At 52.0% G+C, this 70492-nt stretch overlaps 1 protein-coding gene and 1 long non-coding RNA gene across 2 annotated transcripts in view; both read left to right on the top strand.

The window, feature by feature from the left end:
• FOXA2 (forkhead box A2) overlaps positions 1 to 786 on the top strand; it is a 2067-nt gene extending 1281 nt beyond the window's left edge. The window contains 2 exon segments of the mRNA XM_055726181.1: positions 1 to 593; positions 595 to 786. The exon segment at positions 1 to 593 is cut by the window's left edge and continues 583 nt beyond it. Coding sequence (XP_055582156.1) covers positions 1 to 593; positions 595 to 681 — 680 coding nt within the window. The 3' untranslated portion in view covers positions 682 to 786.
• Positions 787 to 19638: 18852 nt separating this feature from the next.
• On the top strand, positions 19639 to 56047 carry LOC114017645 (uncharacterized). Its single transcript, XR_003562807.2, has 5 exons — positions 19639 to 20200; positions 50295 to 50383; positions 51815 to 51865; positions 52139 to 52550; positions 53141 to 56047. It is a non-coding gene; the product is annotated as an uncharacterized LOC114017645 (long non-coding RNA).
• Positions 56048 to 70492: the final 14445 nt, after the last annotated feature.

The raw sequence follows: 70492 nt of genomic DNA, 5'->3' as shown, positions 1-70492 counted from the left end.
AGCCGGGCAAAGGCTCCTTTTGGACGCTGCACCCTGACTCGGGCAACATGTTTGAGAATGGCTGCTACCTGCGCCGCCAGAAGCGCTTCAAGTGCGAGAAGCAGCTGGCTGCTAAGGACAGCGGCGGGGCGGGCAGTGGAGCAGGCGGTGGGGGCAAGAAGGGGCCTGGGCAGCCCCCCAGCCAGCCCCTCGGAGAAGGCAGCTCCTCAGGGGGCTCCGAGGGCTCAGCCGGCGCCGAGTCCCCAGCCAGCGCCTCACCGTGCCAGGACCACAAGCGTGCCCTGGCCGACCTGAAGGGCACACCGGGGCTGAGCCCTGGGGAGCCGGCAGCCTCACCAGCCCAGCACCTCCTGGCCCCCCCGCATGCCGGCCTGCCCCATGACGCCCACCTCAAGCCTGAGCACCACTACGCCTTCAACCACCCCTTCTCCATCAACAACCTGATGTCCTCCTCTGAGCAGCAGCACCACCACCCTCACCACCACCACCACCACCACCACAAAATGGACCTGAAGGCCTACGAGCAGGTGATGCACTACTCGGGCTACGCCTCGCCCATGCCCGGCAGCCTGGCCATGGGGCCCGTAACGAACAAAAAACGGCTTAGAGTCCTCCCCTTTAGCCGGAGAGACTTCTTACTACCAAGGTGTGTATTCCCGGCCCATCATGAACTCCTCCTAAAAGGGGCGAGGGGAAAACCTCACCTGGCGAGGGGGGAAAGCCCCCTGTACCCCCATGCAGTCCCCCATAGCAGAGTGATGGACTATGAACGCTGTCGAGCACGGTACATATACATATATATAGATATATATATCTTTTTTTTTTTCCATTGGCTCCAGATGTTTGCATCCGTTTGGGAAACAGCAGTCGCGTGTCTCGCAAGCATCTCGGCCCGAGCCAGGGGCCGGCGTGTTGGTCATCCCCCGCCGCCGCCGGCCCAAAGCCACCCGTGCCCGGGGGGGGGGGGGCGGCTGCAATTCCCTTGGTTTGCCTTGTGGGGTGTTTTGGTTTTGTGGGGTGGGGTGGGTTGGGGGCGAGGGAATGGGGAGAAGGGGGTTTCTGTTGGGCTTTTTTTTTTTTTTTCGTTGTTGTCGTCGCAAGGAGGTATAAATATATCTATTTTTTTGTGTGGAAGTGACGAGATAAAAAACAAACCATAAACAAAACGAAACCCTCCTTCATTGTGAAACCCATGCTAGTTTTGAATCCGAGACCAAAAGTCTTGTAATGTTGTAAAAAGGGGGATAAGTGGGTGGGGGGGAAGAAAAAAAAAACCTATGAAAAAATTAAAACAAAAAAAAAAAAGTCAGGATAGGTCGTTGTAATTGAAACAAACACTTGATGTTACCCGGGAGAGTAAAACTACTTGGATCTGATTAATTTATCGTTTCTGTATGCTTTATTTATGGCTTATAAATGTGTATTCTGGTAGCGACTAGCCAGATTTTCACAGAACTAATTAAAGTGTTATTGGCGGTTTTTTTCCCCCTGCTTCTCTGTTCCTCTGGGACTCGCCCGTCTCCGCTGCCGCCCCCGCCGGGACCCCCCGCCAACCCCGGCCCTGCCGCCCCGACGGCGCGGCCCGCAGCTCCCACCGGCTTCCCTCGGAGGGGCTCGGCCCGATGCGGTGGGTGGAGGGGGGGGTGTTAGCGGGTGGAGAGGGACGTCCCGGGGGTCGGGAAGCCGGTGTCCTCCCGCAAACCTGGGGAGCGGGGACCCCCCTTTTCCCTCTGGGGAGGGAAGACCCGGCACGGGACCCTGCAGCCGGCATCGGCGCGGGACCCCTGGCCCCGCAATTAATTAATTGGGGCGGGGGGGACGGGCATGGACACGCACTGGGGCTGGGGGAGGTAGCGCATCGCTGCCCTCGCCGGGGCGGCCCGGGGGGTCACCCCCGCTACCTCCGTGGAGCGGGTAAATGGGCGGCGAAAGGAATAAACCAGAGAGCTTTTTATTTTGCCTTTGAACACCTCCCGGCGGCTGAGAGCCTCCCGGCTGGGCCGCGAAACCCCCGGCCGCCTCGCCGGCACCCCCGGCAGCCCGGCCGCCCTCCCCCCCCTGCCCCCCCGGTCCCCCCGTAAATGCCCTGCCCATCTTCCCAACCACTTGTTGTTTTTCCCACGCGTTTACGGCAGTCATAGATGTTGCTTTCCGAAATAACATTCAAATCCTTCTTAAAATTCCTCATTGTCCGCGGGAAGAGAAAAGGGGAGAAGGGGAGAAGGGGAAAGAGGCGGGGGGGTGGGGGGGGACCGGGGGACCCTCCCAAAAACAAAACAGGGATCCAGCCAGAAATCTGTCCGTCTCTATACGGCAAGGACACACACGTTGTAACCGAGGCATGCAGCGCGCCTCATTAGCACATAAAAGGCTCCCGCGGGGACGGAGCACGGGCGCGGGGGTGCCGCCGGTTCGGGGCGCGGGCGGAGGGCTCTGCCGCGGCTCCCCCCCACCCCCGCCGCCGCTCCGGGCCCGGCCGAGGGGCCCTCCGGCTGCCGCGCAGGCACGGCGCTCCCGCCCCGCTTCGGGGTGTTTTTTTCTTTTTCCCCTTCCTCTGGCCTGGTTCGCGTTGAAATGTAAGGATGAGGATTTGAGGAAAGGGTGGGGGATGGCAAAAAAAAAATAAAATCCCCATGCTAAACGTTATTTCTTTTCCTTTACACCCCCCGGCATTTTTCTCTCCCGCCCCCCCCCCCGGTTCGCCCGCCCCCAGCCTTTCTGCAAGTGCATTCTGCTCCTGCCGGTTTAAGCAACTGTGATCTGTGAATAAACAAAGTCAGTAAACAAAAAAAAAAAAAAAAAAAAAAAAGGGGGGGGGGGCGGAATCTAGATCCAAATTCCAGGAGGGTAAACTTTCAACACCACGTCATACTTCAGCAAATTTACACAGATATTATATTGCGTCCCTTTCCTTCCCCCCCCCCCCCCTTTTGAGCCATTGTGCTTAACTGAATTTTATAAAGCTGATCGATATCTTGGTAAAATATTCATTTTTAAACTAGCGGGCAGCGAAATCTTTGCTCTGTGCTAAAGTCAACAGTAGCACAGTTCCAGCTCCCATAAATGCCGGGATGGTTCCAGCTCCCGCAGAGCCGGGCGCGGCGGGCCGGCGGCCGGGGCGCAGGTAGGTGACACCCGCCGCTCCTTCCCCGCTTCCCGCTTCCCCTTCCCCTGGAATTCCCACCTTCGGCTTCGCTCCCATCCCTCCCTCCTCCTCCTTCGCCTCCCCAGCTGCCCCGGAGCCGGCGGGGAGCGCCGGCGGCGGCAGCGACCGGGCCGGGGCTGCGGCCGGGCCGGGGGCGCAGGGGCTGAATGCTCACCGCCGCTGCGGCCCCGGGGCCCGGGGGGCTGACCCCGACGCCCCCCCCTCCCCCGCCCCCGGCTGGGGGCCGCCAGCAAGGAGGGAAGGCGCGGTGCGAGCGGGGAGGGGGACAGAGGGGTGCTCCTGGGGGGCGGGGGGCGGCCGGGCCCGAGCGGGGACGGCCGGGGCGGCTCGGAGCGCCCATCCTGCCCGTGACAGCCCCGGCCCCCCTCGCTGGCGGGTCAGTCGTTGTGGCTCCCTCGGAGGAGGTGGGAGAGGGCCGGGGGCGTGCGGGGCCGGGCTACCTCCTTTCTCCCGTTCCTCCAAGCCGGACACTTTTTACAATTTTTTTCAATTTCTTTTTTTGGTCTTTTATCCCCCCATCTCCTTTTTTTTTTTTTTTTTTTCCTTTCGTTGTCCTCCGTGACACTTTCTTGTTCAGGGCTGGGAGCGACCACGCCGCGTCCGTCCCACGGAGGGGCATTTCTGCCGTGTCCGTGACAGCGGGGGCAGTGCCGCTGCCGGTGCCGGGCAGGTCACGGCCCGGGTGCCTGCTCCCGCGCGGGCGAGAAAAAAAAAATAGGGCCAGAACAATATGGGGGAAAAATAGGAGGGAAAAATAGGTAAAAAAAATAGGAGGTGGGGGGAAATAGGGGGAAAAATATAGAGGGGGGAAAAAATGGGGAAAGAAAAAAAAAATCCTCGCCCATATTTCCTCGAGCGAGGGGAAACTGGGAGTTTCGGCGGGGACGGCGGCGCTTCCCGAGGTCCCGCTCCGCGCGCGGGCACAGGGCACGGCCGCGGGGGGGGCGGCCCAGGACAGCTGCCGGGATGCTCCCGCGGTACCGGAGGCCGGGCGGGCGCGGGTGCCCGCGGTGCTGTGCCGGGTCACATCGCCCCGGCGGGAGGGAAGGCGCACGGCGGCTAATGGGCTCTCAATAATTCATAACAGCCCGGCCCGCTCGTAATGCGGCTCCCCGCGCTCGGCCAATTACTTGTCATTAAACGCCTGTCGCCGGCGCGGGGAGGGGGGACGCGAGCGGGAAGGGCCCGGCCCGCGGATCCCGAGCATCCCCCGGGGGCCGCGCTGGCCGCGGCCCGGCCCAGGCGGGGCAGAGCGGCTCAGCTCCCGCCGCTCCCGGTGACCGGGCCCTGCGCCGTGACCCCCGGGGGACACCGCCTGTCTGCCCGCCACTCCCGGCTAGTTTTTCCCTCTTCTCGCAGCCGAGCATCCACAGCTTCCTCAAGTCCGTCCCCCCCCCCCCGACTCCCCCGGCTAACGGCGGGGCAAAGCGCTGGGCTCCGTTTCGGCCGCTAATTCCCACCAAACCGAACTTTATTTTTCGGGGGGGACGGCTGGATTCAGTGGGATGAACTAGGGGCGGCTGCGGGCAGCGGGGGGGCAGCGCGGTCTGGGGCACCTCAGCCGCCGGCCCGAGCCCCCACACCAGCCCCGATCCCCCTGCTCGCCTGCCCGCAGTTATATATATTTTTTTCCCTGACTTCCCATCCGCGTGAAGGGGGGGGCGGGGGGAAGGCACTTTTAATTGTTCGGGCCTCTAATGACATGCAGCGATCGCTCAAAAGACATCAAAGCACAAAGAAGGTGGCACAGCCAACAGTGGGTACCACGTCGGGCAAAGGGGGGTTCACTGCCCCCCCCAGCTGCCTCCTCCCCGGGATAACGGCGGTGCGGGCCACCGGCCCTGCCCGCCTCGCCGCCAGGGCTGTAGGCAAAAGTGCATTTAGCGATGATCTTAAAAAAAAAAAACAACAAAAAAAAAACAACAAAAAAAACCCAACAAAAAAAACCCAACAAAAAACCAACACCGGACAACTCGGGGGTGAGATGAGTCTAATTATTGCTGGTTCTAAAAAGAGCTGGAACACCCAAGTAGGGCTTAACTCGTCTCCTGGGGAAACTGATGGAGACCTATTTTACAAGCTGTAATTCTGCTTTAGACTATTGCAGGCTAAAGGCAGTTCACACTATCCTCTTTCTTCTAGAAATAGTCCTAATCCTATATTTCGGCCGGGCAAAGTCCGCTTCTGCTCCGCACTAGATTAATCCAGAAACCACATAAAACCAGGTAGGGAAGAGGATGGAAAAGGGGAGGAGGAAAAAATCGTTCGAAGTTTGTTACCTCTGCCCTGCCTAACCTTCAAAAGAGTAAATATTAAAGGATGATGCAGAGCCCGCCGGCTCCTTATGTGCGGGACAGTTTGGTGGCCAGCGGCGCTGGAGCCGGGGCGCCGGGGCCGGCGGGGGCGGGGGGGCATCGGGGGTGTATTTTTCCGCTCCCTCGCTGCGGTCGTTCTCCCAGGCTCGGGCTCCCACGGCGGCGAGCGGAATATTTATCCTTTCCCGACGGAGCCGGGGACGGCGGGGTGGACAGCTGGGGGAAAAGGGGAATTTGGTAGGTAGTTATGTTTATTGGGGGGCGGGGGGGGGGGGGGAAACCACAACACCTTAAAAAGAAACCAAGCCAAACCAAGCCAAAAAAATCCAAAATAAAACAACAACAAAACAAAATAGAAAGAAAGTAAGAGAAGGAAAGAAGGAAAGAAGGAAAGAAAGAAAGAAGGAAAGAAAAAAAGGAAGGAAGGAAGGAAGGAAAGCAGAGAAAGAGAGAGAGGGAAAAAAAAAAAAGAAAAAGCAAGCAAGGAAGGAAGGAAGAAAAGGAAAAAAAAAACCAACAAACGAGTCCGCTCACAGCCCCGGCCGGGCAGCACCATCAGGGGGTTTTTCCCAATTATTCTTTTAGGAGCACTCGTGTCCAGGGCTCGGGCTGTGTCCGGGCACAAGCTCCGCTCTAAACGACGGGGACAGGTTTTTGGTGTTTTTTTTGCCGGTCGGAGGGGCTTGACCCGCCACCCTGCCGTGCACCTGAGCAGCCAAGGGAGCAGGAGGGTACGGGGGGAGATGCCCGGGCAGAGCCGGGGGTGTGAATCGGGTCCGTGAGGACGGGAAAATCGGCAGCGAGCCCGGGACGGTTTTTTGGATGGGTGAACGGATGAGGAGATGGAGGAATGGAGGGAGGCATGCAGGGATCCACGAAGGGAGGAAAGGAGGGATGGGGCGAGGGATGCAGGGATCCACGAAGGGAGAGAGTGGTGGATGGAGGGATGGTTAAAGGGATGAATGTAGGGAGGGAGGGAAGGAGTGATGGAGGGATGGATGCAGGGATCGATATAGGGGTGGATGGAGTGACGGAGTGGTGGATGGAGGGATGGATGCAGAGATCCATGGAGGGAGGGAGTGATGGATGGAGGGATGGACGCAGGGATCGATTGGTGGATGGATGGACAGAGGGAGGGAGGAATGGATAGAGGGATGGATGGACGGATGTCTGGTGTAACGGTGGGATGGATGGCATGGCGGGCAGCGGTTCGTCCCGCCGCTGCTGCCCGCAGGGCCTGGCCCCCCAGCCCGCAGGGCGCCGGGGGGCGCGGGCACCCTGGCGGGGACCGGGCGGGCCGGGAGCCGGCGGGAGATCGCGGGGCTGCGCGGCCGGGCGGCGGCGGGGGCAGCCGGGGGGGGCCCGGCAGCGGCGGCTCCGCCGGGCCGTTATGTTTGCAGGTGCAGCCGGGCGTGAAATTGCATGTTAAAAAAGAAAAAAAAAAAAAGAAAAAAAAAAAGAGAAAGTTGGTGGTTTTTTTTTTTTTTAAATCCCCGCAAATGACGCGGAGGCGGCTCCGCGGGGGCAGTGGCTGGAGCGGGGCTGTGGAGGGGGCGACTGGTCCACCCCCACCGCCACCCGCGGGGTTTGCGCTTTGCACACGCGTGTGCGCTGGTGTGCGGGGCACGGTCGCTCCCGCCGCGCCGGTGCGCCCCGAGCTGGGGCCGGCAGCTCCCGCCGGGCCCCCGCCGCCGCCCCGCGCTCCCCGTTCCTGCCCGCCTTGCACTGCAGTGCCCTGTCTTCCCTTCCCTTTCTTTCCCTTTCTTCCCTCTTTTCCCCACTTTCTTTTCCTTTCTTTCCTTTTCTTTTAATTTATTTCCCCCTTTCCCCCCATTTATTTTCCTTACTTCTCGTTTCTTCCCCCTTTTCAGTTTCTTTCTCTTTCCCCCATTCTTTCCATTTTTTTCAGTTTCTTCCCCTTTCCCCCCTTTCTTCCTCTTCTTTCCCTTTCCTTCATTTCCCCCCTTTCTTCCCCTTTCCCCCCTTGCTTTCCCCTTTTCCCATTTCCCCCTTTTCTTTCCTTTTCCTCTAATTCTTCCCCTTTTCCCCCTTTCTTCCCCCCCCTTCTTTCCCTTCCCCCCCCCCCCCCCCCCCCGACACTCACAGCTCACCCCTCCTCGGAGCCCACAGCCCCCTCCACTCTCTCCAGTTCCCCCCAGCCACAGAGCCCCTTGCCAGGCACAGAGCAGCCGGGTAAGGCTGTGGGCAGCCCTGCTGCCACAAGGATGGGCACTGAGTGAGGACCACAGCAGTGGGTCCCCCCTGCTGCTCCCTGACCTACCAGGGGCTGGGTTTTTTTTTTACAAACCACAGGGGCAGAAAAGCCCCCAGCATAACTTGCTGCAGGCAGCACAGGCTTCTGCCACCAGATCCTGGCTGCTGGGGGATTTCTACCTGTCCCGACCGTCTGCCACTGCCAGCACCATCTGAGTAGGGCCAGAGCAAGGTGCTCGCCCCTGGCTGGGCAAGGAGTGGCTTTCTACAGGTTTTTGACTCACACAAGCAGTAAAAAGAATGAGCCTCGTCCCTCTGCAGCAGGAAAATAGCTACAAAGCGCCAACAGCACGGAGAAGTGTAAATGTGGTGATTTTACTTCCCACCTGGTACCAAAGGCATCAATATTGAAGGATTCTGGAGACCTTGAAATGCTTTGCTTGTCACCAACAGCCTTCTGCATGCAGCAGGGCTGCCGCGCAGTGCTCCGCCGGCTGCCGGCACTTACCTTCCCCTTCGCTCTCCTGTATTTATTTTAATAACGGCACAAGGGATCAGTGTCAGGGGTAGCTGGGGCAAACTTCTGGGCTTCGCGGAGCGTGCTGCTGCCATGTGTGCATCCCTTATTAAAGCCACAGATTCCCATCTCCGATTGCCTCTTTGTGTCTGTACTTGTATGTGATACCTGTGTCACGCTCCAGTAGTTCCTGACAGGAATGGGGGGAAGCGTTATCCTGGCCTAGAGGAAGCTTAAGAAAGTGCTTTGCCAGGATGGATCCTTTCAGGCTTCAAGGAAGTGGGAAAAAATAATCGTAACAGCACCTTGAGAAAGTTGAGGAGTTAATTAATGGAGCTCTTTGAGGGATGCACATTGGTGCTATGCTGAGGGGGAGCTCAGAAAGGGTTTTGGAGAGGAGAACGAACTCTGACAGCCAAAAATGCTCCCAAAGTGATGAGCAAACTGCTTCCGATGCCAAAGCTTTCCTACCATGCCCTACTTTGGAGATCCCCCCCTTTCCTCTGCGCCACGTAACCATTGCACATGGCAGGGATGTTTCTATCCCCAGTGGCAAGGAAATGGGTGTCCCACAGGAAGGGATGGATGTGCAGATGCGTGAACCTGTTTGCTTTGTCGTAGGTTTGCAGCGGCGTAGCTGCCCTACTGCCCTGCGTGGGGCTGTGCATGACTCCCAAGCTGATGGCCTGGGAGATGGGGGGGACAAACACGATGGCCCTGGCGGGGGAGGCGGGGGGGGGGGGGGGGCAGAAGGTGAGTTTTGTTTCAAAAGGGGTTGCCAGCGCTTTCTGTCACCCCTGGGTCCAATCTGAGACATCATTAGCAAACTAATAAAATAGCTGCAGATGTTGAGTCAACGGCAGAACATGTTTCTCTAGAGCATCCTGAAAAACTCTTTGGTTGGAAAGTCATCAGCCTGCCCCTGGTTTTCCCTTTGTTTCATCTCCTTTCCTACCTGCCTCCCCCCCACCATCGCTTCCTTCCTGTCTAGATTTTTAGGGGGAGAAGAAGGAAAAAGGCTGGAAAGGGCCTTTTGCATAAGGAAAGGCAAAAATCTGATGCCTGACCTGGAGAAATGCCCATGTCCAAGCCCACAGCACAGCTGTCAGAGCCAGGAGACGTGTAGAGGCCCTCAAAGAAATAAAATCAGTGGGAGGCAGGTGCTTCCCTGCCTGTCGGCTGGAGCGGGGCTGCATAGTGCTTTCCCTTGGCATGAGGATGCTAGGAGGAGGAATACATCAACCAGGGTGACAGGCTCTGCCGCTGCAGAAGCAGGGACGGGGGTTCCGCAGAAATAAGAACACCCCGTGCTCGGGGTGTGTGTGTGTGTGTGTATCTGCTGAAGTGCCTCTTAACCTTTTCTGTATCCTGTTACTAGAGGGGAAAAAAAGACCACGAGGAGTTCCTGCTTCTTCACCTAAAGGAAAAAAAAGGGGGGGGGGAAGGAAAAAAAAAAAGAGAGGATGCTATTAGCCAGCTCTCCCAAGACTTTGGGATCCATGAAATCAGCAAAAAGCCACATGCCAGCCAGGCCCTGGGAAAGGGAGAGGGGGAGAGAAGGCACCCAAGCTGTGGCAACAGGACAGGGCACTTGATCCAGGCTCCTGGGGCTCTGGGCTGTGACATTGCCAGGGCAGGTATTTTAGCTGCTGTTAACACAGCAGCTGCTGGTTCCACTGGGGGTGTTGAGGCTGCTTGAGCAAAATCTGTACCCATTGATGCATTTTTACAAAATTGGGAGCATTTTCCTCTACTGCGCTATGTCCTCTGCTCCCACACCCCAAAAATGTTACTCCAGTTTACACATTAACCCAATTCAGTACACCTGATCCCTCACCTGATAGCAATATCCTTCGCTTGATGAAAAGGGATATTTTGGGTCAGGAATGGCTCCTGCTGGGGTGAGGTAAGGATAAGTCATCTTAGGAGTAGCTGATGTTTGCAGGCAAGACCATGGAGAATGAGCAAAGGGCTGGGATGCTGTAGGGTTTGGGATGCAGTGGGGTTTGGACAGCTGCAAGGTTTGTGATGCAGCAGGATTTGAGTGAGGTCTGGCAGTGTTTTGGAATGCTGCAGGGTTTGTGATGCAGCAGGGTTTTGGGATGCAGTGGGATTTGAAATGCTGCAGCATTTGGGATGTGACAGAACTTGGGATGTGACAAGATTTGGAGTGCTGCAGGGTTTGGAATGCAGCAGGGTTTGGGATGCAGAAGGTCCTGAGATGCCAAAATGCCCTGAGGTTTCAGGGCTTCCTGCAGGGTGCAGGGGATCTGTCCCTGCTGTGCTGCCTCTGTAGCCTTACTTTCACTCTGTTCCACCCCGCAAGCATGTCTGGGCTCTGCCCAGAGGTCCAGCCTGCAGTGAGGATGCTCCAGGGCTCTGCTGCCTGGGAGCTGGAGAGGGATAGGAGGTGGGTCCGTGCTACAGCAGGGAGCAAAGAGAGAGCCAGCATATTTTTCCTGAGTTACTTATTAACCACTGTTCATTTGACAGGATCAATATTTCAAGCAAGGGAGTAAACACTTAAGAAGCACCACTCTGCTTTGCTCTCTTTTCCTTTGCAAAATGATTTATTTTCTAAAATGCATCTGCCTAGAAAGGAGGCAGCGCCTGAAGCCCGGTGGCTTTTATCTGCGGGATATGCAAAGCACATTTATTTCGTCTTTTATCTCTCATATTGCATGTTGATCCCATACATATAGATTGATTTTGTTCAGGTAGATAATGAAAAGTCAAGTGGAAAATTTACACAAAGGCACTCAGGATCTCGACTTTCTATTGGTATATAAATTGGTTTATTACTTCATTCCCTTAAACAGGGACTTTCACACTGGGGAACACTTTAAAATATATCATGTTTAAACACAAAACCATTTACCTTTCATGTGTTTTTTTTCCATCAGTAATTTCCTCGCCACTTTTGTTAATTACCAAAGATATTTGTGTTTAAACAAGGGTTCGCTCCTTCTCCATCCCTCCAGCAATTCATCTTCCTCCTCTCCTTCCCGTTGCCCGAAAAGTCCTAACGGGAGATTTCCAAGCCGCCAGCCGTGCCCACTGCACCGACATGTTGAGTGCTGGGGATGACAATGCCTTGGGAGCTTTTATTAATTCCCTATAAGCGGCTTTCATTTCGCCACCCTCGCCTGGCGTCAGGCGCGCCGCCGAGGCGGTGAATAGAGGGCACAGTATGTGAGAGCACAGCTTGGAACAAAAAAACCCCAAAACCCACAACTAAAAACCCCACCAAAAAAACCTAGAGGAAACATTATTAATAAACATCTTCTGGACATTTGGTGGTTGGTATAGGCTGCTCCAGCTTAAAGCAATTAATTCAGGATACTGACATAAACTCTCCAGCTCTTTGACAGCTTGGAGCTGAAATAAAAATGCTAGTTCTCCAGGGAAAAGGAGAGGATAGTTGGCTCTTTTCTGGACTGTTTGCTTATAGGCCCAGAGAGCAATCTTCCTCGCAGAATGAAATGCAAGGACACAAACAATGTACCAGGGAGAGAATAGGAGATGGGAATGAACAGTTTGAACTATTTGCTCAGCAGAAGGGCAGCCACAATGCTCGGCCAATGGCTTTCCCATGCATCAACCCGGCTTCTTAGCCCCTTTTGTTGTTCAGCCTCTTCCTCCGGCCAGATAAGAGCACAGCTGCGGTGTCGAGGCTAAGTCAGGCCTTCTACTTATCCACCCAAATCTCGCCTCGCCTCTACTGTATTTCCCCCGGCGAAACGCCCTCTCCCTGTATCAGAGATGCGTTTGCCCCCAGGGCCGCTTACCAACGCTCAGGGGTAATTCCCCCCCCTCCCCTCCCTCACAGCTTGCTTTTGCTTCTTGGAGGATGGGTAGGAAACCCTCTTTGGGCACTCGCTGTTGCCACTATGTCCCCCTTGTCCCTCGCTCAGGTCTCCTTTCTCCTGGCGAGGGACACGGGGCTGCGTGGCTGGGAGCCCCGGGTAGGCACCGGCGGTGCAGCCTGGCACGCATCGCCTGAGTGCGCCCCGGCCGCCCACCCCTCCGCACACACCCATAATCGCACCCACCGTTGGAGCATGCTGCCCTCGCTGCACAAGTGCTGTGCTCCAAATGATAGAGGACATGGCCATGGCGGGCTGGCGGCGCAGGGCTGCCAGATGCGGCGTTTCAGCCTTCCCCAAGGCACGACCAGCCCGGAGTGTTTTACTGGCATCGTCCTTGCAGGACAGTGGTGGGATCTACCTCCCGCGCCCTGGGTGGAAGCGATGGCAATTGCTGACGGCAATATCCTTGCAGGGGCAGGTCCTGCTGCTGCATTAGGCAGCTGCCTCCATTCCCCTTCCCTCCCTGCGCCCAGTGTCCCTGAAGATCACCCTCCCTCCTCTAATCCACCCAGGCCACGACTTGTTTTGCTTTAAGGATGTCATTGCTGATCGGGCAGGCAAATGCTGTAATTAAAAATAAATACGTAGCAAGGTCGGACGCTAAGGCGCAGGCTGGTCTTACTCTCTGAGCTAAGCGCTGATGCCGATGGGGATGCTTTGCTATTTTTACTCTTTGTCCTACCCCAGGCTGTTGGTTTTGGGAGCCGGGCTGCACTGCGTGGTTCTGTTGTAATAAGGTTTATTTAGCTTGAAAGGGTTTTACGAGGTGAAAAGGCAAAATGCTGAGGACTAAAGAAAATGCCTGGCTGGCTGAGATCACATTCAGCGTTTGTAGTCACAGAGCACACCTGCAGGAAGCACCAAGTTTAAACACTGCTTCTGTCACAAAAATCTGAGAAACCGACAGGACTTTTTTTTTGTTGTGTTTTTTTTTTTTTTTTCTTTTTTTCCCTTTTTCCCCTTCTTCCCTGGTGGGTGGTCAGGAGGATGGGCTGAAAAGCAGGAGGGCTCCCATTGTCTCTATGCTGCCTTAAGAGCTGACCCCACGTGTCCCTGAAGTCGCCGAGCACCTGGCTGTCCCCTGCGCCCAGGGATGCTGCATCTAAGGGGACCACCTGGCTGTCCCCTGCACCCGGGGATGCTCCATCTAGGGGACCACCTGGCTGTCCCCTGTGCCTGGGGATGCTGCATCTAGGGGACCACCTGGCTGTCCCCTGTGCCTGTGGATGCTGCACCTAGGGGACAGACGCCCCTCAAGCAATCGAGAGTGGCCCAGAGGTGTCTGGCTGTGCAGTCCCTCAAGAAAAGAGTTTTTATGACTTCACAGCAGCAGGATTTTTATGCCCAAGTGGTATCTTGTCTCCCCTCATGGCTGGGGTCCTCTTTTATTTACTTGTATTCATATTTCAGAGAACTTCTCAGGTGGGAAGGGATCCATAAGGATCACCGGGTCCAATTTGATTGCCATTTTGAAGGCACAGTGCGGAAGAAAAGCTGACGCTGGTGTTCATTTTAGGGGTCCCAGGCTCTGCCGTTTCACCAGCAGCTCCAGCCTCATACCTGACAGCTCTGGAGCATCCCCTCAGGTCCCTAAAATGGTACAAACCTGCCCAAACCGAGCCCTGCAGGCAGCCAAAGCAGAGCAATCCCAGTGGCTCAGCCTGGCAGCAGCTCTGCCCCTGTGAGACCTGCCGGCATCTCGCCCACCTCGGGCATCGATCTGCTCCTGGCCCAGATGGGTTAATTAATGAGACATTAAAGAGGCGGAATGACACTTCCCACCACTCACTTACGGTGCTAATTTCCAAACCACTCCGCCATAGACAAAGAGAAAGTGCGGTTAGTGCAGAGTAATTTGCGCTGTGCTCCTGGCGAATGAATTTAGGGGAGCAAATATAGTTATGCAGAATTTAAATTAAAGTTGACACTAATGTAAATACAGCAATGCAACTGCATGTTTAAGAAATATGATGAGGCTACGGTTTTAATCAGGTCCCTTTAACTCAGGTGGCATTTTAAATCCTTGCCATTTAAATTGGATAAAATCCATAAGCTGGGAGAAGGAGCGTCAGAGGGAAAGTCGGTGGGCTCGGCTGCGGAGCATGGCCCAGCTCTGCCCCAGCTCTTTCCCAAGGGTTGCCCTGGGCGCAGGAGGGGTACCTGGGCTCAAGAGACAGTCCTGCAGCTCTTGGAGGGAAGATCCACTGACCTCCTCACCCGGAGAGGGATGGGGAGAGCATCCCCATGACCTGCTGGAGACTTTCCAACCTGGCTAAAGCCCAGCTCCAAAACTCAGCAGCTCTCCGACCCTCCTATATCCATTGCATTGACATTTCATGGGAGCACAGGCACTCCCCACCCGCATCCATGTAATCTCAAATATGACATAAACCCAGCAATCCAATCCCAGAGCATCTTTATTTGTTGCCCCATGGTGCAGCCGAAATTTTTTTGGGGGAAGGGGTGTCTGTCAAAGTCTGCAAAATTTCCCTGCTGCTTTTGAAGGCTCTGTTTCCAGCCTAAATCATAGACCTGGGGCTTTGGGGGGTTGGGAAAAAAAAATACTAAAAAAGCAAAGCAAAGAGGAAAGAATGAGCCTGCCTCACCTACTTCAAAGCGGGGTGATCCTGGGTGGGAGCATGGGTGCTACTCAATAACAATAGGCATTAACTGCAACAGGGCCCAAGCCACTTAACAGGAGCTCTGTAACCTGGCAAGACCCAGAGTCATTTCTGTTACAGTTACCAGAACAATATATTTGGCAATTGAATTCTTCTGTCTTTTTTTTTTTTTTTTTTTTCTTTTCCAAAGTGAATATAATGCCCCTGGCAGGAGCACGCTACCAGCACGGCTCTGCCACAGGTTTCTCTGCCACAAGATCAGGTCCCTTGGCGCGAGGCACCACCTCTGCCACTGCCTGTACAGTGCCAGGGCTCGCTCGCCTGGACCCCGGGCAGCTGCTGGGACCCGGCCCCCACAGACCCTCACCCAGCGCTGGGGATGGGCTTTGCCACGGCAGGGTGGAGCGGCGCTGGGGCACGCCGCTTCTTTCCCTGGGTCACCTTGCTCCTGGAGGGCTTGTCCCTGGGGCTGCTGCAGCACCTGCAAATGCGATGGGTGGGAACTGGTGGGAGAAGCACACTGTGATGAAGACGATGTACCGAGAGAGCATTGAGCGTCCTTGGCATCCAGCTGTCCCGTGCATCCTGCTCCAGATGGTGCTGGGACAGGGCTAGAGCGAGCACATCTCGCTTCGCCTCCACCCATTTTCCCCAGGAAGCGCGCCTGGGGTGAAAGGTAGAGAAGATGGGTGTGAAAAGACCCTTGTCAGATATTTCCTCTTTTTTTTGTTGTTGCAGTTGTGCTGGTGTTAACCAAGCCACAGATGCTTCACGCAGCGATGGTACGAGATGAGCTGGCCAGCCCAGAGCAGTGGCCTTGATGTGTGTCCATACACCTGCACGGAGCTCGGTTAAGCTTCATTCTCCTATTCCCTACTATAAATTGAAGCCTGTAGCTGTGAAGGGGAAGCAGCCTCTGCTGCAGCTGAGCTGGGTCAGAGCTCCTCATCACCTGGCCCCTTGCACCCAGGGGCCACAGGTACCGGCTGTTCCAGAGGAGCCAAATAAATCCCCCTGACAAAATGCAAGCAAAGTTAAGTTTATGTCCATATTGAGGGACCTTTGCTCCAGTACCAAGATAATAGTAGTAGCAATAATAACAATAACAATACAATGATGACGTTGATGATAATAATGATGAAATAACAACCACAACAATAGCAATAATTATAATATCAACTGACAACTTTTTGGGGGAAATAATTTTTTTCTTGATATTTTTGGACAGACTACATTTCATTACTGGGGTGCCTGAGCTGGAGGCACTGCTGGGCTCGTGTACCGTTTAGGCACCCAGGATCTGGCCCGGGGGGCAGGGGGGTGCAGAAGGGATAGCTGGGGGAGTCTGAATGGGTCACGCATCTCCCCTGTGCATTACCGTGCGATGCAGGAAATTCCCAGCACTGCGCATGACTGGACTCGTGTTATCCCAGGTAGGTCCTGCCTGGCAGGGATGCCTCCCACAAGACATCTCTGGCTTCTGGCCCTGTCCCAGCCTTCCGAATTCTGCCTGCCTGCTTGCCTGCTGCCTCAGGCAGAACTCACTGGCCTGGCCCTGCAAAGAATTTCATATTCCTGTAGCTGTCCTAATCCCCCGGTGTGACTCAGGATTGTTAAAATGCCTAAGAGAGTAATAAAAAGTGTTATAATGTCATTAATTTCGCCCCCTAGATATCCCGGCTGCCCTGCTACAGAAAAAAAGAGATATTGCAAACGTCCAATCTGGTGAAAAACACCGAGAAGGATTCAAAGGAGGGGGAAAACTCCTCCAGAAAGTGAGGGGAAAAACCTGGGGAGCATCTCAGGCGGTGGGTGATGCACTCCTGCTCTCTGGGGGAGGCAGGGGGGTGCCAGGTAGGGGGATTTTACCCTGCGACCATCCCCCAGCCTCTTGCCTGCACACAGATGCCTATGTCCACAACTCCCCCCCAAGGACTTAATGAGCTTCCAGACAGCTATTGTCTTGACAAATCTGATTGAAACCAGCCAAGGAGTTCAAGGGTTAGGAGGGGAGGGATGCACAGACAGGGCGACACCAGAAACCCTGTCTGGGTGGAAATCGAAATAAATGGGGCTCTTACATAGGTGCGAGCTGCAGAGACCTTTGGAGCAATGATAATTGATGCTGAAGAGCACCCGAGTGGCCCTGACACACTGTTCTTTAGTGTTTAATTTCTGGTGGGTGACGTGGGGAAGCAAGAAGCAGAGAAGCTGATGAAGAAGCAGAGAAGTTGATGTGATCTGCCCTGATTTTGCTGTCCAAGCCCTCCCTGGGTACAGCCAGCGAGCGCTTTCGCTTGCAGGACTGACGGGGAAGTAAGAAAGTGGTTGTACAGTGATTTTAGTTTGCAAAGCCAGTTTTGGTCCCACCTTTTTTTCCAGCTTTTAGGGAGAATTGCTTCCATGGTCTGGATGGGCCCCAGGGTCAAAGGTGCAGTAGCTGCCCTGGGAGGATGAACAGCCCTTATCAAGAGGCTGGGGCAAAGTCCAAATTGCTCAACACGTTTTGGGCACTCCTTGGACTTTGCCAAATGCATTTGGAAGGGGGAAGGTGAAGCAGAGGGCATCACTGCTACCCCCAAATTGCTTCTGCTGTGAAAACTAGGGAGCCCCTGGGCCAGCAAAGCCTGCTCTGCTCCTCTCTGGCCAGCCACACTGGGTGGGTTGATTTTTTTTTTTTTACATCTTGAGACCGTCAGGAATGTTTTCCATGCACGAGCGTAGTGCATTCAAAATCCCGAACCCACCTTCATCTCAGCAAGACCAACAAAGATAAGAAATAGCGTCTAAGTTGGCTGAAATTAGCAACTGCATCTGCCACACAATGCCCCGGCTGCCATTAGCTGTGACCGGGGAATGGCACTAGCAAAGTATGCTGGCAATGTTTAACAAACCATCCGTCTTTTACCTGGTCCTACTCAACAGAAACCTTTGTTTGAACCACGGGCCTATTCAGTCATGCTGCTGTCTGCTTATCGGAAAGATTAATTTCCTAGGTATCACTATATTAATTTTAAAACCAGCCTTTATTATTCCCAGTCCTCCAGTGGGGTGGCGGGAGGGTGAGGAAGCATTTCTGCTGCTGCTGGTGACGCTGGGCTCCATGCTTGCCCGTACCAGCGTGACTCATCCCCGTTGTCTGCACCCATGCTAAAAACCCAACGCAGAGCGGTAAATCCCGACTCCCTCCAACTCCACAGATGCCCACGTTCTCATCGGCCTTTTTTTGTGGGGGGAGGCTGCACGGCCTGTGTCACCTCCCGCATCACCCCAGCACGACGGCTCATGGCCAGGATCCCATGGCGGAAGCATCCCAGTACAGCCCCCGTGGGTGTTCAAAGAGTGAGGGGGCATGATACCAGCCCTACCATGTGGAGGGGTGCGGGCAGCGAGCCGGGCGAAGGCAGCTGTCGGGAAGGCGGTCACGGCGGGGGGCTGAGCCCCGAATTCCTGGCAGAGTGCTGTGCACACACGTCTTATCTTGCCTGGCCGTGTTTGCGCAGCAAGGAGCCAGCCACCCTGGCGGGGAGGGAGGACGGCCAGCACCCACAGGAGTCCCCCAGCTCTGGTCCCTTCCATCCCTGTGTGCCAAGGCAGGTCTCTAAGCTATTTTGTGTGCTGCTTCAGGCTTTTTAACAAGATGCTGGTGTCCTGGGGCTAACCACCCTTGACGGACCTGCTCTCTGTGACTTGCCTCATCTTAGCTATTGTTCAGGATGGTCATTCATACTGCCGGTCACATCCATACCCTGTGGCACTGAGATCCACCCAAGCACCCGGTGAAAAAACCCCAAAAGATCATCCTGTCTATTTCAAAACCGGTACTTGTTTTATTTGCTCTGCTCATTTCTCATGACAGGGGAGTGGTAGGTCACAAGCATCACCTAGAGATGCCCCAGCACTCCCACACCACCTCTGCATCCTCTTGAGCCTGTGAAACATCCCCTTGGAAAGGGGTCTGCCATGAAAATGTTTGTGCTGCATGTAAAGATGACCGATGCCTGCCTGCAAGTGAGCCAAGCCCTTTCTTCCTAGACCCAGTGGCGTGAAGGAGAGGGGATGCAGCGGGTCTGGATGCCCTTGCAGGTGGGTGAGAATAAGCCCAGGGTGCTGCAGGATGGTGGGGGCAGCTGTGACTGCGTGACCTTCCATTACTGAAGCCCCCTGATTTCGGCAATGTCAGATACATCCCCTCCAAGTGCAGAAAGGAGCTTAAAAAGCTTTATTTGAGCAAAACCTGGGCATTCCTGCAGCACATTTGTGCTGCTCGTCCTCTCCTCTCTCTTGGCTATAATGAGCGTCATGGGAAATGTCCAGCTCCTTATTAATAATAGAAGATAGGAAAGCAAACACGCCTGGCCCACTGACCCAGGCAGATGTACCTGCTGTACCTCATCTGAGCACGTGGCTCCTTCTGGCCTGCTTTGCCATGGGGGCAAAGATGCTTTTCTTCCCCAGTAATTGAGCTGGAGGGTGCCTGGGACTTACCTGCACACACGATGAGTTGCAGCAGCCACTGCCCGGCCACCCCTGCCCTCTTGAAGCAGCCCCTGTAATTGCATATTTACCCATCGGAGGCTCTCATTATCTCATTATCATGAGAGGTTAACCGAGTAGCTCTGGGTCACCGAGAAGGTCACTAACAATGCTAGGAAGGGTTCAGATTCATTCATTGGCTCGGCATCCTTTTGGTGCTGAGGGACTGATCCTCAGGATGCTGTGGACACGTCCCTGCCCGAGCTTGGCAGGACAGCCCCTCTCTCTTGCGTGCCCCTGCCTTGCTCTGGCAGGTTGGATGCAGCCTGCTGTGCATGGGCGAGCAGGGGGGCAGGGGAACATCCTCCCATCCCTTCTCTTTGCGCCCCAAACTTGCAGGAAAGAGCCATGCAAACAGCGGGAAGACGGCACCCGAGCCCCCAGCTTCATGAACCAGGCTTTTCGTTCCTGCAGTCAAAACCAAAGCAGCTAACAGGGGGTGACAGGGCTTTTCCATGCGGCACGCCATCGACAGGCAGCGCTGCCCGGTCTGCCCACAGCCTGCTCCCCGGGTGTTTGCATTGCTTCAGCTATTATCCGCCCTCGCGAGGAAATGCAGGGACTAATAAATAGCCCGTCAGCACCGAGCGCGAGACTTGAGCTTGGGAAGAGCACCTAGAAAGACAAGGATTTCCACCCTGCAGCAGGAGAAGCGGCCCCTTCCCCTTCCCCTGCCTAAGCTAACTCTTCTGCTATGTCAAATAACAGGCAGGCGGAAACCCTGCCTACACTGGCAAGGGACAGAGGCTTCCCTGTTTGGATTCGAGATGGGGATTTCTGTAGCTGAAAGTACCTTTGTTATTTTTCCAGGAAAGCTTCCTTTTTGGCTGGCTTCACCTCTGCATAGGATGCACACGGCAAATTGACTGCAGCGATGAAGAAGGAAAAATATTTAAACAAGCAATTATGAATGAGCTTTGGTTGCTAACTCGGAGACCAGTTTCCTACGTCTGTGTTAAAATGTAAGTGATTTACCCTAGAAGTCCAATCGCAGCCTCAGGAGTTCATTAAGAACGCCTCTTAGATTAGAGCTTTGTGGCCAGAGAGGACCATAATTAGTCTGCTGTGCTCATTAATCACTTCTGCTACTAGAAAGCTGTGCTCTGCTTCCAGTGTGGGTATGCCTGGGAGCAGGTCCTGCCGACTGGTTCCCATTTATCTTCTCCCCACCAGATTAAAGAGCTTTTTAGCACCCCGGATTTTCTCCCTGGGGGACTCATCCTACACCACAGTTCAGTCATTCCTCAATGTTTCTGAGCAGCTTGATGGCCAGCCCTGGTCCCTGCCTGCAACGCACATCGGCTTCTCATTCCAGCCTTGCGTTAACCTCATGGCTGTGCCCTGCAGCTCTGCATCTGCAGCTGGAAGGCATAGCCAGCTCCAAGCTAAGGCTCACAGAGAGCAGTGAGACTTTCTCCCCTAGCTCTCTGGAAGCTTTAACTGGGAGCAGAGCACGCTGCATCACCTCCACAACCCAGCAAAGCAAGAGCTGCAAATCAAACGCCACTGCCAGCTTTGGGCAGGAGGATGTGGAGAGCGACAGGCTGGCTGGGCAGAGCTCCAGAGGCCCCTTCCCACCTCCACAGTGCTGGAATTTTGGAGAAGGGAGTGCAAACACTGGTGCAGCCCTCCTCTTGGCCAGTCCCGGAGAGCCCCACCCTACAAAGAGGGACCAGGAGTCCTCACCCACCTGGGATGCAGCAGCAGTAGCTGGTGCCTTCGTGGTGGCTCCAAGGTGGGGAGATGTTCCTGTGAGTAGCAGCAAGTGCCGGGTTCTGGTTTTGCCCTCTGGGGCAGGGGTCTCTACCCTGCCTGGTGTGGTCTGGTGCCTGGGTGCTTCCTATGGCCTGAATTTGTTTTCAAAAAGTTTACATTGCTGTTTTTAAAAGTTAAAAGGAAAGGAGTAAAGAAGCACAAGTCATTAAGGGGACTGATCCTGACCTCGTGTGACGCGCAGGTTGGGGGCGCAGGAGCTGTGGCTCTGAGCGTGTTAAACCTCACGGCTGTTGCCCACAGCACTGGGCTGTGACGTGAGCGCGCAGGCATTTCGCAGGGACAGGAGTGCCCTCTGAGGTCTGCCCTCATGGCTGTGTGCAGGAGTGGTTTCCTTGCCTCCGAGGGATGTGAGCTGGCTCTTAAGCTACGCAGGAGTATTTTAAGTTGCATTCTTTGGTTTAGCTGTTCTGTTAGACCTTTGTTGCAAAAAAAGCTGTACCTACTTGGATGTTTCAAAAGGCAAAGTGGAGATCAAAGCTTTCGGTGGCCTTGGCGCTGCAATATTTACCCAGTCTTGAGGGAATCTGGCTGCGGGCTGGGGTGCTGGCTCTGAATTTGAGACATGTTCCCGTGTGCATGACACAAACTGTGGCACACGGGCTCTCACGCCAGGGGTACTTCAGAATGAAGTATGTCTATTGATGCTATAGGTACCTGTGTTTAGAAAGGGACTGGTTATGTTTACAGGGACTATTGCATGCAAAATCTCCCCTGTCCCTCAGCTTTTGGGGTCTCTAGGTGTGAGGATGAGTGTTTGGGGAAAAATATTACTGCACGTATCCTGTCCTTCTCAGCTTCTCTAGATATCTATTTACTACTGAAAGGCCAGGTGTGGACCATCTGCTCCTCTGGCCTGACCAGACCAGGTGATGCTTATGTTCTTAGGTACATTTTTCCCTCACCTAAGCCCACAAGTGCCCCCCTGAGCTCAGTGCTACAGGCAACACCTGCATCACCTGCAGAATTGATGGTGCAGGTGCCTCATCACATGCACTGCTTCACCCCATGAGGCACTAGAGACCTAAGCCAGTACTGGGGTTCTCTCTGAATATTGGTGACCTTGGCAACTTCTCCAGACACAGCTCAGTCCATAGGAAGCCTGTGGTACCAAGGCTTCCAGGCTCCTTCAATGTCCTTGGGAACTTTATCTCTGTGAGTCACCGTTCGCTGGCCTTTACAAATCTATGGCATTTAAAGGAGTTTCCTCCTTGATATGGGAAAAAAACCCAAACCCAAGTGGCATGAGGAGCTGGTGACCTGGCCCCACATTCCTCTGGTGGCTTTGGGGTGTGCCAAGTCCACAAGGAACATGGTGGCAGGGCTCCTTGGGCCAAAAAACTGCTTGGGTAGAAACTTCTGAGCTGCCTTGCACCTCCTGGGTGCAGCTCCTGTGTCCCCTCTTGCCAGGAGGATGGTTTGCAAGCCCTGGTTGCCCCTTCAACAGTTCAGCTACAGGCATCCCAGGGTGAGAAGCACATAAATCCATGGAGCAAAAGGAGGAACCCACTGTATTTTTTCCAACGCACCCCATCCAGCCTCCATAGGCAGCCCTCTGAGACCAAGAGGGATGCAGGTTGCATGTCTCAGCAGCAGGGGACCAAAAAGCTATAAAGAATCATTTAATTGCTTGTTAGATTTGGCATTTCATGTGCTTCCTAGCTGCAGGGGTCCTAGAGGAAAACCTCACTTGCATGAAGTCCTTAAAGGTACTTGAGTGTCTGAACCTGGAAATAACTGTGGAGCGAAAAGGGGCTGTGGCTGAGCAAGGGCTTTTTCTGCCTGCCCATGTTTAAATGCAATATGAAATGCCCCCTTGCATGCTGCTGCAGTTAATAGGAAGCATTTGTTCCTTCAGTGGCCATCGCACGGGTGGCTGTCAGCTACAGAATCAGTAAGGCACTGGGAGTGAAAGCTTTCCAGCTGGGAGCATGGCTGGGGAGGGGGCGCTGTCAACTGGATTTCCATATCTGGGTGGTGTGAATGGAGGGACAAAGCACTGAGAAGACCCTTGGCACCATCCTCCCTCCATCACTGCGTGGTTTTGGCAGGCTCCGCTGTCGGGGCAGATGAGCAAAGCGTACTGTCAGGGTTTGACGGAGTCAAGGGAAAAGTTCGAGCACCTTGAAGTTTGACTGTGATTCTCATTTAAGTTGGCACAAATCACCTTCCTCCAGCAGCTTTATGGGGGCTGGGGGACCCGCATGTCCTTTGCATGGCAGAATGGGCGTTTCCATTCAAAACGGGCACAAACAAATGTATTTTACTTGCTAAGTCGGAGAAAGAAGAACTGGCCACTGGTGCCTTTATTGCTGTGCCCAGGAAGGGAGACTGTTCGCTCTCCTCTAAACCACATCTGTAAGAGGTCAGGTCCTAAACCCCACGCCCTCCTTCCCCCAACACCTGGAAGAATCTGGCCCTTGGCAAACAATTTGGAAAAATAAATGCAGTGCAGAAAATAGTCAAGGCCCTTGGTGACACTGGGGCGGGGGGAGGAGAGGAGCGAGGCAGTCTGCATTCCTCCCCATCCATACATTATTTGCGGGGGATTATTTGCTCAACCCCAAAGCGCACGCACACACACAAATTGACAGCTGCTAAGAAATACAAAGCGCTGTATTCAGATGACCAATATGGAGCATATGAGCTGCCTGCTCGGGGCTGGCTGACGTCTCAACTGTGCTAGCTCTGGATTTTATCCCAAAGGAAGGATGAAAGAGCCCGAGGCTGGAGCAGAGGAAGCTGCACTCTTGCTGGTGTAAAATCGCAGGCAGTCTTCTGCGTATGGACTTGGACCTGCTGGGAGCGCAACCCAGCTGGAAAAGGTTATATATACATGCAGGGGTGTACACGCACACAGGAGCATAGGCAGAGGAGTCGAGGGCAGGTGAAGGGAAATCTGCAGCCGGCGAGCGGGCGGTGGAACAGGGAGGCGTGAGCCAGGCTGTTCATTAGTACCTGGCTATGGCTGCCGCTGACCTGATGGCAAATATGAAATATCAAAGCGCTTGTCAGCACTCCTGAATGGGACAAAGAAAAGGCGCATTAATGATTAACTCTGCTAAAAGCTCAGGCTTTTTTATTCCCATGGCGCTTGGACTATCTCGCTGCCATGTGACATGCTTGGGCCATTTTCTAGCAGATTGGGGAAAGCTAGTGAGCAAACACAGGTGCTTTCGAGTCAGCAGCGCTGTCAGGGACAACCACAAACAACACCAGCTATGCCTGCCTAAATTAGCTCCTGTGTTTGCCTCCATTTTTCCTTCCTGGAGATTTTACTTTCTAAGTCCAGTGCCTTTCGCTCCTGTCTTCAACTATTCACACGCAGCGTTAAAAGAGAGAGAGACAGAGAAAAGAAAAGAGAAGAAAAGGGAAAAAACACAGAAAGGCTCTTCTTTGAACCCGCAACGCTGCATGGGGACTGAATGCAAAAGACCCAAGTAAACTAATTAAAACTACTCAGGTCTTTAACTGCAAAAACAAAACGCATTTATTGTGCTCAAGTGGAATTATTTTAGTGATCCTCAGCAAACACAAAGTCCTGCAAACATGCACGGGGTGCTGTGACCGTGGTTTCTAATCAGCCTGGAGCAGCGTGGCACTGAGGGGGAGAAGGGAAGGGCTCTGGGCTGGGCAGCCGCCGGGCACGAGGGTAGCTTGGGGGGTTTTTGCCATCACTTGCTGGGACTTACACCTTGGACTGTGTGTGTGACCTCCCCGGTGCTGCTGTTCAGAGTGAAGGTCCCTCTAGTGGTATTATTTGTTTTAATTTATTCCTTCCATAGTGCAAATCAGACAGACTTTCTTTTCCTGTTCAAATATTTATATATGTGTGTTATTGCACTATGCTTGGACTCCTTGCAATCACAGCGGGGCAATAAAGAACAGACTATCAGCATGTGATGATAAAGGTACATTGAGTAAACAGCAGAAAATGAAATAAAGTTGTAAAAAAGAAGGCCTGGGATGGTATAAATGTCTACAAATAATCACTGTATCAGCCTGCCCGATATTCAGGCAATTAACAACAACAGGGGTGAAATTGTACCCAAGCTGTGCTATTGAATTTAAATGCTGCCTCCTCTTCAGGCCCGTGAAGGAGAAGTGAAGAGTCCTGCCTTTCCAAAGGAGGGATTTGCAGCCTTTCAGGGGCCGGGTAATCCGGATGGCAGCCCCCATGGGCTCTTCCAGCTAACGGCAGGAGAGGGGCTGCAATAATCCACACTGCTGTAGACCCCTGAGGGCTTCAGCTTTAGGGCACTGCCAGAGGCGGTGGGTGATAAGAAGGTTGGCCATGCAATGCCAAGGCTGGTGGTGCAGCTGGAGCTCCTGCAGTTTTATCATTGTGGAGAAAAGCCTGATCCTCCTGCAAAATGGGATGACTCCCCCAAAGGGAGGAGGATCCAAACCTGCAATGTCCAAGAGTTTTCTTTGGGCCTGCGCTGAGCCTTTGCTGCAGCCATGCGTTGAGCCCGGCAAGGTCCCTGTGCCAGTAAGCACCTGGGAGACCAGTCGCAGCCTCTGGCAAGTGTTGGGTAACTTGGTGGTGGCAGCATCCATTGCCTTGGATCAAGTGACTTAAGTATAAAGTGGATTAAAGTTGTATAAGCAAAAAGTTACTGTGGGTTGGCTACCGGCTGGCATCGTCAGGGGGCTGCAGCGGAGCAGCCCTGTGCCCACAAACCTGCCCTTGCGATGGCATCACAGGGCAAACATTTGATGGCACTGAGCGAGAAGGCAGCTCAGGCAGAAGGTGGATTTCTGTGAGCAGTGAAAAAGGCAGGAGTTTGAAACCAGTGTCCAGATTTTGTACCAAGGACAATGATTGCAGATGCAGCATAGTTCACTTAGGGGGGAAATTAAAGTCTGTGTATTTAGTGAGATTATGCTTGAACTGGTACCAATTTATTTTGCCAAATTGAGCTGCAGCCAATTTCTCTCCCATGCGATGGTGGATAAATATCATTAAATAGGGAAAGATGAAGGCAGTTGATGCCCTTGCATTAGCAGGAACTAACATTGTATGCTCGAGAATGAAAGGACAAAATTTGGGAGATTTGGATGCAAATCATCCAAATGAGACAAATTAAGCATGAGGGGCCAAGGGAGAATGGGATCCAGGAAGCATGATGCTGGGAAGAGTGAGAAACTGCTCAGGCGGCATTTGCTGAAGGAGTTGGGGATGGTGACATGGAGGCTGGGGAAGCTCTGACCTGCACACATGGTGTCATCCCCTTCGAGATACCCCATATCTTGGAGTGTATTAAAGCTGGGGTGCTGGGGGCACGTCCCACCTCTGGACACTGGAAACCCACCCTGGGGAGCCCGATGCCATCCGTGATGGGGTCTTCTGCCAACACCTTTGCCCTGCAAGCCTGCCCAACCTGGAAGCTGAGCTAGGGCTTCGCATGGCTGTTGAAAGAGAAACTTAAAAAGCGATTTTCTTCTCAAAGCAAAGCTTTTGCTGTTGGAACTTTGTTTTCCAGCAAAAAAGAATCCACAGGAGTGGTTTGTTGTAACTTCTGGCTTTTGAGGTTTTTTGCATATTTTTTGAAGACCTAAATATTCTGTAGTTTGGGAGATTTTATTGTTTCTAATGAGATTGTGGATGCTTGCTAGAAAGAGCCATGTCTGGCATTTTATGAATTACAGTAAGGTTTTTCAGATTGATGTTAGAATTCATAGAAATGGATTTCACAAGTAGTATTGCACCGGGGGGGGGAACCCCAAACGCTTCCTTTACCCGCTACAGACTTACTTCCACCAGTGTCAGGGAATGCCCCCTTATTTCTGAGTTTGGAGAGGCCAAAAATAAATCTTTGGTTTACCATCTGTAGCAGATGCACAGGTAGAGTTTAACCCTTCCTTTGCCTCCTCTCTAAGCTGAATAGTTGCAGTTGCTGATTATTTTTTTTTCTAGATAGAAATTTCTTCCTATCTGTTTTTATTCCTCATTATTCCAGCAGCGATTAAACTGGTTTTGGTGGCTATCTTTTGAATACACACTCCTCCACCTGTCCCTGTGCAGTGTACCACAAGCAGCCTGCTTGCTGCAGACCTCACCTTACCGTTGCCCACGCTGCAGCTCACGGTGCTGGTGCTGAATGCGGCAGCAATGCATCTTTCGGCACACAGAAATGTGCCTATCCACTCGCTTCCTTTGCTTTTCTGCCAAGCAAGTAATCCGTGACGTGGCTTGATTCTCATACTGCCATGACCTCCCTTGTGTGTGATTTTGACAGAGCTGGGTGTCATGTTCTCTTCCCTCTGCAAATCCTCCGTGCCATCAGGCGGGTTCTGGAAGTCTCACTAGATCTCCCTTTGATCCCCTGCGTTTGGTTTACCGGAAGGGAAAAGCTTCCTAGCAGAGAAAAGCTTGGGTCTGGGGCGTGCTGGACCCCTTTAGCCCAGGGTCATCATTGGATCTTGAGTAAAACCATTTTTGTGGCTCTTTCTCAAGAAAGTTTGCAGGTCAATACTTCCCAGCATCATGCAAAGATGATGCAGATCCAAATCTTCCTTCTTGTAGAACAGTTGCTGACGTACTTGTAAATATCACAGCTCTCTCCTGGGGTCCCCGCGACTACGGACCCTCCGAGCGGGATTCGCTTGGCTTTGTCCCATGACAGTTTATAAGCCTGTGGGCACCAGGGGGGCTGGGCCTCTGCCCCCGGCTGCTGTCCGTGGGGTGATTCCCAGGGGCTCTCTGTGTTTGAACCCATCTCTACCTGGCTCATTTGGGCTGAGGATGACTCTTTGTCGGGCTGGTACTTGGGATGGCACGGAGAGGTAGTGAGAACCATCCTCTGCCAGAACGGCACCTCATTCTGTGCAGGCAGAGCTGGGGAGCGCTGGCTGGCGTCCACCTCCCAGCACATGTGACAGGACTTGCCTGTGTGTGTCAGTACCTGCAAACCTGGGTGCAGCTCCCGCAGCACCCACCTCTTGCAGGGTGAGACCTAGGGGCGCAAAGAGGGACATGCCGAGCTGTGGCAGGGAGGATGATGCCGTGAATCCCCATGACCATGGGAGAGGATGTTCTGCCTTACCCTGGGATCTGTGCCCCGGAGAGGGCATGGAGAGCCTGGATAGGGTCCAGAGGCAGGCGGGGATGGGCACAGCTTGCAAGCAAGCTGCGAGGAGGCACGCTGAGCTCTGCAACCTGTGCGGGGTTGTCACGGTCCGGCTGAAGGACCTGGAGAAAGTCACCCTGGGTATTGCAACATCCCTGCCTGCCCTGGCCTCATCAGCAGCCTTTTGGGAAATAACCGTGACCCAGAATGCTCTCCCAACCCCAGCTGTTCAGCAGCACGGTGAAGTAGAGGGTTTGGGATGTGCTTGCAGATGCATAAAGGGTTTTTTTGCTGTTCTATTAAAAAAAAAAAAAAAGGATGGGAGGGTGAAAAAAGGAAGTGATACTGTTGCAATCAGCATGGTGTGTGATAAAGATTTATTACAGATAGAAAGCAAATAAAGGTATGGTAGGAACTTCTTTATTACCCGTATCATGATTGCTTATGTGATCAGTGACCTGGAATACATTCAAATTCATGTTAAATAAAAGCCTAATAGAATTCTGCTCCCCGCATACCCCCCCCCCCCCCCCCCCGCCTTATGGTGATATGTGGGCAGTAGAAAGAGCAGCCAATTGCCGTGTTTACCTGCTTCCTGCTTTTCTGGAAAGTCAACAGTTTTTAAAGGCTTAGGGTGGCTTTTGAATTAAGAGACTTGCACTGGTTTAACTAAGGTCAGTGGTGGACAAGTGGTATGTAACCCTGGAGTTGTTTTTTATGAAGAAGTGACAGTGCCAGGCTCACCCCACCCTGCCCCTCTGCTCCCACCATGCAGGCTGGTCCCTGACTTTCTGAAGACCTTTCTGAAGACCTCCTGGCTGCTTTGGGAGGAGGACGTCACCGCAGCAAGGGACTACAATGTCCTGAGGCACCCAAATGACCTGCAGAGAGCATGTTCATCACTGCCCTGAAGTGATCAAAACCCATCCAGGCACTTCGGTCTGCGTGGCCGCCCGAGAAAAGCAGGTGGACCTGATGCCACCCCATTCCCAGGTGGTGGCCAGTAGTTGCACCGAGCCACCTGCTTTGGGCCGAGACCTCGGAAACCCACTGCTCTGCTGGCAAGTCCTGGTGGCTGCACCTCCAGGAGGTGCATGTGGGCTCACATAAGGCCTGGAAGGTCTTGTCTGCCCACTTTCAGACCTTTCTTCTTTTGGTGGTTCATCCATCACTAGTTAACAGGGTACCCTTGCAGCGCTGGCTTTCTTTGTGTGGTATCTTTAACCTCCTACAAGTAAATACCCTTTGTACACATGTATCTCGCTCCTTGATAGCGTATTGTATTCCTTCCACCACCAAAAGCACTGGTGGCATGGGGAGAAAGAGTCCATTTAGATAAAAAGCAATTAGCACCTCTCAGGCTGGCTTGGTATATATTGTTAAGGGCCCTCACAGGAGGCTGGTGAAATTCCTCCTGCCTAGAAAGAAGCAGGAAAGAAAAAAACCCAACCCTGAGATTGTTTCAAAGGAAACCTTTCCTACAGGTTTGGAGGTGCTGTGGTTTTTTCTGAAAACCAGGCATCAAAGCTGTCTTTTCTTGCAACTTTAGGCCAGGAGTTAGGTTTCGGTAAACAAGTTGTGGTTTCTTGAGAATGAAAGAAAAGTTAGAAAAAAAATAAAATAGATAAACCACATCTTTTGTTTGCTTCCCTGCAGCGTGGTCCTGGTGCACCCTCCTGGCTGGCCAGTTGCTGCTGCGGGCAGGTTGGGGGTGGGTGGCCGGGGGTGTTTGGGGGTTGCAGCGGGGATTTGGCCCAGCAAAATATTATGCTTTATTTTATAGCCCCCTCCCCTCAGTTATATCATTACACATGATGGGCTTTAACAACACAGTACGAAGCAGTTTCTGCAAGTCTCTAGGACGAGCCATGTATCTTCATTTATATGTTAATTTGCATTAAATAAATGTCACTATAAACAACTTGTATCTTGGGAGAAGGTGGAAAACATATGGGTGTTTGCCAACCAGGGGTTATTAATTTTACACTTTCCATCTGGAGCCTATAAAGGGTCCATTCTCAGAAACAATAAAGATCCAAGGTCGCCGGAGAGCGCGGGGAAGGCCACTGGCAGGGTTCTGCCGTGCGCGATGCGAGAGCCATAAAGCCTTTGTTCCACCTCCAAGGTGCACATGCCCACGTATGAGCGCCTCGTTAAAGCCTGCACACATGCTGGGGCATGTTCTTCTCTTCTTATGAACCATCCCACCCCCACAAACCCAAGGAGCAGCCAGGGTCTGTGCCAGAAGGAGGCACAAAAAGGAGTACCTTGCTGGCAGGGGGCCAGGGAGGAAGCACGAAGCTTTCCCCAGCGGTGCCGGGATCTATCGTGAGATGTGCTGCTGCCAAGTCTCCCCGTGCACAGAGAGGAAGGGGCAGATGTCCCGCACCCTGGGGAGGTCCCGCAGAGGAGGGGGCAGATGTCCCACACCCTGGGGAGGTCCCACCTGCACAGCCATGGCTGGGAGGAGAAAGGGAGCTCGGTCATGTGGAGGACATGGTGGTGGGAAGTGACAAAGTATTTCACACAAAAAATAGTAAGATTGTCTCCAAAAGATCACCTCTTTCCCTTTGCACAGTAGATTCCTTAAGAGTTGTTGTGGGCGAAAAAAAAAATAGGAGCCCTGAGGAAGGTAAAGCACCACAGGGCTGGGGGCACAGGTCTGTGCTGGCCACCCCAGAGGTCGGCAGAGCTACTGGTGGTGCAGTCACACCTGCTAAAAATCGGGCTGATAGTGACAAAAGTGTCAGCAAACACTTCTGAATGCTGCGATGTTGCCTCATACGGGCTGTTGCTTTTCAGATAGTTGTGCAAGCAGCCCCGCGCCCCTCGTCCGCCCCTCGGGCTCCTCCTAACCTGCCATCCTCTTGCTTTCCGTGGTTCTTGTTCCCTTTCTCCTTCTTTTGTTGCAGCCCTTGTTTGCTTTTCTCAGCGCCTGCCCCTCTCCCTTCTCACCCCTGCGTTTATTGGATTTCTCTCTTCTTTCTTGTTTCTCCTCGGTTCCTTCCTTCACCCGCTTTCCTGAGCAGGAAACAAAACTCGATGGTGTTGGCATTGGTCGTATGAACTTTTGACCCTCCTGGGCAATGTTTGAGTGCATTTGAGATGTGGTTGCATAAATGCGCCTCTACCCCCAGCACCTGGATCCCGAACATCCTCCCGGGTGGCCTGAGATGCTGGGGCTCCAAACCCGGCTCGGCGGCTGCATCCCTATGGACCTGAGCTGCAGAGGGGAGTGCCAGGAGACACCCCGGTGTTGCTTGTAGGTACCTGTGCAAAGGCTGGAAATGTGTTAGCGATGACTTTGCCAGCCTTGAAGGCAAAGGGAAGCCAAAACCGAGCAGATGAAGCTATACTGAAGCATCTTCACTGGAAACAGGCTGCTTTTTTTTTTTTTGATTCCCTCCCAGTCTCCTTGTATTTCCAAATCCCCCAGTGTTTTCAGCCAAGAGATGATATTTGCTAAACCAAGAGGCTTTTTATTTTAAAAAAACAAAAACCCCCAACCAACAACCAACCAAAAACCCCACAACAACCCCAAACCCAAACACCCCCACCCCCACCCCGTAAGTTATCACAGGAGGAAATGTCAACCCCCCCTGCCCCCAGATTCTTCCAGGCCCCCAGGTTTTATTCTGCAAAGTGAGTGAGGGGCCAGGTTTGTAAAGGGTGTCTCAAGTTTTAGTGGGGTCTGAGGCAGTGCCAGGCTATTCTATAAATGCTCCCTGGATACTGGCCATCTCGGCATGTAAATATCTTTCAAAATTGGATCCCTAGGAGCCTTGAGAGTCTCCAGGACTTATGCTCCTAAGTCATTTAGGTGAGATGAAAATGTCAACCCAGAGCTCAAAGTAGAGCCCTGGTTGCTTGGGGTGGGTGGCTGGGGTTTTGGGTGGGTTTGGTTGGGTTTTTTTTTTCCTTTGATTGAAAGTCAATTTACTTGCTGTTTGGGAAGGGAACACCAGTTTAGTGTTGTTTCAAAGAACATTTTGAGAGGAAGAGTCACTGGGTGGTTATTTCTCAAGATGGCTGTTTCAGAGGTGGCTCCGTGCAAGCATTTTCAGCCCATAACAGGGGAAAAGGATGATAATATTTTTTCCTTCTGTAGCTGAAACAAATCCGGCCCTGAAATGAAGGGCATGGTGGGACACAAAGTGTACTGAGGGTGGTGGTCGGTGCTGAGCTGGCTGCCCCGCTGTGCCCTGCGGCAGGGCTTCGTGCTGCCGGCCGGTGTGCCCTGGCTCACAGGTATCCCAGCCCACCTGCCCTGATAAAAACCTCCCCAGGGAAGTTTCTCCCACCCAATTCCATACAGCGACGCTAGCTGCCTGGAAGCCCCCAGTTTCCAAACACACATGTTGGGTTGTTGGGGTGGGTATTTTTTCAGACATATAAGGCTAGCCGGCCTCTGGCTGGGTATTTCCATACTGCTCCCGGCTCCGTCCTAACCCGTTCCCAGTCCGACCCGTCCCGTAACAAATCTATTCAGGGAGGCCTCTGAAAAGGGAGAAAGAAATGCCATCCATTCAGCAGCCCCTGCTCCTTCTGACACCCTCTGTCTCCCCATCCAGTTCATAAAGGACTTTCTGTTGGTTCGCAGCAACCAGGGAGCAGGAATGCCGCCGGCCGATCATGGTTTATGTCGTCTACAAAATGCCAACAGTATGGGGATCAGATGACCCTGGACGTGTTTATTGTAGTAGGGGAAATTAGCAATAAATAAAGGCAAGTGGGCAGAAGAAAACTGGGACCCTCTGGGACTCTTGTGTCTATAGGGTCAGAATCAAAAGAAGGCTTGATTTGCTCCTATAATTTAACCCAGCCCCTGGGCTCCTTTATCAGAGCAAGGACAAGGACATGCTAATCTGAGTGCCCATAATTTAACGGAAATATACTGTACTTACACTGTGCGTTTCGAGGCGGCTGGCTGGTCCCGCGGGGCCCCGGGTCCTGGCTGAGCCGTTTCAGGTGCAGCTGGCACGGGAGGCTGCCCTGCCGCCGGGAGCAGCCGCGAGCGGTGCACCGTTCAGGCTGTGGTGCCCGTATGGGGTTTCTGGCCAGGGCCATCCGAGCACGGGCCTTTAGGGCATGTTCTTTCATGGGAATGCTGGTTTTTCCCCATCCCTGTGGCGTGGTAAAGTGTGGGAGCCAGGCGTTTGGTGCTGCCTTGTCTCCCGTGGATGGGTCCCCTGACCCAGCACCCCCGTGGGACTGAGCTCGACCACGGCGGGTTATCAGCCCTCTCTTCTCTCACACCCCCAGTACTCCCTGTTCTGGTGGAGAGGCATCCCTGCGGAGCCTAGTCCTGCTGCAGCCCCTCCATCCTGCTAAACAGACACTGGTTACCTTCCCCTCCAGGCCCTTATTTAGGTGGCTAATGGGATTACCCAGCGGTTCAGCGGTGTGTGCACCTGTAAATGCGGTGCTGGACGAGGTCCCCAAAGCCCTGTGCTCCCGGGAGGGACAGGTGAGACACCCCTCTGCAATGTGCCACCACCAAGTCCTGCTCCCCGGGGCTGTTGGTGGCTTTCTGCAGGCTGGGGCACCTGGGGTTTCACTTGCATCAGCCTGCAAGAGGTGGTTTTTCCTCCCTTCAAAACTACCCGCTCGCCTTGTTCCTAAGATACTTTCCCCTTCACCAAGGATTGTTCTTCCCATGGAGAAAAAAAAAAAAAAGCCAGGGTTTTCAATAATCTGGGATGGCAGAGCAAGCCAATAAATTCTCTGCTTGAAAGATGAAAGACTACAGTTAAAGAAAAAGAAAAACCGGCTGACAAAGCCCTCCTCCCGCAGCCCCTGCGTGCTGTACCACAGGTGTCTGTGGCGCTTTCACCAAACCGCCCTCTCTCGAGAGACAGGCGGACCAAGCGTGTGCTTCCCCTCTCAAAACCTGCTTTCAATGACTGAAAAAATTTGAGACTGCTTTTTTGTTGTTGTTTTTTTGTTGTGTGTGTGCACAGATGTTGTTATCTATTCCCGCTCTGTGTCTGTGGCATATGGAAGTGGGACCAGGGCGGTTGCAGTTTTTGGCACTGGCAGCCTGTGGGTCTGTGGGGGCAGGGGCCGCGGTAAGACCTGGTGGGTTCCCGTTGACTTCAATGTTGGTGCCCAGCCACTTTGGAGGGGTTCCTGGCCAAATAACCTGGCCATGGCCAGCAGGGCCCTTGCTGTCTCACTGCAGTGACCCAGGGCGTGGGCAGTCTGGGTCTGCAGTGGCGGCATCCCTGCATCCCACTGCCCCAGGAGGGATGGAGCTGCTGGGAAAATGCCTGTCCTAGGTGCCGGCTCCTGCACCTTCCCCACTGAGGCAGTGGTGGGGAGCAATTAGGGACCCCACTGAGGGGTAAAAGCCTCGTTATGTAAAATAAAACATTAAACCAGGCGATAATGGAGGAAATTAATAATACCCAGAAGACGTTAAAGGTAAATATGATTGTAATGTAAACGTAATGGCTTTAAATATTGGCTTTTATGTGACAGCTGCTCTCTAAGCACCTGCTTTAGTCTCTTATTCACAACAGTAATTTACAGGCAGCAGCTTTTGTTGTGTGGCACAAAAAAAAAAAAGAAATATCCTTATATTCCTATTGTCTTGGTGCTTTTTCCCCTTCCATTTCCGTGCCTGGGAGGTATTATTGCCTGCATTCCATTCTCGACCCGGTGAGACACGTTAAGGCCGTTATGATCCTGATGCCGGACCACAGACCACAAAGGGATGCACAGAAATAGTGTGTGTGTGTGTGTGTCCCTCTGGGAGCAGCTGGTGTTTGCTTGCTGGGCAGCCAGGATTTCAGGGCCAAGAAGCGCGTGGGGCTGGGGACAGAGGCTTGGGGGGCACAGGAGCTGCGGGTCCCCAGGCTAGGGGGATGGACCCTGCCATACCAACGCTTTCTCGGTTTGAAGTGTTCTTGCTTAGGCATCCTTTGGCCCCTGAAATATGGGATGGCAGTGGCAAGCTGGAGGGATAGGCACAGCTTTAAGTGCTGTAAGTTAGAAGTGCTGATTTTCTGCTTTTACTCAAACCCCTGCATTTTCTCTTTGGAATATCTAGTTGCATATTTGGGAACTGTATTCTCCCTGGATTTTTTTTTCCCTATGGATGTTTATGTACGGGCTCTGGCCGCAACAGGGGGACATGCTGGGCTTCGTCTGGCACCTGGGCTGGTGGCACCACATATTTATGGCCGAAGGCCAGTGGCCTCCAGCCACCAGGTGCTGGCCAGGGAGGGCTGGGGGGGGGGTGCTTTGGCACCAGCAAGTCCAAAGTACAACTGTTAACCAGTAACCGTGCCTGCCCTCCGCTCCCCCCCCCCCCCCCCCCCCGCTGTGTCCTCCCTCGGGGTTCTGCACTCCCCTTTTTCACAAGAGGTGTTTTCTCCCCTGCATCTGGCAGGACCTTGTCTCTGGGCCCCCGCGGTGTGCAGCTTGGCAATGCAAGAGTTGCAGTAGTGCCTGTGGCTATAGAAGTCATTGCAATTCTCAGGTTTTTGCATACTTTGCTTATTTTAAAATGCCAGTTTCCAGAGTCATGCCATTCTGTAACTAGCCTCTCACATTCACCTGGAGAAAAGTAAGCTTTATCCACAGCCCCGCCCACCCCACCCCCTTTTTTTTTTTTGTCTGGGTTTTTTTACAGCTGCAAAAACTAGGAGGAAAGTAAAAATTACATCCATCCAGGATTTTTTGTAATTATGTCCTCATAAAGGTCATTTCATCATTGGGTATTAGTTTCATGGAGTCCTTTCTGAATGCTGGTTGTTAGCAGCAAAGCATCAGCAAAGCAAATTTGGCCCTTGGGAGTGGGATGGGACAGTGGGTGCCCAGCAGAAGTGCCTGGCAGCTTTTCCACAGCGATTAAAAGCTTTGCCCCTCTATGGGGGCTGCAATTCCTAATTTTGCAGAAGCACTGCAGGGCTGAGGGATTACATCACGCCGGGTTTGAGGGCTGGAATATTCCCCTAGCCCTAGTGATATCGGGGGGCATGGTAAACTTTTACCTTAAAAGAGCTGTGTGGATGGATAAGAGATGTGCCCGAGCTTCGTATTTACTTTAAGATTAGTGAAGAATTGGCTAGAACAGCGTGTTTTCTGTTGACTGTGAAAACAAGCATGGCCCTGGCCCGGGCTGAACCCGGCAGGGGGACAAGCCCTGTGCTGGCAGCGTGCAGGCAGGGTCCCTGCCTGCAGCTGGGTGCAGGTTAGCCTGGCAGGAGCCCTGCTTTGCGGGGGGGTGGCAAAGGCTGCAGCAGTGGTGGCTAATGCAAGCCTAGCCTGGGGGAGGGAGGAGCCCACCTGTGCTGTGGGGGTGGCCGGGAGACCCGCTCAGCTCTTTGCTACTCCAGGACGTTTTTAAAAGATAATGAACATACAAACATGGGAGGGCAAGAGCACTCGGGTAGTGTGGCTTAGGCTCATGATAGAAAATTCAAACAATATTAGACTCAAAAAGTCAACATTAGACACACTTCTACTAAGGACCTACAAACAAACAGAGTTCCTCTGTACACACATTAACAAACACGGCTCGGATGATGATGATGGCTGCTTTCACCTTTTCACTGTCTCCGTCTTTTACCCAGGCATTGTGGTGGGTTTCGGTGGTTCCCAGCATTGGGAAGACTGCGTTGTGGAGGGCTCTTGCTGCTAGTGCTCATCCATCCATCCATCCATCCATCCATCCATCCATCCATCCATCCACCCCTCGCCTGTTGAGCCTCCTTGGGGAGCACAGCCCTGGGGTCAGCACATCCTCAGAATTTTTGTTCCTCCAGGTCTAGAAAAGTCAAGAAGGGTTAGTGCAGGGCGAGCTGAAGAGCTGGCAGTGTTCACACCAGCCCCGTGGCACAGCGTGGGGAGGTGCAGGTTCCACCCCATGCTTGCTCGGTGGATTTTGGCCCTTGCTGCCGGCCGGGTGCTGCTGCTGGGGTTTGCTCTGCGATAAGGATGGGGAGTATGGCCTGAATGGCTGGGCAGATGGCCCCGGCCCTGGCCTGTGCCGCCCCCGTGGCTGTTGGGCAGCTGGGTGGGTGGCAGGTAGGCACTCCCGGTGACACAGCAGGGCTAGAGCCAGGGGCAGCGGACAGACACCTGGCCCTGGCTGTGCCTGCACCCCACATTGCTGCGCGTCGGCACAAGCCGCGATTGCTATTAACAGGTACGCGGTGCCTCAGGCACAGCTCTCGAGGTCTGATTTTTCCATGGCTTAGCAGCCGTCCTTGGGGCTGGATGTTTCTAATACCTGGAGTGAGATCAAACCTCTCCTCCCCGAAGGTGAAACACTCATCTTCCCCCAGACCCCACTGCTTAAGGAATGGAGAAGGAGATGATCTCCTTAGAAAACCTGCCTTTATATATTGAACTGAATAATGAGCCCTGTGTTTCGGGAAAAGGAAGAGCAAAGGGAGTCCTTAGGCTCTGCTGCTGTTCTCTCCTCTTCCATGTTTCACCTCGAAGATCAGGGGGAAGCGAGGGGAAAGCCTCCCTCCTAAAGAGCATCCTAATTGTCATTGCCCCCGTGCCTCTATGCGAGACAGTCTATAGCACCCAGCAGGCACATCCAGGGCTGCTGCCGCTCCTCCAAGTCCCTGGTAATGCGATGCCTTTCCCCAGGATCAAGGTATTAAGGTTTAGGTTATTTGTATTGATTTTATGTGCTGCCATGCTGTGTCAGTCATGCTCATATTTGTGGTTCACAAATTCCTCCTTTAAATGTCACAGCCATTTCATCTCCCTTTGCCATCAATACTTCCAGCCATGGGGGCTGTTTATTAACCCCGGCGCCAGCTTCTCTCGCACACACCTTGCTTCTCCTTTTCAGGTCCCTCTTTATTAGCAGGGGAGGAAAAAAAAAAAAAAAAAAAAAAAAAAAAGAGGAAAAATAGAGTTACTTCCCCACAGAGGAAAAAGACCTCCAGAAAGTGCGTTGGGTTGCTCTGCACAATTTTTGGGCCCTCTAGTGGTTAATGCCATTTTTGGATGAATTTTCGGCATTTCCCTGGTGCTGCAGCAGCGGCTTCCTCCTGGCAGAGCCGTGACTGTGTTTGGATAATGTGATTGCTGAGCAAGCAAGTAGAAAGAAAACGGCAGAGACGGCTTCATCAGGCGCCTGCCTTGCCCAGGGATTCCCCTGGAAATGCCAGAGCAGGTCTGGCACATCACCCCAAGCCATCCAAATGCACTGCTCTCTCTGGGAAGTGACCGGGAAGACCCACGGATACCTCCGAAGGCATAGGGATAATGACTGTATTTATTAGCCACCGCCCTATTTTCCTTGTGATCCTTTAACAAACAGGCAGCAGAAATAAAAACAGCAAACATGTTTTCCCCTATTCCTCTGCAAGCGCTTACTTAAGCTTTTATTATATTTGGCCATGGGACGTTTGGTAAACTTACTGATGATATCAGAGAATGATTTTACAAACAGTAAAAGTTACACTATTGACACCTCCAAATTCGGGAGTATTTACATTGTGTTAGGTGCACACTTGCTCAGCGAGATTAACAAACATTACTCGAAAGGCTATAGCCAAATCCACCGTGGTTGTTTATAAAACCTTTACAACTCATCAGCTTCTACTAACACACTGGCACTGTTCAATTACCATCACTTTTAGAGAGCCTTAGCAAAACACCCAGTGCCCATGTAAATAGACAAATCTGAAAACTAGCTGGTCTGTTGGCTTACATACTGTAGGTAATGTTTTCTTTTGCTCAAATTTGTTCTAGAAACTAATCATGCTCTGATAAAGCCATCTGCAAATATGAGAAAGATTGACATCCACATGTCAAAGTTTACACAGCCTGACCAAGTGTACATATAGTGTGGGCGATGCGAGGGCCCCGCTGCGCCGAGTTTCGTGGGGCCGTGCCGGCAGGGATGCTACTTTGGGGGCCAAGCTCCTGCCTGGGCGCCGCTTGCTGCAGCCCGAAATGCAATGTCTTTCTGGGAAGGAGGGTTAAAGCCAAATTATTCCAATGCAAACAGCAGATCTTGGCTAAGCCCGGTTGGGATGGAGATGCTCTGCCGCATCCCTGGCTCCACCGAGGCGTCAGGGACCTGGCATTGCGATGCTTCCGTGACAAGGTGCTCCCACACCAGGCTCCGGCAACCAGCTGGACTTGTCTTCCATATACCCCTTTTCCAGGTGGGAAGTAAAGCTGTTTTCTCCCAGGGTTTTGCCCCTGGGTGCTTGCAGGGGCCCATGTGGAGCTGGCGGGGTGCCTCGAGGCATACGGCAAAGGGGCATCAGCGGGATGCTGAGGCAGTGGTGCCGTGGCAGGGCTGGGGGCAAGCGGTTGTGCCCACGCTGCTGGCTGCCCTGCGACGCTTTCTGCATGGCAACAGCCAAAAAAAAGTTGGAAAAAGCTTCGAGGTGAAGCTTAGCAAAAGCTTTTGACACAAGACTTGTTATCCCACTGAGGAGCGATCATTAGACTTGGTCCAAAGTACAGATTTCCGTTTGGCTTTCGGTTGCTAAACACGGCTTTTGTTGACTCCTAAACAAGGCCAGCGCTTGAGATTTGGAGCCGACCCCAGCGGCTGGCACCCAGGCCCTGAAAACCCAAATACAGAAGGAGAAAATAAATCACTTACGTTTTATTTAATCGTATTGCTAAAGAAAGGATTTAATGGACTTCCCATCCTTCTTTTAATCAAATAAAATATCCTGCCCGCACGGGGCTGAGCCTGGACACTTGCCTCGCCAGCACGGCGAGGGAGCCAACTTGAAGTGTGTGCTGAGGGGAGCCGAATAAAACCCTGGGCCAGCCACCCTGGGCACAAATCCTCATTTTTTTTTTCAGGCCCCATGGGACTGGGGCAGGACCCTGAACTGAGAGGCTGGGGACCACAGCCCCAGGCATGGGAGCTGCTGCTGCAATGCACGTCCCACTTGTGTCCTCTGCTGATGCTGCCCGGGGAGATGGGGTTGCTATAGCTTGCCTTGCTGCTATTGGCATTATCTGCATCGTAGTATGGAACCAATCTGGGATGGAGAAATCAGGATGGTTTTGGAGCTGAGGGGGAAAACACCACCTCCAGTGCAGTGATGCTCCATGTGGAGCTCCTCTCCTGGGCACTTTTTTGCAGGTTCCCAGAGCAGAGAGGTAGCATGAGTAGCATCACTCCCAAGCTCCCTTTGGTGCTGAGCTGAAAGGTTGGAGTCCTGGATGCTCCTTTTGTGCTAAGTGGCTGTAACGGCATGGTTGGCTTTTTTCCATCAGTTCTGGTTTTGCCTCTGTATTTCTGAGCTGTGCTCTCAGCCTCTTGTGTAGACAGACGGGTAAACAGGCATAGACATAGAGATATTAAAGCAAAATTCACGCCCCACCCCTTCCCTCTCCCTCTGCTTCCACCACAGCAGAAGGATGCTCGGGGCTGGCCCTGCCAGCCGGCAGCTCTCCATTGGGAAGGGGCAGCTATGCCACCCTGCCTTTCCCTGTATCCCTGCAGAAAGCCAGATCTGATTGCCTGGGCTTCGTTATGCTAATGGCGCAGCCTAGCAGGGAGCACTGGAGTAAACCCCTCTTGCTCCGGGGCTGCTCCACGCTGGGAGGCTGCTGTGAAGGGGACCTTGTCCGAGGGGAAAAGTCAGCCTTCAGAAGAACCTTTGATGGAATAAATAAATAAATGGATAAATCCAAGCTTGCCTTTAATAGGGGCTCGAGCTGCAGGTCCATGCGTGCTAGCATTAGGTGTTTAAGGCGACTTGTTTGAAAGCGCATCAGCATCAATCATTGTCTGCTGCTACTTGAAAAACAACGCTGATAGACTAGCGGGGAGCAAAGCTTTCTGCCTGCCTCCGCAGCATGCTGCAATTCAATTAGTCATGGTCAGAGGGTGGCATTATTATTCATACATTACTGATTGTTCCCAAAGTAAACAGCGCGAGGATGGGGTCTGTGATCCTCTCCGTGCCCTTAGCCAGGACACAAAGGGAAATGTGATGCAGACCCTGGGGTGGGACGTTGTTTGCAAACTTCACAGTCAGATCGTGCTGGTTTTCATCCTCCTCGCAGATAAGTGTCGGTGTATGCATACAAAAAAGCGCTGAGATATTTTACCCCAGTCAATTCTGTGATGGTTTCTTTTAACACTGATAACTTTTTTTTTTTTAAAAAAGCCACATGCTAATTTTAGATAGGATGGGTAGCTTAAACTATGCAAATACAGACCCTGTCACCACAGAATATAATAATGATCGACAGCTTAGCAATTAGCAGTAAATAACCACGCTATGCAACACAGCAATATCATTTGCATGCTCGCAAAATAGCCACCCAAAGCTGTAATGGCCTATGAAGCCATCTGTTTATCGGCAGTACGGTGGGGAAAGCCAAAACACGCATGACATGAAGCCTGACGAAAGTGCTAGGGACCAACTTCTGCCCTTGCTTGGGGCTGAAGCAGCGGTCGGACCTGTGCTCCCCTCGGCAGCAGCTGGAGGAACCTTCCCCTGCAGCAAACATAGGGAAGAGGGCTCCTGAAAAGGCTGCTAATTGCTTTACACCTTTCTGTCTGTCCCCCCCTTACCTCCCGCCCCCGCTCAGTTTATCACCTCAGCTAATGGTGCAAATTACCACCCGGGCTGATTTCCTCGGCTTGCCCATGATTTAATAAGTGAATGCGAAGCTGTGGGGAGAGGGGGTGAGCATTGCCTGCAGAGCAGCGGCAAAGGCTTGCAAGGGGTCATAGCCAGCAAAGGCAAAACTCCTGCCCGCCTGGGTTGTCATCTCCTTCCCTAGTGATGCTGCAGAGCAAAATATATGGAACGGTGATGGGCGGATGTGGAATAATCAGTTGCTCTGCGAAAATGTTGTATGAGTGTAGGGGTTTAGGTGCCCGGGTCTGGCACGGCACCAGTCTCGAGTGTACGCTAAACTGTTTAAGGGCATAAGTACCCTCTGAGTGAAACCATTTCACAATGACTAGAATGGAAATTAGTACAGTCACAGTAAACGTAACCACCACCTATGCAGGTGATACCTATGGTGTATGTATCGGAAAGTCTGTTTTCAAACATTCGAGCTTAGCTTGATTAAAGGTTAAATGGATTTCCAGCACTAAAAAATATGACACTTCCCACGCTGGGTGAATGCAGAAGGGTTTTGTATGTCCTGATATATTTAACAAACTTATAAGCTCCTCTTTTAACCTTTGTGCTTCAGAAGCGTTAATGAAATATTCTGCCCAAATTGCCTTTTCTTATGGGGCAGGGGACTTGAAGTGCAGATTTCTTCTTCTCATAAAAAAATTTTAAAAGTTGTATGAATGTATATTAGTCTTCTCCCTGGAATGAGCTCCCAGCTCCTCTTGTGATGGGGATGCTCTCCCAGTGCAGCATCTCCACCGCTCCCTGGCAAACCCCTCCTCCAGCCCGCTAATGTATTTGCACAAAACTTGAAGGAGCGCAATCTACGTGAGAGCCCTGCTGCCTCCGGAGTTATTACAGGGACTGATGGGCAGCCACCCTGCGAATCAGCGTGTTTGCTCCTTTTCCTTGGGGAAGCCAGCTGGCTACAATAAAAATGTACTTCTTTGATAGCTGCTGCCCCAAGTGCTTGACAAAATTCAGGTGCGAGGGAGGAAGATTGCTTTGGGCAGGGTGAGGAGGAAGATGAGCTCCCAGCTGCAGCTGTCCGGGGAGTGTGGACTGAGTGAAGAAGTTGTGGTGGTTGGTGCTAAACATCTTCCAGGCTCAACATCAGAATTATTGATGTGGCTGCACCATTTCTGGGAGGATCCGCCGCACATAGCATGCACACAACAAATCCCACCCAAAGGAAAATAACCACCTGATACTCCAATGAACTCTAATATTTCTGTTTTTTGTTTTTGTTTTTTTTTAAAAGGCCTTCTTCACCATCTCATTGCTATTCTTCCCCTGCCCTATTTCTCTTCCAAAGGACCAACCCAAACGTAGCAAGGGAGCAGCCGCAAACCTCCTCAAATGACAGATGCAATGCCTAGTGTCAGTCAGTGCCGTTATTTTGCATAGCAGTACTGTTCAGGCCCCTTGACAGCTTGATTTAAGGCCGCCCTTGCTTGTCGTGTTGACATGACAACTGTGGGATATGTCGTAAATATCCCAGGAGTGGACAGGAATTGTGGAGCTGGATTGTACGGGCGGTATTGTACGGCATGTGGCTGAGCCCTCAGCCCGTCCCAGCGGCTGAGCAGGGTTTGCTGTGGTTTTGTTTGGAAAAGAAAGAAATAAGAAAGAAAGGAAGGGAAAAAAAATTTAAAAAGAGCAAACTTTATTTTTGGTTGATTTTGTAACTCTTTGTGGTTGTGGGATCACTCATGGCTGTCAAGGACCCAGCCGGCTGAAAGCTATCAATCAACCAGGGGTTTTCTGAAAGACTCAGAGATATCTGTTCCCTCTCCCCAAGGCTGAGCGGCTGCAGAAGTGAAGCCAAGGCTTTTCAAGACTTGAAGTGGAGGACAGGCTTTTAAATCTGGGCAGGCAGGATGGTGAGGAGCGTTATCAGAGCAAAGTCTTGACCTAAAGCCTGTCAAAGCCAGGGCAGGGTCTTACCGAATGCCCTGCAGGGTCCTGCCGGGCAAAAGAACCTTTGGAACCAGGTTTTGGGGTGTGTTGGACCACGTGGCATCTCCCCAGTGATGCTGAATCCCATCGTTATCGGCCTGTTTCTGGCCTTGGTTGTAGAGTGTCAGTGGAGTGGCTCCAGCAGCAGCCACCCTCTCTATCATGCTGAGCGGCCATGTCCCAGCACGCCGTGAGCAGGTGAAGGAGGTGAGGAGGTCCAGAGGCACAGACATCAGTGTCTAGTGCTGCTCTGCCCAGTCACATGGCATCCCAACAGCTTGTTGGTACCTGGAAACAAAGATTAGAAATGAAACGGTACAACTGGTACAAACAACAGCTTCTCCAAAGAGACAGTATTTGAGCAGTGGGTTGCACCAGAGCAACAGAATTTAATGATTTCCTGGACTTTTGACACCGTTCTGGGGTAGACCAGAGCAATCTGTGCTTGGAGAAATACCCCTGTCATCATCTTCAAAACTACACGCTCAGCCTGAGCGGGTTCAAAGCCCTTTTCTCAAGCTAGCATCCGTAGAGGGGGACATTTCCATTCTGTTATTTTCTCTTAGGTTTGGAGTTTATAAAGCAGCACACACGCATATTGAGTTTTGTTTCAAATTGAAATGAGACATTATTGAAACAAAGGAAAAGTTTCCTCTTCTCTCCCCCCATTCTTTTCCGCTATTATATGCAGCAAGACAAATGATGGGGAAAAGCTCCTTCCCACTTTTTCCTTTTCTTTTTTTCCTTTTGTAATTTTGAAAAAAGACCCCAACTTGAAAGGAAGATGAGCCAGAGCAGCAAGGGAACAAAACCCATCAGCAACTCCATCGCTGGGATTTTAAAACATTTAAATGCACCAGGGTTACGAGGGAACAATCTCTGTCATTTCCAAAGTTTCCTGAGTTGGAGGAGCTGTGGAAAGGAAAAGAGGAGAAAGGGGGGGGGAGGGGAAGGAGGGAAATAATGGCAAATCCTAATATGAAGCATCATATGCACAAACTGAACTTAAGACTTCAGATTTGTTTTAAGGACAGCTCATTCAGAGGACGGCGTTGGTGCCTTGGTCCCTGCAGCTACTCCCCTGGACATGAGCCGACACTGAGCCCCTCTCGCAGGACACGGGGGCCCCACGTCCCCCATCCCAGTTATTCATGGTCCTGACCTGGAACAGAGCCCAACAACTGCATAAACTTGATCCAGTCTGAGATGGGCATGAATTTACCTTTAGCTTTACAAGGACTTCATTGCTACCCCTACCTTCCCTATCCATAGCCCCAAAGTGCTTGAAGTCATCAAAACCCCCAGGCTCCTAAACCGCCACCCCTAGTCCTGTTTTCTGTGGCACGGGGGAGAGGTGCAGTGGGTACCATGAGCATCGCACCTAAGGTCCCTCCCAGCCTCATCTGCAACAGCAACCCAGGGCAGATGCTCTGGGGACAGCAGTCATAAGGTGGTGAGCACGTGACTTTCCCCCCCCCTCCCCCAAACAATCCTCGAGCCTTCGGAAAGGATCTGTCAAGCCCAAAGCGGTTTGTAAATATTTCGTAACACTCAGGGCACTTTTCCTTGAAGCTTTCCCTTGCGGTGCTCATTTATTCCAACATTTTCTAAACTTGCTGCTGCTGCAGGCTGGTCCTCTTGAAGCAATCCCTGATGCTGTGAGCACCAGAGCTCCTGTCCTGATTTTGCATGACCTATCCTTGACGTGGTGCGTCACCTCTGAGCGTGGCCACTGCCTGGCAATTTCAGGGTGGAAGGGTGTTTGCATGGGTGGGCAGACTTGAGACCCACCTCCTCGTCCTCTCGGGTCATTTTATAAATCTTAGTTGAATGTGAATGTAACGAGCAAACTGTAAATGTGACAGGGAAGAGCATTGGATCCCACCACCTGCTAAAGCATCACCTCTGCATAGGGCTGGATGATGGAGAATGTTGCTGCTGAAGGCAAGGGCCATGAGAAATCCCAGAAAGGACCTTCAGTATTGTCCAGGGCACATCCCACCCCTGGTATGCGGGTGGCTTGGCAGTACTCACAAGCAGAAATCATAAATGCAATACTAGTCCTTCCCTTCCTTCTTGGATGCTAGGAGAAATGTCTTGATTAGTTTTGTTTGCTTGGGCTTGTTTGTTTGTTGATGTGTGTTGTGTATTTGTAGGTGTGTGTAGGCTTTATTGACCGAATGCTGAGTTCACGCGTAAGTGGGGTTATAGGGAGGTATCGAGGAGGAGAAGCAAGCTGGCTGGATTGATAGATATGGCATTTACATTCTCTGTTCAATCTGCATCAGGGAGGAGGGTCACTGCAATATTAGTTTTGACTGAGATGTAGTTTGTGGAGCTCCGAGAAAGCCACAGGCACAGGGCTGGCAGAGGGAAACCCTTCACCCTTCCCCAAAACCTGGCCAGAACCAGATTGTCCTGACAAGTCTCATTGCATGGACTGGTGGGAGGAGAGGGGGAAGGTCGCAGGCGATGGGCTCGTAGGGGAACCTCAGCTGCCGGGAGCAGCTGTGGGACTGCCCGAGACAATCCTTGTCATTGCCGTCACCATAACCATTGCCATCATCATTAGTGCCATTACCATTGCTAATGTCATTGCTGTCACCATCACCATTGCCATTGTTGCCACTAGTGCCATTGCTATTGCGTCGCCACCACCATTGCTATCCTTGCTGTTGCCATCGCCATTGCTACTGCCATGGCCATCACCACAGGAGTGCCAGGAGAGCTGGGGCAGCTCAGCAGGCATGTCACCCCCAGGCCAGGGGACGAGTGCTGTGCTGGGCAGCTCGGCTCTGCCTCTGTGCCTGCCGTGGCCGTGGGGGCTCCAAGCTGTGCTTCAAGAGCACTTACTGAGTTTCAGGACCCAGAAGGTAAATAAAAGGCACATTTTTTTAAGGTTTCATACTTACCAAACCAGTCTGGGGCTTTTTTTTCTTTGAGGCTTGACTTTTAATTGCTGGGCATAGGGAAAGAAAGATGAAGCGAAGTGGGGAAAAAAGCGACTTTAATTGTCACCTGTGTCCTCTCCCCGGTGGGACAGCAGGAGGGGTGTTCCCCAGCCCCAGATCTCCTGTGCAAACAGCTCCTTTCCCTCTCTGCCCACAATATGTAAAACCAAGGCATTTATGTGCAGTTTGTGATCTGGCTACTTCCACTGTTGGCTATCTTAACCCGAGACTGGCAGCAGGGGTCTGGCTTCCAAACAGCCCAGGAAACCCAGCTCCAAAACACTGCCCAGCACCAAACCCCAGACCTCCAAGGCAGAAATAATGTTGGAAGCCTCAAAGATAAAAACAAGACAAGTCAACATAAATTCATCCCGCTTGCACCGGCTCCCCGCTGATTTACATCGGCTCAGTGCTTGAGCAACAAACATAAAATAAATATCCTCCGCGTACAACTGTCTGTGATACAGGTGTGTGCGTGGGCGAGTGTGGGGCTCACAGCCTCCACACCAACGGGCAACATCTGCAGCTGCCCCCAGACAGACAGACAGACAGACAGACAGTCTGATGTGAATTATTTAACACAAAGTGCCGTGACCTCTATTAACAAAGGGAGATGCTTCCAGACCTGCGGGCAGCACCATGGGAAGCAGCTGGATCCAAATCAATCTAATTGAAGATGGGCCTGAATTGATTATAGGAGCTGGTGGCAAGCATCCTGTTGAGGATGCTGGGGGGGTAGATGCCGGTACAGTATACTCCTTTTAGCTCATCTGGAAAGATCACGGCCATAAATTGTGCTTAAGGAAAAGCTCGGCAGCCAAGCACGTCCAGATGCGTACGCACATGTGCTGAGCGGGGGCATTACTTCATGCTGGGGCGCTTTCGAAAAATAAAATTATCTTGAAATTTCCTGATTTTTCTTTTTCTTTTTTTCTTTCCCCTTCCCCTTCCTCTGCAATCAAAAGAAAGAAGTGAAAGAAACGTGCACTTCAAGGCTTTAAATCTGAAACTTCCTAATCCCCTGAAGTCCACACTAGACTTCTTGCCTCCATGGAAACCCCAAAGCATTCATCCAAGTGATTGGCCTCCAATGAATTTTAGATAAGACAGAATGGAACGGAATTGATGTGATTTTAATGCAGAAGAAAGCGGTGGAAGGGAGGTCCACTTGGTTCATATTTGAATAAAGCAAACATGACAGACAAAAGGCTGACAGCTGTAAATGACATTGTCAGTACAAAAATTATCAGCCAGTTTACAATCTGTTTGCTTATGTTGAACAAACAGAATGTGTGTGGCATCCCTTGGCTTCATGAATGGCAGAAATACTTGCAGGCTCCGGAGAGAGGCAGATATCTGTTCCCTCCCAGCCCTCCCACTATAAGATATCCGTCTGACAGCCACGCTGAAAAGGAAAATTCTCTCCTTCCCCCCTGCCAACCTTCTCCTCCTGCTTTTTTTCTTTAAATGTTTTTAACCCTTCTCTTTTTTTTTTTTTTTTTCCTTAGTCCTCTTTTTCTCTGTCTTCTCTTACTTTGCCTTAGTTGTGGTTGTTTGGGTTTTTTTCTGTTGGTTGTTTTGAGGGGAGGGCTGCAGCTGGGCACAGCCCGGCGCCGGTGCGGCAGCGGTGCTGGATGGTGCTGGATGAAGCCGTTCGGCAGTGGCGGCATTCCAGGCACCAAACCTGCTGTTACCTAGCGAAAGCTGCGGCCGAACATGCCTCTGTTTCTTTTCTTCCTTTCTTTCTCCTCCTGCCCAGCAGATCCTGGGAGCGCCTTTTGGGGACAGGACTCTGGCGGCATTGTCCGGGCTGCCGTGGTGCGGGCACTGGCGTCAGACCCCTTTGCTCTTCCATTCCTCACACCAGCCAAAATGTTAGCACCCCCCAAAATGTTAGCTGTGACCAAAAAAGCCTTTTTTAATTTGGGCGCAGATTTAACGAAGTAGAGATCCTCCTTCTCTGCAAGTGCAGCTCCAAGGCACGCATGAAACAAGTTGTGGGGTCTCAGCTCAGCACCGTGGGGTGCTCAGGGCGCAGAAACCACCCCCCTCCCCTTGTAAAACCCATCTTTATATGCATATTTATCCCAGGCACTAAATACCTTTTTTTTTTTTTTTTTCCCTGGAGGATTTCTATTGTCATCCTGCATCCTTGGTTGAGTTTTTCCATCTGTTATTTTACAGTCGAACTTTGCAGGAGTTCCAGCCCCGAGGCCCTTACCCCCAGCCCATCCCCGTGGTGTCAGGCCACATTCGTACCACACAGCTTTGCGATTCCTGGAAACAAGCTGCCTGCCAGCACAATGTATTCCTTCATTAAAAAGCAACTGAACCTGAAAGCCCACCTTTGGGTTTCTGATGTGCCCTGCCAAGCCTGCCCATTTTATTCCGGCCTGACCTGAGCCTTACAGATAGAAGGAAACCCGACGGCTTGTTGCAGTGAATCAAGCCCCCTTCTTTTATGTGACTGTAAGGGGGGGAAAGAAAAAAAAAATCCAACCCACGCCAGAATTTGTTCAGTGGCACTTGGCTTGTTTGATCAGAAGAAAAAAATAATGACAGGTGAGTACGGTCTGTGTGGGGCAGATAAAGGGACTAGAACAACACCGGGAGAATACGGCAATTGCTTTCCAGGCAGCCGAGCATCCAAACACAGGCACTCATATGAAAAGTTTATCCAATTATGGCAAACCGGATGACGCTTGTTATGTTGTGTTACTCTTTTCATTTTAATCTAAATTGCCGTTTCTCTCTCTCTGATATGGCAATCGGTCATAAAGGGTTGACCACCATTAAAGCTGTTTGATTTGGAACCCTGTAGTGTTTGACTAAGAGGGTAAATGCAAATTTGATGACAGAATAAGGATAAATTTACATATCAGCTTCAGCTCACATGGAGAGAGTAAACATTCTGTTTATCTCAAGTGTCACTTTATGATTTCAGTAGAATATAAAACTGACCTTGGTCCAGACATTGCAAAAGACCTGAATGAAATATATTGTTGTCTAAATACAATTTACTCAAGTAGAAGTTGTCAGCAAACCCGGCGTAACTCAGCAAACAGGGTTAGACAGCAGGGTCGCCAGGACAAAATTGTTCCGATTGACTCCGAAATGAAAATCTCTGCAGCTTTGTAGCTGGCAAGTGGGTGGGAAAGGGAAAGAGCTTCCCCCGCCGAGGCCGTTCCCTAAATCACGGCTCCTTCTTCCAGCCGCAAGCTGGAGGGGAAATCCAAGGAGCTGCAAACTCTGTGCTGCAGATTTATTTGGGAAAAAAAAAAGTTAAAATGCTACATTCCCTATTTTGATTTTTTACAACATTTTTTTTTTAAACCTTCTGGCTGTTATTCTTTCACTTCCCTTAAGTTTTTACTCAACCTTTACCCAACGTCACCTACAAATATCTGTACCTCAGGTTGCACACGTAATTTGACAGCCCTTTCTTTCTTTTCTGCTGCCCTGGGGTTCGTACTTGTGGGGAAGAAATATGAAACTTTAATGGTTAATGGAGATTCTGTCTCTGCATGGAAATACTTCCAGGCTATTTAAACTACACTGAGCGATTTTCCCCCCTTGCTCCGTCAAATCATCCAAAAGGAAAAGAAATGCAGGAAGGAACAGAGATTTTCTCCCACATCAACTAAGCGGTGCCTAATAAAGGGTCAAAATGTGGAATGCGATGCTTAATGAATGACTTTGTGTATTTAACAGAGAGATGATCAAAACTGACTGAACAAACAAATACGAAAGTAATCGGAACTGATACACAGAAGCAAGAGGAAGGAAAATCTATTTTTCAGGTAACTAAATGAATCAGCTATTGCAATGATGCCGTGGGCTCTCCCTGAAATGCAGAGCTGCTTGCAAGGCACGGGACCGATGTGAAAGGAGCAGGCAGCGAGCAGGAGGGTTGATTTTGCTCGGTACCCCACCCCGGGCACGGTGAAACCGCTGGCGGCTGCTCCGGGCAGAGCCCAGGCACCAGCCGCGCCAGGAGCAGCATGGGCTCGGGGAGACAAAGGCTGGAGGGGAACAAAAGGCAGAGGGAGATAAAGGCGACTCGTGCAGGGTCGCTGGTCTTGTTGCAGATGGGGTTGTTAGTGGGGTTTGGTTATTTGTTAGTAAGAACATCTATATTTTAATGCTTATCTGGACTGCCTAAAATTGCGTTTCCAGGGGTGAACCGCAGGAACTGTTCTGCTGTCGGTGCTACTCCACAACTGGACCCTTAGCGCTCATGTGGTATGAACACGGGTACAATGCGCCAGGCCTGGGTGACACACCGGTTCCCCCAGACCCTGGCATCCGCACCGTGTATTTGCAGCTGATTCATGCTTCCATGGCTGCAATGCTAACATCTTGCAATTGCCGTTTACCTGGGCCCAGCACACGCTTAGGATCCTTTTTTAATTCAGGAGCATCCGTGTAATGAACCTGGCCAAGTCAAGAAGCCTTGTGGTACCGAGTGGGGATGGTTTCGGTCCCGCTTGGGGAGCCACGGGGCAGGGACGGGTGCGGAGGCAGAGCCCTGGGACCCGTCAGCCTGGGTTTGACCCCTGATGTATAGGGCAGAGAGATCGTATGGAGCTACAGCCCCAATGCACCGCTTGTTTCGGAGCTAACACCTCAATAGAAAACAGGGGAAAAAAAGGGGATGGGAGCAGGAAAAATAAACCAAAGCAGATGAAAAAGCTGGGAGAGGCAGCTTTTGCCTGGGACAGCCCTGGGAGAGAGCTCCTGCCCAATCACTTGATCTGTTCCCCCCATTTACAGAGATTATTTGCACTTCTAAAAGCCTGAACAAGGCTGCAGCTCCTGGGGGCCAGGAGCAGGCTGGGAGAACAAGGGATTTGGGCTGACCCCGGGAATTCCCTGCTGCTGTATTGTTTCAGGGCAGCCAAGACTTAGCAAAAAGGGGGCACTTCGCCTTTCGGAGGAAGGAGGGGATGCATCCTCCCTTGCTGGGGAATATCATATTCTGCTGGGTAGGAAGGTTCACATGTTGTCGATTCTGATGTTGTGTTTAAAGATTCCCGGAGAGGAGAAAAAAGTTACTGGGAGAAAGACCCAGGGTTCCCAGCTCCTGTGCTGACCACATTTATCTTAAATTTTGAATCGCAAATGAGATTATTTCTCTATGTTTTCAAAAAAAACATGTTTTTTTGTTTTTAAGAGAGATAAAAGTGCTTGAAAGAAATAAAACTGTGACTTTCCTCTTCTTCCCTGCCCAGGGCCCCTTGGCACAGCTGGTCCTGCACTCTGTTGGGCTTGCAGTACCGCAGGTATTGGCACCCGCTGCCCTTCCCTGGATCTCCTTGGGTGGGCAATTGCCTCGGTGCGATACTCACTCAGTTGATCTTTCTGAGCCCAAGTAACCTGGGCAAAACCTGCCCGGGTTGGGCTTCCCCTTGTTCTGAAGCCCTCTGTTCCTGAAGGTGACTCGGCACAGCTCTATCCTCTTTGCAAAAGGTCATCCCTGTTCTTTCTGTGCCATAACCTGGCAGGGTAGGAGGGAGGGCTCGGCCAGGTGGGCCCTAACGATGATGATGTTACAGGTGCTCTTTGGAGATGAGCCACTTTCCCAGCGAGAAAGGCAAGAGCCTGCTTCCCAGAGTGCAAAGCAAAAGGTGGGTTTTGCCAAAGGAGGATCTGGGATTTGCTGATATTCGGATCCAGGGCAGGAATGAAGAGGACGCCTGATGAAGAAAGTGCCATTAATTCGGGTGAAGGTGGTCCTTATAGACCCATCGCATCCACGATGGTCCAAATCTTCTGCTTCAATCCTCCCCCTCCCAGGTGGTTTTCCAAAGGCTGCTGCCAAAGCAGCCGGCTGAAGGGAGGACCAGCCAAACCTCAGCTCCGCAGAGAGCACCCAGAAAGTGGTGTGCACGGGACCAGGCACTCCTCAACCCTCGAGCCTGCCCCGGAGGACACCAAGGCCACCCTGGAGCAGCTTGCCAGGTCATGGTGGGTCCCCAGCCCCTGCAGAGGGCTGTATGCATTTACCAGCTGCCCAAAGAGCCCCTTCCCTCCTGCTGCTTCTCCTCCTGCTGCTCATCCAACCTCTTGCCAACCTGAGGGTTGGGGCCAGTGAGTGCTGCCAAAACCCACCTGGCCCAACCTCTTGCAGGTGGGCACATCTCACTGAAGCCCCCAGCACCCACTGTCCAGCTTACCACATCCCCCAGGACCTCTGTGGGCTCTGGATGGGGCCCTGCAGTGTGGGATGCCCTTTGCTGCCCATTCCCACTTCTTCCCAGCAGAAAGCCCAGCCCTGTAGCTGGCATAACCCCACCGGCTTTCACACCTCATACCGATCTCCCAAAACCAGGACCGATCCCCTAGGCTGCCACGTGGGAAGTTTGTATCTGAAGCACAGTGCTGCCCAGCGATACCTGTAAAAAGGAGGAAGGTGGCTGCTCTGGGCTTGTAGCTTCGTGAATGTGAACCTTCCCCCGCAGTGGAAACCAGGGCTTATAACAGAGTTGCTGACACCACCTCAATTACTGCTGCACTACCCACTGCCCTGTAATGAAGGAATTTTCCTTTTTTTGCAGCGTGAATACTAATTGAGATGGGCTCCAGAGCAGCACCAGCACAGGAGGATGGTGCCATCTAAAGGAACCGAAGGCAAAGAAGAGCAGCAGCCACCACCAAGGGGGTGCGGAGGGACCAGCCGTATCATTTTAGCTTCAGTAAGGTGGCTCAGCAGCAGGGCTCCAGCTCAGCAGATGCCTCCAGAGGAAGTTTCTGATGGATGCCTGATGGTTTCATGCCACCTTAGAGACAATGGGGTCCCTCATTTGCATAGAATTTTCTTATTTCCTACAAAGCAGATGTTCAAGGGTATTTTCCTCCTAGTACCTTCTTGTTTCCGTCATGTACATAGCTGGTACCAGGGGAATCAAGGGTAACGTTGGACTGTCTGGGATCCTCGATCCATGCCAGGCAGGGCCATCCACCCCAGAGTCAAGTTGTCCTGGTCCTAGAGGACATAATGCTGGTCTTTGGGAACAGATTTTGGAAGTGCCTGTACGCGATGGGTACAAGCTCGGTCCCACCCCGGTGGCCATGCTGGAGCATCAGGGATGGTTACAGCACAGGAACTGGGAACAGGGACCACCATAGGAAAGCTTTTGAGCTAACCAGTCCAAGTCAACCCATGGGCACATGTGCTGACGCTCTGACCCAGCTTCAACTCCCCCTGATGAATTCCCTTTGTCAAGAGGGCTGCAGTCATCCAAAAAATCCTCTTGGCATATGCAGCTAACAAGCCCAAACCAACCCCAGCATTCCTATTTTAGCTTTTTTGAATCACTGCACGCTATGAAAGAAAATCAGTCATGATTTACAGAGCTGCTGCAAGTACCCTGCAAGATGGGACTGCCCGCCAAATTCCAGGTATGTGAGGAAGGCTGACACTTTTGTTCCTGCAATTAATTAATTTTCACCGGGCTTTCACTTTTACAACCTCTTTTTCCACTTCCCAGGTTGCTCAACTCGAAATCAATAAGACCACCCCATGATAAAGACGTCATGCTGAATGTATATGTCATTAATCACTTGAGTTACCTTTCAACCCAGCGAGTTTCCTTTGTTGGAGCCTTCCCTCGAGGTACTGGAAAAACAAACAGACACATTTATAACAACCCCTTAGGGCTAAGTCAACAGTTGCATTCACCTCCTTAATCAACATCTTAGGCTTAACCAAGATCATCTCTAAAACTCCTCAAAGAGCTACAAAGCAGTAACTGTACTTTCCCAGTACAGATAATTGGGATTTTACATGGCATGATGATAGATTTTATTGAAAAAGTTATCCTAACATCGTTGCTCGCTGCTGGGAGTCCTAAATTTGCTGCCCAAACTGAAGCGAGCACTCAGATACGTGATGGCATCACGAAGGCACGCTTGGGCATGTTTTCCAACCATTAATATTTGGCTGCGGTGCAACGGAGGATGAAAGACCTGGAGTCCTTCGCTTTCAACCACCCAAAGCACATATGACACGGACCCGTACAACAGGCCCCGCCATGCCTTGGTCCTATCTTTACACATCTCTTGTAGAAGAACGATGTGGAGGTCGGTGAGAGCTGGGGCAGCCAGGACCATCAGGGCTGCGGCCGCCCTCGGGCACGGAGCTCCCTCCTGGCAGGATGGCACACCTGGCACCTTCCTGGCCGCCGAGCGCAGCGGGCCCGCTGTGGGGTCCGTCTCAGCGGCAGTCCTTCACCCAGCCAGCTCCCCCCCTCTCCTGGACCTCTCCACAACCTACTGGGAAGGATAGAGCCTCCGCTGAAGTATTCAAAATATTTTTGAATGAAAGTGTCAGTTCAAGATCCTCAGCATAAAACATACCTAACAAAGCCTATTTGCAAAGTAAATTTACTCTGGATTTCCGATACCTAGGAAAGTTTTTTCTATTATATTTATTTAAAATTACAACAGTTTACATTAGAAACAAGCTCAAACAATTAAGGTAAAAGATAAATAACTGCATACAGTTTAATTTTACAAAATGCAAACATACATCTTTCATTGTTCCATTATCCGAGAATTAAGTGCAATATAATTGTCTGATGTATTGTCGCTGACTTAAATGCTATAAAATTAAATGGACCTGACTTTTATGAAATAATCTTTATTTTCCGTCATCATGCAAGCAGTGGCCTGTGGTGGCTCAGAGTTTTTTTTTGGGGGACACCTTCAAATGAAATGTTTGCTTTCTGCTGCACAGCAGGGTTCCTCTGGATTTCAGATGGCCCAGAGTACTGCCTAGCAAGACGCTGTCCCAGGAAGCAGGAGCTGGAGGTTGCCTTTGGAAAAGTGGGGCTTCATCCAGGCTATTAAGCTGGCAGGAAGAGCTGCGGGATGCTCCGAAGGCTGTGGTGAGCAAGCATGCAATACTTTCCATGCTTTCCTTGCTCCCCACACTGAACGCCCCTGGGGGACACGCTCTTTATCTGGGATGCAATTATAAAAATTGGCTTTGAAATAATCCTTTTAGAACGGGGGAAAAAAAGAAATAACAGGAGGCTTATGCGCTTATGTCGTAAGGCTGGTGCTGTAAATATTAGAGAGACCCGGAAAAGCAGTGTTCTATGAAGAGCGGAGTGCCTGGAGGGCTCAGAAGGAGTGGGTTTGGTCTTTGAGGAATATTCTGAGTCTGAAGGAAGAACAGAGAAAATGAAAACCAATGTTATCTTACCGGGGCCCTGGTACAGAGACTGAAAATGATGACGTTGTTTAATTTTGGAAAAAAATGGGAAAGGAGGCATGTGGCAAAATAACAGCAAATAATGCACAGCCTGGAAAGGGCGGGTGGGAAGACCTGTGTGGTAAGGCGAGCGGGGGGGCAGCCAGAGCCCACCGTGCAGCACCATCAGGGCTCACTGCACAGCACCATCGGAGCCACACTCAGCACTGTTGGAGCCCACCGTGCAGCACCATTGGAGCCACACAGCACCGTCAGAGCCCACTGCGCAGCAGCGCTGCCCTGGGGCAAAGCGACGGCGAGCTGACCGTGTGCCACCGTGGCATCACAGTCCCCGGTGGCCTGAGCCAGGCGCCAAGCCAATGCACTGTGGCTAAAACCAGAAGCACTTGGCGACTAATTGGGGTGTAAGTTACAGACGAATCATATCATTTTGAGTCATGGACCGAGCTCACAAAGGTCTGCAGGTGCTTAGGGATAATCTTGTAAACCCCTATTCCTCCAGCTCTTTGAAGATGCCTGTGGCTTTCAGCAAGCCAAGAGGAGAGGCTGTGTCTCCTGCAGCTTCTGAAGGGCTGAAGCGTGCCCTCCGAAACACTGGCCTTATCCCAGCCATTCGCATCCGTGCTGGAAAGGCAGCTTTCCCCTGTCAGCTCTCCAAGCACCTTTATTCCTCCTTCGTAGCTCCAGTGCCTGCCCGCTTAGGGATTTAGGAGGGGGGGCAGCCCCTGCACCTCACTGCTGCTGCCTCGCTAGCGTCTTATTACACTCACTGAATTATGAAGACCATATTCGTCTTGAAAACAGGCACATTCCTCTTTGCAAGGATGCCTCCAGCTGCCTCCTGGGTGGGCATGAATCACACCAGCCTGCCGAGATTGGCCCTATAACTCCTGTCTGCAGCAGCCCCGGCGCGGGCTGCTTGCATGGAGGATGCTGGCGAATACCAGGAGCGTTTTCCAAGGCAAATCGAGTGTTTCTATAAGACGAGCCCGATGTGCAGTCACTAGAGACCTTGATTTGTGGTGACTCTCACAACAGTGATGTTGAAAGGGCAGACCCTCAGCTGGTGTAAACTGGTACCATTCCCCCCCCCACCCAGGGCCTGGGTCAGCTCGTAAAATGGTGTAACTCAGCATAGCCCTATGGATGTCACTGCATCCCCACTAATTTACCCCTGCTGAAAACCTGCTCCACAGGATGAAAGCATTAACTCTGCCGCTGGACAGTTGCAGAGATGCCTCCCTGCAATCAGAACTGAAAAACTGCAGTGCAACTTTTTTTAGCCCCTTTTTTTCTCCCCTCTTCCACCCCCCCCTTTTTTCTTCCCCCCCTTTTTTTTTTAATAACCCTTTAATTCTTCCCTTTACAGCTGCATTCTCTGTTGTCTACTCCTGCATCCACAAAGAGGGGCTGCTAAAGGAGAAGCCGGCATGCTAATAACTCACTACCTAGGCAGTTGCAATGCCCCAGCCTTCACTCGCACCCCCAGACAAAAAGGCCATGTGTCACAGCCCCGAGACAAATGCTCCTGGCACAATGCTGCGACACAAGTGAGGGGGCCGGAGGTCAAAAGTTATTTGTGTAAGCTGGTATGCTTTCAGCAGCAAGACATAGCTGGGACAAAACTTTAAAGGTCAGTCTTGTCTCCTCTCCCCCCACCCCCCTGTTCTGCCTGCACCTGTCCCGAGAGCCCTGCCCGGACAACAGGCAGGCGAGGGGTTGCAAAACCTCCTGGCGAAGGGTGGGAGTCATGCTGGGAGTGGGCATGGGGAAAGGTTTGTTCCCGGGAAGCAGGAGGGCAGAGCCTGGTGGGGAGAGCTGGGCTCCACCTGCACCATGGACCCACTTGGACCCGCTCTGTTTGCCGTGGGTCCAGCGTTCCCATCGGGATGCTCTCAACCAGCCCCTGGGCTGCCCACTTTTAGAGAGGTGGTGTTCACAAGAAGGAAATTTGGGTGATTTGCATGCAAACACATGGACTGGAGGGGGGGAAGAAAATAAGAAAAGAAAAGAAAAAAAGAAAATAAAAGAAAAAAAGGAAAAAAGCTTGCTGCAGGCACGAGCAGACAGCGGTGTCTCTATGGAGATGGGGAGGGGGAGGATGGGTGCACATGCCTGAAAGGCAGACACCCAACCGCCAGCCATCCCGCAACTTTTTGGGAAACTCCTATCAGATGCGTGCATTTAGGTAAAGCTTGCTTCACTGGAAAATTCACCTAGCCCGGGGTTATGCCTCTGTACGCTTGCTAACAAAGTCCTTGCCCTCAGCCTTGGCAAGCGCCAGCGGAAGTGCTGCTCCCGGCTGTGCCTCCTCCGGTCTCTAACTGGTTTAAAACTGAGTACCAGCGGGCCAGCAGTGATGCACCGGGGGGGGGGGGGGGGGGCGGGGGGGGCGGGATCAGGAAGCCTCAGCACGCTCTTGGATGGATGCTTTCTTCTCTGTGTCAGGGCATTTGGGCAGAAAATGATACAAAATTCTCAAGAGCCAGGGTCTTTGCTGGGATGGTCAGAAAAGAAGGCAGAAATGGGGTAAAACCCCTCTTTCTGGCTAGAAATTATTTTGATTTTGCAAAATAAAATAAAAAAGTAGTTCTAAATTTTACTTGATAAATACAGCTTTTTTTTCCACATATGGGATTCATGAACTTCTGGCTTTTCAAAGCAAATTATCAATTTTCCTTTTAAACCCTCTCAACAGACGACTAACGGGGATGCTGGCTGGCAGGAGAGCAGGGTACCAGATGCTGCAGAAGCTCAGAACCCCCCCATAGCGACGCATGCTGGAAGGATGAAAGAACAAGTGAAACCAGTGCTGCTAATGGGCAGCTCTTCTCCGCAGTTCCCTCCCCTGGGCTATTCTCCCACCTCCCCCTGCAGGATGGGGATGCTGAACTCAAGCCCCAGCACCCTCACGGCAGCTGCTGCCCGGGCTTTGGGAGCAGGCAGTGTTTGCCACAGAGGTCCTGCGCCGCAGGAAGACCCGCCGGAGAGCAGCTTGTCCCCCCCAGGAATGCGCCCACCCCCTCCAGATGAGAGGGCATCCTTGGAGCGCGAAGCGAGGTCCTCACCTTTCCCTCTCCTTTCAGTTCCCTGGGACAAAGCATAAATACCTCCAGCCAAGTGCACTCAGTACGTACTTGTTTGCCAAGCCATTATCTACTCCTGGGTTATGAGAAGGCATTTGTGTTTCAACGGGAATCCAATCAATAAATTCCACAGTCTTTCACCCTCTCTTCTTGGCAAACATATCCATCCCACCCCACTACACCAGGTTTTCTCCCTTTGCTGGAGTTAAATATTTGTGGGGCCTCTTGTTAAAACATCGGGAGCACCGGGCTGCAGCAAAGGCCTCCGGCCAGCGCTGGCTGAGGTTTCCGCAAGGAAAGTCTCTCCTCCCTTGGAAAGGGGTGGCTGATGGGAGGAGGCAATTCTGTGGCTCTCCCCACCCCAGCCGACAGGTTTGGTCATGGAAAAGGCAAATGAAATGAAAGAGCATCTTCTGTGGAGCTGGACTCAATGATCCCTAAGGGTCCCTTCCAACCTGAGATGTTCTATGATCCCTAATACGACCTTTTACAATGGTACCTTGGCCATAATCAGTTGACAGATCTTTCTCATTTCAAAACAAGAAAGCCTCCTAGTTTACTGCTTCAAGGATAAATCAGATGCCAGAAGGTCCCTTGGAAGTCCTCTGGGCATCCCTGAAACCCAGCCTTGCTTTGTAGGAGAGACACCAGGAAGGGACGAGGAAAACCCCAGGTCAGCTGGGGCAGGAAGGGCTTTGGCCCCTCCAAAAGCACAGCGCCATAAGGCGACAGCAGCTGCGACAGCAGCCCTTCAGTGCCTGCCAGTGCCTCCGGCTGTTCCCAGGTGGAACACGGGGCCAGGCATTGCCTTAACTGGGCTCGGATTGCCAGGGCAAGAAGGTGTTTCTCTCTGGCAAGGGTGCGAGGATCTGCCATAACCACGGCACAGATAGCACCAGAAAAAGCAAGCATATTTTCCTTAAGTTTTATTTCAGAGGCAACAGCAAACAAGTTATCAGAAGGTGTTTTTCTGGTGCCAGGTCCATTCCCATTCTCTCCCCTGAGGAGGGGAGCTGTGTATCCTAGAAGTGCTCAGTACTAATTAGGAACTTTTATTAGGAACTCGCCAACATTTCGCATTGCCTGCAGAAACTGCCGCTCTTGGCTCTGCTTTTAATAACTATCCATGTCTCTGCTCCCAGCTTTCTCTCCACAGCCTCTTTCTGTCTGGAGCACTGGAATCTGGAAAAGTATGTTTCCAGTTAAGATTATCGACCGCATTATTAAATGAATTCAGTGAGCACTAAGATCTGGAAGTTCTTTCCATCCCCGGCAGGTACCAGACACGCTGTGCAGACACTCTTGTGTCTTCCCAACATATGGCCTTGCTTTGTGCCTTCTCAACGTGCATCTCCAGTAACCAACTTAGAGCCTGAGCCTCCCATCGGGTCAGAATGTGTTAGACCAGCCAGTGGGAAATCTCCCACTGGTGCCAGCAGTGAGATGGGCTGGGTTGTACCACTGTTACCATCACATGCAAGCAAATCCCACAGGCACAGATGGGCTTCTTCCCCAAGACAGAAAATTTCTGCCTAGTGGGAAGGGTCTGGCTGAAGAGCTCCCCTCCCCATGGCTGTTCCTCCGGTCACACCTGGTTGGGAAATTTTGATGCTTTCTGAATATCTTGTTATGTACTAAAACGATGTCACAACCTCAGGCTGAGCTGGGCTCTTTCAGGGCTTTGCTCGGAGTCAGACAGACCTTTGTGAGACCCTCGGCTGTGGGCAGAACTGAAGGGACTTATGGATGCCAGGCTTTAAACTGCCTTCTTCTGCCTGTCTGTGTTTTCGGTAAGATGCTAGAGAGCGTGTCACACATTCACAGACTGGAAGACAGATGCTAAAAGTCCAGGAAAACCAGTCGTATTTCCAGAGGGAGCAATCCTGATTGGCAGCTTTAGTGTATTCTGGTTGTTAAAGGCTCGTACAGTAGCCGCTGCAGTCAGCGGAGGCAGGACTTTCGTGGCAGCTGAGAATCTCAGCTGCTTCCTTTAAAAAAAGCATTTGCTCTCTGCATCAGGAATGTCTCTTGGAAAAGAAAATATGTCACCAGAGGACATGGGAGTTTCTGACACAAGTAATGGGAGTTGAAAGCTATTGGCCCCGCTGCAAGAATATCTCAATCAAAAGCTGATATCAAACAGCAAAGGCTGTGGCAAGGAGGGAGGAAGTTCGTAGCGGAGCTTGTCAGGCAGGCAGGAGCTTCAGGCACTTGAAGGGGAGCTGGGTAGGTGCCAGCTGCTCATCGCAGAGCATCTCGAGCTGGGACATCCTGCGCATCCCCAGCAGCAGCGGGGAACGGGGGTAGCGGGACAATGGCTCACAGCGGTGATTTCAGGCATTTTCCACAGGCACGGGGAAAGCGCAATAAGACATTCCCTGGCTTATTTTCCATTCCTAAGTTAGGGGCATCTGCTTGTGAGCCCCGGGTGAGCAGGAAGGGGGTTGGCGTGCAGGACACCAGCTGTGCTGGCAGGGCTTGTCCCACAAACGGCACAGCCTTGGTTGAGCTGGGTCCGTCCCGCACGTACAGGACCCAGCCAGGTGCTGGAGCAGGAGCTGGGTCAGGAGGGGAAACCTGTGATTTCAACCTGGTTTCACAGGGTGGCTGGTGCTCAGCTGGGATGCAGATGGACAGAGGAGTGGAGAGGCATCTCACGCTTGCTTGTCTCCCTAAAGCCATGGCACTGAGACCTTGGTGGGTAACAGTTGATGGGGGAGCCTGGGATTCGTCCCAGAAGCAGCTCCTCTGCGGTAAGGGATACCTTGTGGCATGCCGCGCGTGCTCCTGGTCTCTCAGTTTACAGGCAGCCGTGGACACGGAGGATTGGGTTGACACTCCAAGCGAGTGCATTATCCAATAGTGCATTCCCCCTTGGCTCTGTCTATAGTGAATCACGGGGGGGAGAGAATGAGGGGCATTGTGGCAGCATCACATATACCCCACACACCCCCCACACCCACCCCCCCCCCCCCCAAAAAAAAGAAATAGAAAGCAGGCTGTATTCTAACAACTGTATTATATCAGGCTAATTTTTAATTAGGGCTATTTGAGGGATAGTCCCGCAGTCATTGAAGTAAATGGGAACTATCTTTAAGCCTTAACCTTTCTAATCATCCCCGCATGGCATGCCAGAGCTTGTGAACAGGAGCCTTTTTGTTCCTCCAAAAACATCTAGCAGACAATTGCATGTGAAGGCATCATCTATATTTAATAGACAACCTGTCAAGAACCAGGCAGTGTTACCCTCAAACCACATGCACAGATAAAGGAGAGGGTATCAGGCCTGATTTTCAAAGGCAAGCTTGCTCATAAAGGAGAATTAAAGGCCTTGGGCGCTGTGTTTACTCAGAACCTCTGAAAATGGCAGCCCAGTGGCCACGATCCAGGTGCTATTGAATTCCCTGGAAGGGCTCCACTGGGCGTCACCGGGCATTGGATCGGGCCCCATGAGGGCAGCAATGTCCCAAGGGAAATGTGACCTGGATTCATACAAATAAATAAAGCTTTCTCGTGCAGACGCAAACCCAATGGTTTAAACTGTAAACGAACTATTTGGGACTCAGTGTGTATTCATGAGTCAGGCAGCGGCGTGAGGGCTAACAACCAAACTATGCCAGTAAACCACGAATCCTCTGAATCAATATCATTCAGTTTACTGTACTAATAACGGCGAGTGGTGCCACAGGCAGTGTTGTTGTGAGGGTGCTACAGCAGGTTGGTTTTGGTTTGGGTTTTTTTTTTGCCCTTTGCATGTCCACAGTCAAAATAGGTATAAAACACACCTTCAAAGCAAGGTGGAGTCCGACAAAAGCGCCTGAAGCGCCGTCACACCCTCCTCGCAAGCGTGGGGCTGCCAGCATCTTGCTGGATGGATGGTACATCCCAGCCAGCTCCGGCTTAGCTCCAGCACTCAACGTTTCTCTCCCTCGCATGCCTCCCAGCGAGCATTTATCCTAGTGAGTGGGGGCAACTGCCTCAAATAAAAAAGGACAGATCAATGGTCTTTCAGAAGAGAAAGGCTCATCACATACAAGGTCTGAAACCTTTCTCTTTACTCTTCCCCTTTCCTGTGCATATGGGAAGCCACAGCCCAAGAGGTGATGTTTGGGGAGGATGTCCATAAATTTTGGAGCCCCCAAGGCAGTTGAAGCAGCAGAGGCATTTGCGGAGATGAACCAACAGTGTGGCACAGATGGTCCAGGGGTGGAAGACCTTGCTAGGACCAAGGAGAGGGCTTCCACCCAGCACCCAGTTCACACCCCCAAAGCACATTTTGGGCCCAACAGCTAAAAGACAGACCACAAAAGCCATTTACGTAGCTATGGAGGTGGGCAAAGGCTGGAAGAGATTTGGACAAGCAACAGGCTTTGCAAAAGATCAGGCACCTCCTGATGTCCCAGTGGGAGGACACGGGATCCCCTGTGCATCATGGTCAGCATCACTTGGCGCTTCCCGGCACCGATGCCTCTGTGCAGGCAGGTCCCAAGGGCTGCATCTGGCCCTGACGCGGGGAGGACAGGGATGCTCAGGGCATGTGAGAATGAAACTGGTGCATGGGTGACCAGGTGTGAATTTGTGGGGGGGGTGCTTCCTCTCTTATCCTTCTTTTGAGGTTTTGAGGTCCCCCAGGGACATGGCAGTAAGGGTGAAGACCAGCACAGGTATTTTCCTTACCACTAAATAAAACTGAAGTGTATACTAATGTGTGGCTCACCAAAAGGAAAATATTGAAATTATTCATGTTCCGCAGCACAAGACTCAGTGATTTCCACAGCTCCTCCAGGATTTCAGCTGATTTCATTATATCTATGCATATTTCATTTATTTAAAAAGCAAGGTAACAGTATTAAGGTATAAACTAAATTAAGGGGAAGCTCCACGGGGTGCCTGGAGTTTCCCTCCTGACTGTCTTCCCTGTAGGAAAATCTCTTTGAAAGGTGAGAAATCAGAGCCCAGAATTAAAGGAATTGCACTTCTCTCCTGTTTTTCATTTACTTAATATTTTTCTTTTGCCTGAGCAAGATCCAACCACGCTCCTTTCAGCCCTGGTTTACATGCAGCCTATTTCAAGCCCATGCCCCACGTACCCAACCGCTTGCCATATGCTCCCTCCAGTGGGCGAAGGACCTCAAAGCAAAGGCAGCAGCATCGCCGCTGTTCTGCTGCGGGACCCCCGCAAACCTCACCCGGCCACCAGAGCCGGGGCCGCCGTGGGACTGTCACCCAAGGGCTCAGCCCACTCTGCCGGGCTTGCCCTGCTAGGAAAACACCAGAAAGTGTTACTTTTACTGGACGGAGGTTAAGTTTTGCTGGAGCTTGTTTAGCGTTGGTCAGCCCAGCTCAAGCCAAGCTCGGGAGGTCTCAGGCCACCCGTTTCTTCTTTGTTTATTTTCCCTGGCTGGTTTTAGGGTGCCTTTTTAAGATTCCTTGCTCACCCATCCCCCTGATCGCCTTCAAAGCCTTAGCCAGGATTTTCACTGCCTAAATAAACCATCACAAACCAATTCTTCCTCAGAAAGCCAATATTTCATTTAAAAACAACCCTGACGTCCAGCTTTCGTATGGCCACAGAATCACCTTGTTCCTCCTGCTTCGGCCATAACTAACTTTTCGACACCCACAGCTGCAAAATGGGAACCTTTGGTTAATGAACAATAGGAAACCCATTGTCTGGCAGTTTTAGAGGCTAGAAGAATGGGCAGAAAGAATGCACGCTGTCGGCACGGCTCTGGGTCTCAGGGGGAACAGAGTAAGAGCACAGTGACCCACAAGCTGCCACCCAAACCCAGCTTTCCCGTTGAAGCAACAAGTGTGCTGCTAAAACACCTCTGGCTTGGTGACTGGGAGCTTACAGTGCACCCAGAGCTTGAAATTTGGCCTGGGGGGGCGTGTGTCACAGTGCCTACGGAGGCTGAATATATCCCCAGTCCATGTTGTACCCTGAAAATGGGGTGCCCTTCTGAGACACCCCCAGGCACAAGCATGGGCTGGGGAAGGGCACGCTGCCCTGAGCTGCCGTACGTTTCTTTGGCCATGAGTTTACCCCATCTCCTTCTAAACCGCTGATGTGTTTGACCTTGTCAGCATCCTGCCACAGCAGTTTTCCTGATTTCTCATTGATACTGAAAGTGTGTTTTCGGAGTGCTCCCCCCAGTTCAGTGGGGTTTAGAAAGGCTCCTTTCTGGGGCTGCTCTGCCCATGTGGCTGGATGTCTGCAGACAGACGGGTTTAATTGTGGGATCATGGCCTGTGTCATTACTCCTGGCATCCCGCTCCCAGGAACAATAGAGCTCCCTCTGCTAAAACAAGCACCTACAGCATTAGTTAAATCAAAGCCCTTTCAAACTGACCAATTCCCCCCAAGAAAATGCAGTTTTCCTATCAAGCCTGAAAGCAATTATCTGGGATTAGCATCAGATCAAAAGGGATTACTTCCAGTATTGTTTTCAAAACCCTCAGGGCTGGCAGAATTATGATACCACAGCACTGCTGGCACGCTGAGCGCAGCACCCGTGGGGGCTGCTGGAGGGTGCCAGCCAGCCGCCCCCATGGGGGGGGCTCCGGGTGGCCCGGGCCAGCGGTGGGAGCGGTGTGGGGGTCCTCAGCAGGCTCAGCTCCGATTTCTGCCCACTTCTCTGGCATGCTTTGGCAAAGGATGAATCACAATTTTTCTGGCATCTTTGCCTGATGGTTTTGCACATCCCTGCTACACCTCTGCGGGGGTGTGTGTGGGGGTGTGTGTGTGTGACAGCAGTGGCAGCATCGCCCCACATGTGATGCAGGGCTGCATGCAGAGGGCACGGGGCTGCTCAGGTACCCGCTGCAGGTGGGTATCGCTCTGGGCCCAAGCACCACGGTGTGAAACCCCTGCCCCACAGAGCCCAGGGTTGCAGCTGGCTCTTCTGCCGACCAGCTGGGGCTCATCATGCTGCCTGCCTCAGTTTCCCCACCTGTGAAAGGGTCTCCACATCTGAAAAGCCCTTTGGGAACACCCACTGAAGCACACCACTTATAAGCCAAGTGTTTTGCCTGCTGTGCCTCAGAAGGTCTAATTAAGACACCAGAACATGAAGGAAGGCTTCAGAGTGCAAAGCAACCAAAGGTACTTTATAACATCTGCGTTCCTCCTTAATCCTACCTGGTGACCGGTTATTGCTTTGCCAAAATATAAAAGCAAGCTCGGCGAAGATGTTAAAGCTAAGCTGGATTGCAGGTAAAATAAAATAAAGCAAGCTTTATTGCAGGTAAGATGCAGAGGGGCAGCAGGACCTTGAGGGCGAGGGGTCTGGACCCCCCAGGACCTCGCAGCCCACCAGCCCCATGCAGCAGCAATCTGGACTGATGCCTCTTGCTTCTCCCGCACGATTTAGTGGGGTGGGTCCCCGCAGGAGCAGGAGTCATAGATCTGCAGGCTCACGGGCCAGTGCGGGATAGATAACATTTCATCCTGCTCTCCCCAGCCAGTAGGCAGGAGGTGAGGCTGGGTCAGGGAGATGCAGCAGGGGAGTGACCTGTGAGTGAACCCCCCCCCCCCCCCACCCCCGGCAAGGCAGCTCTGCAAGCGAAGGGGTGCTGGAGTGGAGAAGTGCAAAGCATTGTTATTATTAAACCAGCAGCGTCGAGCTGCATGGGGAGTCTATGGGTATAAGCCATGTAGGCTCTGTGCAGGGAGGTGAATAATATTTTTTTTTTATTGAGTAGCTGGAAAAAAATAGACAGGATTTTGGGCTGAGCAAGTCCAGAAACTCCCCTGATTTCTGTGTTTCTATCAAGCAGACTGAGACAGCTCAGCTCTCATTATTTGGCCAATTTTATTTTTAGAGTCTGTTCCTCCTTTCCAATGTGAACAAACTCCCCATGGCCACACAAAGCAAGCCTGCATTTTAAAGGTTTGGGCGATACCACGTTTCAAACCAGTTATTTTAGGAGCTTCCTGTAAATACTATATAATTGAGCATTTTTGAGGCAAGGGTTAGTCTTGTCTTTATTAAACTTCTGGAAGTAAACAGAATGATCTTAACTGCTGAAGTACAGCTCGTCCTGATGCGTGACCCAGAGGGTGCAGCAGTGTGAGCATCCAAGCATCGGTGATGACCGCAGGGAGGACCTGGTGGGTCTTTGCCCCTATGGTGGTGTGGGGCAGGGCTGGCACTGTTGTAGTGGCATAGGTCTGGCTCAGGAAACGCCAGAGCTGTATAGGGGGGTCAGACACACCCCACCACCACCACCGCCCCCCCAAGGTCTGCAGCAGCTCAGGAGTCCCAGCAAGGAAGGGAGCAGCCACTCTGATGCTTTGGGAGATGGGAAAGGGCTTTGCCTGTGGCCTCCAGATTTTTTTCTTTCCCCTTACCCAGCAGTTCTGAATTTTCCCCATTTTTAAAAAGTGCGTTTCTCCAGCAAACAAGCTAAAAAAAAATAAATTATCTTTTGAGGTTCAATGGAGAAGGCATGGCAGGCCCAAGACATGCAGGACCATTTATTTTTTTTTAAAAAAAGGTAAACATCATATCTGCTTATAGATGGGTCACAATGAACCTCCTTGACTCAGGTGTAACAGCAGGGATGCTTGGGTTTTCTTCTCTTCTTCCACCCTAATATTGGCCATAGCACAGTCAGTGATCTCTAATTTTTCTTGTCTAGCTGAAAAGGAAAGATTCTTCTTTGCCCATTGCTGGCAAGGTAATGAAAGTCAGTCTAATTTTTATTTTAGAAAAAGCAATTTTCATAAATGGTGTTCCACTAATGGCTCATGATCACATATAAGCCCCACAGCAAATTACTCTTAATCCAGTTTGTCTGTGTTATGTTACCTGAGGGAAATAATATCAATCCTTTCTCTTTGCTAGCAAACTGTTTGCCAGGACTTCTCCAATATATATTAATCCCATCATTTATCTTTGTCAACTGAGAACAAAAATAATTTGTGGGAGAGTAAACGGAAGAGCATACAAGACAGGAGCTCAGCATTATTAAACAGCGGAAAGCAGGTGTTCACAAAACTGAGCTTATTTTTATTGCAAAAACTTGAGTAATTCTCCTTCTGCATCCGTGCATAGTAAACAAGAGTTTAGGGAGATTCTCATATTTTAGAGGAAACTGAAATTTCATCACTCCAGAAACAACATACACATAACCAAATACTTTATGCAACCTTTTTATCTTCCGTTAAATTTGTGCAGGACAAAGGAATGAGGCGGCTCCTTTTCCCCCAGCCTGCTGAGTGGGTGCTGTGCTCCAGCAGAGGTGCTGGGCCCGGAGCTGGGCGAAGGCAGTGGGCCCCCCCCAGCTTGCAGCAGGGCTCAGGGCAGGAGCCTTGGTTGCTGGAGTGCTTCTCGGTACTGTGGGGGTCACACCTCCAGATATCCCACCTGCACCCCTGACACAGAGCCCAGGGGATGGACCCCTCCCCACCTGCCCTTTCCCTGTCCCCCTCCCACAGCTCCTGGTCCTGCCTGGGGGCAACCCCAGTGCTTTGGTGCCAGGTGGCAGCTTGGTCTGAGCCCCCCCCGATCTCCCCAGGCACACATGCTCTCTGCTTCCTCTGCTCCTCCAGCATCTTCCATGTATTAAAGCATCGCTTCTCATTCCCCACCGATCCCACGGGTGCCCCGGGACACCCTGTTTGGGAGCTTTTCTCCCATCGGTGCTGGTTTTGTTGGCACAGCACCTCTGGAGGATTGTTTCCAGTGACTTTGGAGATACCTTGTTGGGGTTTCTGCAGTTTTTTGGAGGAGGAAGCCACACCATCAGCAGCACGCCTCTAATTGGGGCTGCTGACCCGCTCTGCACTGCAAAAAGAGCTATTTTTCGTCTGGCTTAAATGGGGCTTTAAATAGACCTTCATAATGAGTCTCATTACAGCAGGTACTCCGATGTAGCAGGGATTAAATTACCCGCAGCAGGTATTCCCCTCGGCCGCACAGCCTGCCCGTGCGGCTGACAGCTCACATGCTTGGCTGGGCAGCCGGGGGGCAGCCGGGGGGAGGGCAGCCCAGGCGTCACCCCAGGCGTCACCCCTCGCCCCATAAAGCACAGGCGAGGAATGAGCTTCCCCGTGGGGTTGTCACCGGTGGTGTAGGGGAGCTGAGGGTGCTGTCAGGGCGCGGGAGTTATGGGGTGCTGGGTGGCAGTGGGTCACACACCCCTCATTCACCAGTGGGGACACGTGCCCTCGCCCTGAATCAATAAATAATAAAAAAAAAAACCCTGGCCGTTTCTGCGGCATAAAGACTGCTTTATTAGACAGCAGCATCCATCAGCAGGTTTGATTAACAGTGCTGGGCAGGACGAAGGAGCCGAGCGCGCGGCAGGCAGTGCCACGGCTCCGCAGGGCCATCGACTTGTGGACACAGGGACATCTCGCACAAGCAAAAGTCCAGAGCTCCCCCCTCTGACACTCCTTTATTATTTTTTTTTTTTGCTTTTCAGGTTATGCTCATCCAAAAACCTTGTAAAAGAAAGCATAATGCAAAATCGCAACGATCACTTTCATACGTAGCCGGCCGTCTCGTGCAGCTGGAGGTGCAGGGCTCAGCACCGCATATTTCCAGGCTCTTAAAAAAGAAAGGGAAGAGGGATTTCTAAATGAAATCTCTTTGCCAAACCTTTATTATCCTTTTTTTGCCAAAAGATGTTTTCTCCAGCTGTCCGCTCCCATGCCTCGGGAGCCCGTGAGCTCAAAGCCGGTTGGCTGGAGGCAGGGCTGCCCAGCCTGGGCTCCCCTGCACGGCTGGGGCAGGGGGGGTGAGCTGCGGTGGCCCCTGGCCACCTGATGCCATCGGGCTGCAGGTCAGTGTTGGCAGCCCTCGTAGGGACTGGGTGGCCCCAGGCGCCAGCGTGAAGGGCATTGCCTCTTGGATTGTGGTACCCAAGCCAAGCATCCCTGCATGCCACGGGCAAGGTCTTGAGGGGGACCAGGAGACTGGTGGTGGCCTCGGCTCCCAGAGCTCGCTCTTGAGCCCAGACTTGGGGGGCAGCTGAGGCTGCACCAGGCGGGCATGGAGGGACCCGTGCTGTGGCACCTGCAACTTCATGGGCAGAGTCTGTTGCCTCGCGGGGTTGGGAGCACAGGGGGTTTGGGTGATGCTGCGCACCCAGCAGCGGGTTCCAAGTGAGCTCAGCCAACGCGTGTACAAAGTGGACCCTCTAAAAGTCCTGGTCCTTCATCTTCAGAGTCACTAGGTGGCAACCTAAGGCATCCTTTGGGTTTGGAGAGGTCTTGTGGAAGATGGAAATGCCTCAGCCTCCGACCTGCCCCCCCCTCCTTCTCTCTCTCTTTTTTTTTTTTTTTTTTTTTTTTTTAAGTCCTGAATTACTGACAGACACCACAAAAACATCTCTTCCCCATGTTCCTCAGCAGCTAAGGATGGAGGACGGTTCTGGATCTGCTTTATCCCAAGACTGCGCCCAATAACAAGGCAAAGGCAAGCAGGTGACCACATGCTGTGCAAAGCCCAGAAACGATGAGGTTTCTGAGAGAGGAAAAACGTGATTGAGAGTAGAAAAGGGGAACAAGAGTCCTCTGCTGGTCTTGCCAGCAAATGGGCTGGCGAAGTAACAAATACTGGAAATCCCAGATTTGAGTGGTAATGGGGAAGTCTGTG

This window comes from Falco cherrug, chromosome 13, assembly GCF_023634085.1.
Source record: "Falco cherrug isolate bFalChe1 chromosome 13, bFalChe1.pri, whole genome shotgun sequence".
In the NCBI taxonomy this organism is placed as follows: Eukaryota; Metazoa; Chordata; class Aves; order Falconiformes; family Falconidae; genus Falco; species Falco cherrug.
Note: the sequence above shows the minus strand (reverse complement) of the source record. Positions and strands in the feature narration are given on the sequence as shown.